General features: G+C 34.1%; 3 protein-coding genes across 5 annotated transcripts; 2 read left to right on the top strand and 1 right to left on the bottom strand.

Annotated features, from left to right (window-relative positions):
- The first annotated feature begins 363 nt into the window (after positions 1–363).
- Positions 364–8,651, top strand: LOC132548250 (uncharacterized). Its single transcript, XM_060212096.1, has 14 exons — positions 364–496; positions 1,076–1,272; positions 1,457–1,595; positions 1,861–2,024; positions 2,490–2,630; positions 2,887–3,024; positions 3,965–4,114; positions 4,685–4,837; positions 5,315–5,458; positions 5,763–5,939; positions 6,277–6,378; positions 7,062–7,139; positions 7,410–7,488; positions 7,736–8,651. Exons 1-14 carry the CDS (start codon positions 366–368, stop codon positions 8,307–8,309), a joined length of 2,367 nt encoding a protein of 788 aa, XP_060068079.1. The 5' UTR covers positions 364–365; the 3' UTR covers positions 8,310–8,651.
- An 883-nt stretch (positions 8,652–9,534) lies between these two features.
- LOC132548188 (deleted in malignant brain tumors 1 protein-like) lies at positions 9,535–28,645 on the bottom strand. The gene is made up of 16 exons (XM_060212009.1): positions 28,568–28,645; positions 24,880–25,021; positions 23,016–23,197; positions 22,198–22,345; positions 21,846–22,024; positions 21,243–21,390; positions 20,555–20,736; positions 18,833–18,971; positions 18,123–18,274; positions 17,059–17,202; positions 16,088–16,246; positions 13,907–14,086; positions 13,669–13,764; positions 13,251–13,325; positions 13,024–13,111; positions 9,535–12,837 (listed from the first exon to the last, which is right to left on the bottom strand). The coding sequence occupies exons 1-16, from the start codon at positions 28,626–28,628 to the stop codon at positions 12,246–12,248; spliced, it is 2,667 nt and encodes an 888-aa protein (XP_060067992.1). The 5' UTR covers positions 28,629–28,645; the 3' UTR covers positions 9,535–12,245.
- A 5,152-nt stretch (positions 28,646–33,797) lies between these two features.
- Positions 33,798–53,948, top strand: LOC132548222 (arylsulfatase B-like). 3 transcript variants are annotated; one of them, XM_060212053.1, is made up of 9 exons: positions 33,798–33,827; positions 35,166–35,288; positions 38,124–38,283; positions 39,254–39,366; positions 41,364–41,480; positions 44,039–44,161; positions 44,648–44,780; positions 46,275–46,428; positions 50,156–53,948. In XM_060212053.1, the coding sequence occupies exons 2-9, from the start codon at positions 35,175–35,177 to the stop codon at positions 50,880–50,882; spliced, it is 1,641 nt and encodes a 546-aa protein (XP_060068036.1). In that variant the 5' UTR covers positions 33,798–33,827; positions 35,166–35,174; the 3' UTR covers positions 50,883–53,948. The 3 variants fall into 3 exon arrangements, with proteins under 3 accessions (XP_060068036.1, XP_060068038.1, XP_060068037.1); XM_060212055.1 differs by lacking the exon at positions 39,254–39,366 and adding an exon at positions 39,093–39,205; XM_060212054.1 differs by lacking the exons at positions 33,798–33,827; positions 35,166–35,288 and adding an exon at positions 37,751–37,775.
- Positions 53,949–54,189: the final 241 nt, after the last annotated feature.

The raw sequence follows: 54,189 nt of genomic DNA, 5'->3' as shown, positions 1-54,189 counted from the left end.
GCATCTTGTTTTGTTGTCTTTGAAGAGTTACCATTATGTTGGCGTGAGAGTTAATGATATTGAACTCCGGCATACAAAGACATTTAATGTGTCAACTTAGTACATATCACTTATGCATTATATAGGTATACTGTCTTACCTCTCTATTGAATACTCTGCCTTGACAGTATTTTACTGAAATAATCATGAAACAAGTCTGTAACAGATGTATAGTCTTGTTGGGTCACATCAGTTAAATAAATTCATTAAAGGGCAGAAAAGCAAACTAGTAATTATCATAAATTTTATAAACTAATAGGCGATCTAAACAATCGACTTGGATATTTGCAGTGAAAAATTTTTTTACAGACGGAAATATTCGTCTCATGGATGGAATCAACGAATTCCAGGGGCGACTGGAGGTTTATGAGAATGATCGATGGGGTACTGTTTGTAATAACGGATGGCATGATCATCATGGAAACGTCATCGTCGTCTGTCGCCAGCTCGGTTTCTTGTAAGAGACATACGAATACATAGCATCTTTCAATACAAAATGATATTATTTGATAAAATAGAGCAATGTAATACAGTAAATTGCATGACGCATCGCTTTCGTCCTTCTGGGACTTTCAATTTCTAATGTATGATAACTTCAGAGAAACTCTAGTTCATGTGTATATTATAAAAAATAAGTTTCAATGACACTGTTTTAACTTGGGAAAATGTCACATAACTTATATACTTTGAATGCAATAACTTAATCTCTCTTAATGTTCTCAATATTTCTATGCAAATGACGCCAAAAAATCATGACTCATAATCAAGGCCTCTGTATCTTTACTGAAAACGACTTAGATTTATTCTACCACGTATGACAACGAAACGAAAACGAAAGCCTAACAGTATAGTCTAATCGTTTACCGACATAATAGCATCCAACTGATGTTAGGTCCTTTCCAATAATATCTTATTATGAAAATGAGGACATTCGGAAAGATAAGTGCTCTCGGCGTATTTTTTTTTTTTTTTTTTTTTGATTTTAAAATCGGTTCCATGTGATATTTTTTATGTGGAAGAATTTCCGTAATTACAGAGCTGGGAGTTATAGAAGCAGAAAAAGGGGCAGGAAGAAGACATTTTTGATAGACAATGTAATGTGTGACGGCAAAGAAAGCAGTATCAGTGCATGTCAATTCGACATACTCAAGAACAGTAATTGTGCCGGACGCATTGACTTTGAAGTGGAAATTATTTGTGAACGGCCCCCCTCTACAACTTTACCGAAACAAGGTTGGAGATAATTTCTTTACATTCCTCATAATATTTTTGGCGCCAAATTTCACGTCTATTTTTATGTACAATACCAAAGAATTTGAGGAATATATCATGTGAGTTTAGATTGTTTTATATGTATTAAAATATTCTAAAGGATGTAACATAACTCTCATTATTAGCTTTTTGATCTATAATTAAGGTGACCTTAGACTCAAGAATGGAAAAGATGCGTTCGAAGGAAGAGTTGAAATATACAGAGAAAACAGTTGGTTATCTATTTGTCAAAACAGTTGGGGAGAAGTGGAGTCAAGGGTTGCATGCAAGCAACTTGGGTTCAAGTAGGTTCATTTACTAGTTAATATAAGGCAATAATTTATGTAATATATTGAAGCCAAAGCATATTATGCTATCATTTAAAAATAATAATTAGACTTTTGCTATTAAGATTGTCAAATGACATCGAATAATTGATACAAAATGCAATGCATATATCTTCATAACTCTTCACCATTATCCCTGACTGGAATCAGTGTATCAGTAAACTTAGATAGTAAAAGAGACAATCCTTCATTGGATATATATATTGCTATTGCTATTTTTCAGTGGAGGAATAACCAAATTAAATGCCTATTTCGGTAAAGGTTATGCCGGTCCATGGAGAGTGGCGTTGTTATGTGACAGCTCCAAGGATAGATTGATCGACTGTGATGTACTGGCTACAGCGTGCACTCCGAGTAAAACAGCAGGTGTTGTTTGTGAAGCACCTGGTTAGTATGTATACATATGGTATTTCATCAACACTCCACAAGGAACGTTTGATTCATATATATTATAAATGAAAACAGAGAATTTGTTGTAAGGACTATTAAGTTATTTAATTGTTGCCATTGATGGCATTATTTGCCAATTGTATGGTTTCATTACTCTATTTCAGAATAACGATGTCAGAAATTTCAGTCTTGTTATGAAATGGTTTTTGATACATATCTTTGCTGATTCAAGTAATTTTTCAATAACATCTCATAACCTGTTATTTCATTTTACGCAATATTCAACTTGTGTGATATTTGTTATTTCATACAGTTATCAGATGACGTTTGGAAATCATATACTTATGTATTTATTTAAATATAAATCTGATAAACAAAACTTTCTAAATATATATATATATATCTGGATATATATAAACAATAACTACATAACCTTTACACATGTATTTTGTTTCTAATCAGTATCTTATGGATCATCATGTGAGCCTGCAAAACAGTGTAAAGGGAACTCTATATGCGTCACGTCAGAGGGGAAACAAACATGTCTTTGTTCTGACGAAACGACCATGTTCTGGGACAGTGTATCATCGACATGTAAAAACAGTTAGCCTTCTTTTTCTAACATTTATATCTTCTACTAATAAATGCTGCCAATGAAAGCAAATGCAGAACTTTCCCCCGTATATTATAATACTATGAAAGTGTAACATAATATACGTATATGTATCATATGTCTATTTGTGAAGCCAGTCCAATCGTTAAATATTTGTTTACCATATTAGGATTCCTTAATGTCTGATGATAACTCGGTGTTTTGATAACTACTTTTAAATGTTTACGGTGTTTTTGCCTGTTTCAGAGTCGAGGTACAATGCGTCTTGTAATCTTACTATACAAAACAACTGTGCAAACACACTCGTTTGTGATAACGATACAAGCTCTTGTCTATGTTCAAAAGACGTGTTCTGGGACGATAGACAAACAGAATGTAAACCTAGTAAGTAGCTTAATGAGGACAGTATATAGGTAATACTTCAAAGAGGACGAAATAGATGTATAAAACAGATTAGATTACCATTTATTTCTACTGCATCTTTGAAGCTGTGTGTCTTATGTTTTTTTTTAAGTTTGGCCGAGTGATGTAACATTGAAAAATTGCCTCCCATTGAAAACATTCTCTTCTACACAATAATTAAGCATGTCAATATCAAGCATTCAGATTAAAAACATGATTAGATGAGTCTACCACGTACTGTGTATGTATATGATTTTGTCAGTCTGTCCACCTGTCCGCAAGAACATCGGCACGTAGTAGTACAGGAAACATCAAGCAACATAGATGCTTTGAAAGATTGCGATCTCTAACATCATTAACAGCTAATAATATATACATGCGATACGTATACATACTTGACAATTGAGTACAAAGCGGTTTTAAATGCATGGAATCCTGAAACACCTGATTAATTGATGTGTTCTATTTTGCATAACCATAAGAGAGAGAGTGATTCAAATAAGAGGAAAGTATATAAGACTTTATATTGAAGAGGTTTCATAACTTGGGAGAAGACTAAGAAAATAGTGGGGTTTTTTTGTACTTTTGTAATTTTTACTACATTACTGTAATTGATATTCAAGGTGGAAACGATAACTTAAGATCTAAGAATTTCCTAGTATTACCATTCTTAACTTTGACTTAATCTCAGATTCACATAGATTTCAAAATTTAGGCCTTAGATTCACCAATGAATCAAAGAAGGACGGAACAGTTGCATAGTGCAAGTTAATTAGTCATTTGGTTACATTGCTTCTAATAGATGTGTTTGTATTCGCAATCTCAGATAAAAATTCATTTGAATCTTTATTTGAAATCAACGAAGGGGTTGCGCTTCTGAAAACTAGATACGACATTAATGAAGTAATACAACTCATTTCAGAATCTGATTACAACGAGACATGTTACGAGAACACTCATGAAAGCTGTAAAAGTAATCTTGTGTGTCGTCAACAGAACAATGGCACTGCGTGTCGTTGTTACGAAGAGGAAAACATGTATTGGGATCCATCAGCATCAGCATGTAAGACAAGTAAGTTAGATAAATATATATTCGATCTATATTTCTATTCAAAGTTAGAACAGATGCTGTCAAATAATTATATTAACTAAGAACAATATTTTAAATTGAAAGGTCTTGCATGAGCGGTACTCATCATTTTCTGCAGATATGTTTTCTGCAATACGTTTTCTATTGGTAATTGTTAGCCCTTATCAGCAGTAATCATTAAAACTCCTTAAAGCTGCGATCAATCAAAACTAAAATCGTGTTTAACCAGAACACTGGTGAATGACAATATTTTGTTATTTTTGCCCATATCTTTGATTTATATCTCATTAGCAACGATAAACTTTGTCTGAATTTCGATTGACCTATTGTGGTTTACATGTATCATGATACATCTTTATGCTTGAGACAGATAAAAAAACAAAACAAAAATCATGCACAAGGATATCTACTTATAGCTCTCTGAATTCGCAGAATTATTGTGTTATTCAATTTGTTGAATGATATTCTATATTAATGGTGTTTCCTTGTATTTTGTTAGATTTACCACCGTATTGCTTGTAAATTACTTCACTGACTATGTTCTCTTTGTAGAATCCCGTTACAACGATACTTGTTTTGATGACATACCAGAAGGTTGTAGAGGTAACCTTGTGTGTAGCCAACAGTACACTGGCAGAAGGATTTGTCAATGTAAGGATGAGAATAACACGTTTTTGGATTCCTCAACCTCTACCTGTCACACAAGTACGCACTGAAGTAGCCGTTCATTTTCATACTGCTCATATAACATATGTCTGCATGTAGATGAATGTGATGACAAAACTCGGAAGAAAAAATACACTTGTAAAGTATTCGATAATGTATACAGAAAGCAATTATGTTCATCCATATCTGATGTATGAAATTAAGATCGTTTCTTTTTACTCGATATTGTCATTATCCGTAACCAAGAAATTAGTGATAGATTACACATGTTTTGGTTAAAAGGAAAGCCAGAATTTGTCAGTTTATCGAAACATTCAATATCTCAATTAAAATGTAAAGAATGTTTTTAATACTCAGAAATGGAAAAAACAATGAAGGATTTCGGTTATATTATAGCAGATACAATTACGTTGACATATGTAGGTATGTAAAAACATTTGTCCATATAAGACGTGATTGCAGCATGATTTACTAGATAAATTACTTTAGCTTTTTATGTACTGTTTTTGTTTACAGAAAAATCATTCAATAGCGCTTGTGCTACTTCAAGTGAATGTCAAAGTAACCTTGTATGTCGGACAGAAGCTTACATAAACAGATGTCTTTGTGAAGAAAAAGGTTACACTGTATGGCATACTGATGACAAGCGTTGTTTTGCAGGTAATTCAATATATTTTTGGTAGTATTTTGTAACAATTTGTTGTTTGGATTTTCAATTGTATGTATATGTTCTAAACGATAACAGAATACTGCTATAACCTGTGTATGGGTATTTTATGATTTATCGTATATCTTGCTTACAAATCAGTTCTTTTCAATGGTAAAATGATTTCAGAGAAGATTAGTACATTATATCATATAGGTATTTATACTCCAACACAATTCCAGTGAATCATATTTACTTAAACTCGATATGACGAATTAAGTTGCTAATGACTTCGCTGTCTATGTCTTGATCGAACAGTGGAGCAGCTGTCCGCAGTGTACGTGGGGTTACAGTTGACGTACAATGATGCTAAAACATACTGCGTTGATGAAATGAAAGGAAGCTTAGCAACATGGAGCAATATTCAACTGCTGTTTGAAAATTGCACTGATAACGTAGCCGACATTTGGACACAGACATCAAACCATCAAAAACGTAAGCAATTGTTTCAAACTTCTATGAAAGTTTCTGCAGTATGTTAGGTGCTGCATTTACCACTGGTAGCCTTCATCAATGACCTAACATAAAATACAGTGAAATGTTTTATATTTTTATACGTATCAGTATTGGTGGATAGAGACAATGTATACCCATGGATTATTGCAATCATTAAACAACCTGCTCTTTATAGAAATGTATGAGATCTGGTATTTCAGTTTGGTTGATTCACACTTGGAACATTTGTTTCTATATTACAATGCTGGAGTGAGAGTAATACAATTCAGTTACCGAGTTCCTGTGATTAATGTATCATATTGTTTGTTCTTTACAGAAATGCAGAATAAATCTGATATTGTTTGCCAGTATGTCAGTTTTGGTGATTTATACAACATCAGCTGCAGTAATAAAAAACGTTTCCTTTGCATACACGAACGTAAGTTTACTATTAGATACAACTGCATATTTAATACCAGAACGAAATCTTGATAAATCACATAAAAAGCTTCTTATATGTGAAGGATGCCAATTCATATAATACAATCAGTAGAAGATTTAAGATTGACGTTTCAAAGACAACACTGTCATAAGACAAATGACTGGCGAAAGCATGTTAATACTGGCTGATGGAGTGTACGAGATGGTACTGATTCGGTTCGGCAGTACTATTATTCTATACATACAATAGGAAAATATTGTGACAAAATGGTTAGGAGATTATGTAAAGGACATACGAACGATGGTAACAAGGTCTTTTATTTAGCACTTGGTCATAAATAAGATTGAATCTTTTAAATGTTATATTAAAAGCGCTTCTATTCAATTGAAATTACCAGCTAAATGAAATGTTTCGATACTACTTACATGAGTAAAAAGTTAAATGAATTTCCACTTACTAATTTATACGTCAACCTTCGAAATTGAAATATTGATATCGTATATTCTTTTAGCTTGATTAGAAAATACTGGAATGGTAGTTCATCCATGGCAAAACAGGCATCGTGTTTAAGTATGATTTCTTTGTTTAGAACCTTCATTTTATGAATGATAAACTTTAAGAATTTCGGATTACACACTATATATCATGATATACATACAGTATTTTATATTTACACCCAGGTAACGACATTGATGGGACATCTTGTAAAAATTTCCTATTAGAAAAAACTTTTAAACAGGATACAGCATCCAATGCAGGTAAGCTTGTATCCAACGTAACTAATATCGTATTGCATAGGTTTAGAAATACCATGAACTTACATTTCTTTCTGTTAACACGTAGATTGTCTTTATTAAGGATAATAAAAAACAGTTGTTTCCTAATTAGAGCTGGAATACAGCTGTGATGTATATTGCCATTGTATTCGGTCTTTTTATCATTTTCTCCCTCAACTCTGTTCCACAGCTATTTATTATGTAGAAATATAAATATCTACTGTTTACATAAATGATTTTGTTTAATTTCAGCAATGATATGGACGATAGTCGCTATATTCACTCTTCTTCTCGCCATCGGCACTACATTATCTGCCATTGTACACAGAAGGTACTGTTTAGGTCAGATAAACGAACACTATTCGACAAGCTCTTTTGTAAATTAGTAAAATCAAAGTTAAATACATTGAGGAAACACAAATAAAGGATAATATGTGATAAACATAATACTCATCAATTAATAAAAATAAATGGTAAAACATAATTATTAAACATCAAGATATCCAAATAAGATAATAATGTTATAAACTGGCTTTCATATCTTTATCATTTATTAGGTTTGATCATTTTATTTGTAGAAAGCGGAAATGGAACGCAAATAACAACACAGCAAGTTCAGGATTGCATTCATTTCTCAATAATGCATACGATACGAATATTCCTCTCAACGAAAATCCTTACATAAACAGCTGTGCTGCGCTTGAACCAGACTATGCCATTATTACTACGGGTTATGACAAATCAGAACAGAATGAAACTAAGGCCAACAAAGGAAACCCATACATCCAGGTTAGGAATACTTCAACGGGTTACTTCGATATGAGTGGTAGGCTAGCAACACAGCCCGCCAAGGTTCAAACTGATGATAAAACATCCACATTAGCAAAGGAAAATGATCGTTTTATACCATGTTCCTCATCTCCGAGTAATACCGAATCGCGTAATGGTGGCTATACACTGTGTTCTCGTCCAGAAATACCACCCGGTATCTATAATACGTTTGCGGATATGAAAAAAGCAATGACTGATGAAGCAGCTGCTAGTCCCTACGATCATGTCGAGACCGACGGATACGGTCTTCTGAATTTGGGAACTGAAAATGAAACAGATTACGACATATCTGGTCATACAAATCCTGATCTTCCTCTTTAGATAAATGACATTGAAAAAGTGCTGAATCATATATTGTAATTTTACCCAGCAAATGTTGTGACCATACATCTTATTTGCTTTTCAAATAGTCACTTTTAATATGTTTTCAAGTTTTATAATGTTTTTGTTTTCTAGATAACCCGAATAAATGGAAGATTTTTCTTTAAACTGATTTGATTGATTTGAAATGTACAATGTATTCAGTCCACGAACTAAAACCTCGTCGATATGGGTTCATGAATATTTTTTTCAACTTCACGATTGATATGTTCATTGGAGCGAGATTCTAATAATTACGAAATAAATTCAACTAAAAGATAGGGAAGGATATATACATATACTTTATACCATTCAAAAAGTAACAAATCACTTACTATATACATGATTTTTATAAAGTAGTGGAAGCTAACAGAATTCAGGTTTAAAATATTGAGTTTAGTTGGTTAATGTATGACTTCTCTTCGATATTTGGCTGGCACAGACGAGGGTCGGAAGCAGGCAGGATACCGCCATTGGAATTCATAGCAATATAACTTAAAAACAGACATAGATAGGACAGTTTTAGAGTTCAAGTATGTTATGACGTCTTTATCACACTTCGCTTTTGGTACAAAAGAAGCCAATATATTTTGGAATGATACGTTTTCATTTACATTGTCTTCTGGCAGAATCAGAATCCATGGTCGTCCTACATATTGTTTAATAGCAAATAAATCCCATTATTTTTACGGGAACGAAACGGCTTCTTGTGAATTGGGTTTAGTACGTTTTACACTACTGTGTGTTAACTACAGTATATACATGTCAACCTGCAATATGATTAATTCAGTCATTTGATCATCATGGATCGAAATATATTTTCTCATATCTATAAGAAGCACTGCTTACGTAATGCAGTACATGTTGTGAGTATGTTTGGTGGGTTTTTTTTTTTTTTTTTTTTTTTGTCGTTAAAGAATCATAGGGCATAAGCACTTTAATGGTTCATCTAAAGTTCTACACTGAATAATTTTTTATTATCTTTCCTGTTTGATGATGTTTTAAATAACCTTCTAACTAATAACAACCTTGGCGTCATTGTATAAGGTAATGTCGATATAAACAATTAAGACAATTTAAAATTTTCATGCTTTCCTGATATCGGGAATAATAAACGAAAATGTGTTACTGTCGCAACAATGAGTAGAACTCCAATTCAACATTATATACAATACAATAACGTTCATTCAATTAATTTAATTCTTTATTGGCATGAAAACTGAAAACGACAACAAAAAATAATACCTTAGTAAAGGTTATTATTGTTATTACAAACCATTGCTCCGACACTGCAAGTATCGAAATCATATCTAATTAGCTGGTACATGATTGAAAAGGATGGCAAATGATGGTGTTGATAACACCCCGTAAAACGACAATTTTATCTTTTAAAGTCAATTGGATATCAATCAGAGCTAAATTTCAAAATTTGCGCTCCTTTTTAACAAATTTGGATCAATTTTAAAGTTTGAGCTGAAACCTTGAGACGTTGTGTTTAAGTATTTTGATAATAAACAGAGGGAACTTTTGTTAAAGTGTTTTGCGAATATGATGAACGGCGAAGAACGCAAAACTCATTTGTATTAAAGCATCGATTACAACTGAATTTGACATTTGCCCGCACGAGGTCATAAGGGGACATTTCCCAGTTAATTAGGCATGTGAAGAGTGTGATTTGCCTTAGGAAAACGTGTGTGAAAGTACTTTATGAAACGATGTAATTTGAAATGCTAATGGTAAAAAAACGTTATTAAAACACGTAATACACCGTTAACCGCAATTCATTATATGCGCATTTTTTATTTAATTTTATGTTTTTTAATTTATTTTGATTTTTAACCTCTTAATTGCACACTCAAAAAACAACTGAACCTCTAATCTATCCGCACAGGTAGTCTAAATGTACATGTATATTTAAACCTAAGCATCATATATACGCCTAATTGAGCGGCTCTCTCATTTTATGTGTCCGTTAATGTTCTAACCCAAATGTTTTTATATATGTGTTTAATGTTGACATGTTAAGAAACCAGTTCTTAGTTTACAACACCTCAAACTATTCTGAAAATATTAAAAAATCTTTAAACACATCTTTGGGAGGGTTTTTCACGTTTTTGTCTTGAAATGTTTTTTGTTCTCTTGTAAACCTTATACAAAAATATAATTTCAATTCATTAATGGAGCTACATTTTTTCTGCGTTGTCAAAATAAAAATAAAATACAAACATAGACAGCACATCAATACTGGTAAAATTACAGCTAAAATACATGATTGGTTAAGGTCAATCGCTAGCAATATGACAGAGGTGAAACATACAGCACTGAACACATAAAAATTGTGATTAGTGACTGAACTAATCACGGCAACATTATCATACGAAATCAGTACGATAGGACACGTAGTTGAATTGATAAAAACCGTGAAATTGTATTGTATATAACAAGAAAGTTCAAAAGCAAGAAATCTTCGAGAGATATCGATATTAAAATCTATATCATTATTATTGGTTCAAAGCAAGGTTAATCGATTATCTTTCCTCCTCTTTTTTAATGTAAAGATCAAAAACTTTTTGAGAACTACGCATATAAATTCATCAATCAAATAGGAATAGTAGGATTTTTTCGAAAGTTCTGTGTAGTACGTATTTATAGAGAGAGATTAGGGAGGTCGAGTGGAGTCGAATTTTCCTTTCATTATACAATACACCTCCAACATCAATACGTACTAAAACCTCTAAATTATTTTTTACAGATTATGGTTGAGAAAGAAGCAATTTTAAATAGCAAGCGTCTAATTAAAGATGGATAGTCGGCCTTATGGTATTTTTTCTGTGCATTTCAAAATTGAAAGCGCACAGTAAGGGACTAAGTGGAACTTTGTTACGAACTCTTGCCCAAACCCCTTTTATATGATAGAGAAAGTACATGTAATGCACATTTAATATTATAAGACATAGTAAACTGAAAAGACCTTAAAATAATCGAGTTGTCTCCCATAATTTAAAATTGATAAGTCTGTCAACATAAATTAATGATTGTATGTATGTAATGTAAGGTATGTATGTATGGTTATATCTGACCACCGTATTATCTTGGGAGAAGACTTAAATAGGCTTTGGCCTGCTGTCTAATCCTTTTGGTTGTTTGTATCAATAAAATATTCTGAAATGAAATCTCTTAGTAAGATCTTTCCTATACTTCTCCAGAAATAACGATAACAAGATTCCTTTTAAAGTATTTTCAACAGTCCTGCATGTGATAATCATATTTTTAAAATAAACATTGAAATCCTCAGAACTTAATTATATAGTATCAAAAGTGCCATAGAAACGTCCAGGGAGACCCCTAACAATGCATCAGCAATTTAACAAAAGCATACAATTAAAAGTGAAAGACGAAAAGTGTCATAATCTAGCCTTAATCTGATTCTGATCAAATGATATTTGTCAACGACTAGCACTATTATGATACATTTTTTGTAAAGAAATCGTTGGTAATCATCGCAGAACTGTCTACGAGAGCGTCGATGATTTGAATTTAAAGTTCAATTAATTAACATAAGAATTTGGGAGAACATTCTACGATTATATTATATCTGGATATATTAACAGTTATTGCATTTCTTCTTCAAATAGTATCATTTCAAACATTTGTTATTGCATTCATATATTCTCATGACAGGGCAGTATTTTATAAAGATTGTTATTTTTTCAGCTTTGTCAGCAAATCAGTTTTATAGAGATACTTCAATGTTAACAAACTGTTAATTTTGTCAGTAAATCAGTATCTATAAATGACATATATCATTCACTTTGTATTTTTTATGATTCATGTTACATGTCAGCTCATCTCGGATATACAGACATAGAAGAAAAAAATTGCAACTGAGTAAACCTATTATATACACTCCGGAAAAGTTGACTGCATGTATCCCGTTTCGTCGTCTTCAGTGAAATTCGACCTGTTACTTGATCTCGGCTGAAATTGGTCATATCCATCTTCTGCTACGTCATGAACATGGTCATAAGTATCAGAAGGTGGCAAGTCATCGAGTTGGTTTGCAAAAGTGTTGTATTCTTCCTCCGGTAGATTGTCTGTGCTTGATAAAGGGCGGTAATTAGTATTAGTTGATTTTGGACTATTGATAGAGTCACTCAGTGAATAGTCTTCTAAAACGTCTTTCGTGGAATTAGTATCATTTGTGTAGTTCTCATATTCTGGAGTAGCATCCGATAAAGCATACATCCGATCATTATCTCCAAATATTTCATATTGCTCTTCTGTCACAATATCTCCAGCGTTGTTATTTATATATATATTTGAATGTTTGGAATCCCGCACATGTATTTCTGCCTTTTCCAAGGCATTGGCATAGCTCTCTGAGTATTGAAGTTTTGTTTCTCCTTCCGTTTGCAATGAACCTACTATTGAGCTGTCTTGTAGCCCATACGCAGAGTTCAACACGCAATCTGCCTCTTTCTCACATTTTCTGAAATGAGATTTGAGTTCATTTATACACCACACGATGTGTATATACATTGTCATGTTTAAGCTTGGTAATGTCTCTTGTCAATAAAAAACACTGATATTTAAAAATTAAACAACAGGTTATAATTTGTATCAGAATTAAATGTTCATACTCGATACATTTTATGTATCACTTTAAATGATATACCTTCTTCGTCGACAGAGCAGTCCGATTCCAAGAATCACAAAGACAGATAGAATTATGCAAACAGCTATAATTCCACCTATTAGCCCTGCTGCAAAGTAAAATCGCAAACATTATTTATAAACTAATGGCAATGATATCCTGTTACCATATATCACGTATAGAATAAAATGTATCGCATTCTTAAGATGTTTCGTATAGTTATGTTGCAATAATCAATAACCGGTTACCAGAGATGGAGGTAGAAGATTTCGATTTGGTCACAGTTGGAAATCCAGCACAGGAAGAATCAGTCTGGTTGTTTTCTTGGGGAAAAAAAGAATCACTTTCATTGATCCGACTTACTTTATTGATCTATGTCGATGTATAATGATAACAAACATAACTTAACATTGATGCTTACTTGACATAAAAAAAGAGATGATTTCAACTAAATGAGACCTGACCCTATTTCAATCAGATCTCACTCTGTCTGCGCAGATATTATCTTAGATATATGTTCGAATTTTAATTACTGAAGATACAAAGATAAACGATTGGAACAACATGTAGGCGCGGATTGTTTTAGTTTTTATTTTTTTATTTTTATTATTTGTTTTTGTTTTCGCTACATTGTTTAACATTCATTTCATAGACAGTTACACATACTTTGCGATATGCAGACAAAAGCCCGTTCCTCTGTACAGCCTCCCGTTTTCAATTCACCGTTTTGGTTCATTTCAGCACAGCTGTCCGAGAGATTATCTGACCAGTAAAAATATCATTATTTTATTTATAAGATATTATCTAAATGAATTATGACCGCAGTCAATCACAGGTAGATCTAAAGAATATTGGACAATCATCGAACTTTAAGATTAATTATTAGTTCAATTTTATATCATACCTGCGCGAGAAAATGATATTTCAATAACCCAAATGTCGTCTGCAAAATCCAGGCAATTTTGTAATACATTTCTAAGATGTTCATCTGACGCCAGTTGTCCTTCATGGTGTTTTGTGCAATCGGATATTGCATCAGTGATATTCCTCTTGTCTGCAACGTAAATCCCTCGCAAACCAGTCTCTATTATCAACAAAGAGCAGCATTTGACCATACGTTTTCAATTATCTCTCGTTGGCATTTACAAGATATGAAATAAAGGTGGATAAGCATGAAATCGATAACAAATGAAGAAGTTTTCCTCTGTGGTGTATAACTTCCAATTTGTTGAATGTAACAATATTATCTCACGATAAACCTGTATTGTTTATATGTTGGAAAGCCATATTACACTCGAGTTTTTCAACAATTTGAAGTCAAAAGGTTCCGCTCTAGACATTATCATACCGATTGAACCCCTAGAGTATATCCACACAAACTCGAAGGCGTAAGGGTATCCATTAACTTGATTAACGACATCGACATAACAGTAACACAAATGATACCTGTCCACTTTAGATTATACATCCAAACCAAAGTTTATAAGCGGCTGTGTGATTTACTTACAACTGATTTCTGGCTCGTCATATTCAGAATTGTCAAACAAGCCGTAATGAGACGACAATGTATACACCAGACGAATTATTATTATCAAGACTTTTAAATCAATCTTGAAAATGAAGCCTCTTTCATCGTCTAGTCCATTTTGATTAATGAAATATTCACTCTATACTCTTCAACCGCATTTTAGAAACAAGTTTCATTGTTTTATGTTTATATTGTGTCGCCGATGACACAAAAGATGATTACACTGCGTAACTTTGAAAATTGACCAGCGTTGAAAATGAATCCCGGGTCCCTTTTCAACGTTACACCGGAATCTCTGGTCTCCTTCTCTTTGTCCACTACCAATTATTCCACGGATATTTTTTCTTTACCTCATCTTGTCGACTATGCGTAAGGTATTATTTGTTACATCTGCACATTCTCTTGCTGTCATAATCCAAAATCAATACAGCTCTGGTGTACATATAACTCAACTGTTCCCAAAGATTGTATTATTTGATAGTATCCAATAAAGAGCTTCAATAATGTCTTCTCAAATACAATGATGCATATCGCGAGGATAACCCTTAGATTTGATTTCCCCCCGATATTTGTGTGGGAACAAATATACATGTGTCATAATTACATACATAAGAAAACATTATTTGGATTTTTTTAAGATTTCCCCTTCAGTTGAAATTAGTTTAATTAAAGCATAGTTAACGATATTTGTGTGGGAACAAATATACATGTGTCATAATTACATACATAAGAAAACATTATTTGGAGAAAGATTTTTTTAAGATAAATATCGAGAAAACTGGAATACTTAGCCACTTCAGTTGAAATTAGTTTAATTAAAGCATAGTTAACGAAGTAATATATCTTTAATAGTTGGATCACACACCTGTTACGATAAAATGTTACATATGGCAAAGTTATCCAAATGGAATGATAATATTTAATTCACTTATTGTGGACGCGCAACCGGTGAGTAGAATATCGCTCAATACCAACGATCAATCTAATGAGTAGGAAATGTTGAAATGCTGCTAGTTTGTATTAGTGGTAGACAATTATACATGTAAAACTTATCTATGTATCAATCATCCATCGTTGAAATCACTTTTCATATTGCTGAACACATGCATTTATACTTACTTCCACGATGTTAATCATTTTCATCTGAACACATGCATTTATACGATGTTGTTTCGTTTACAGCAACACAGGATAGATCACTGACACATATATCTTTAATAGTTGGATCACACACCTCTGCATACCATATCTCTGTTGATAAAATGTTACATATGGCAAAGTTATCCAAATGGAATGATAATATTTAATTCACTTATTGTGGACGCGCAACCGGTGAGTAGAATATCGCTCAATACCAACGATCAATCTAATGAGTAGGAAATGTTGAAATGCTGCTAGTTTGTATTAGTGGTAGACAATTATACATGTAAAACTTATCTATGTATCAATCATCCATCGTTGACAGACAATAAAAAAAACACTTATAAGTAGCAAATATTGCCAAGGATGATTAGCAAGGTAAGGTTGTTCTATCGCCTAATAGTGAATATTACTTACTTCCACGGCACCCTCTTATAGAATTGTCCCAGACGTCATTTTCATCAGAACATATGCATTTGTACAGAAATGATGTGGGTGCGTTTACTCGTTCGCATGTCAGGTTGCTTGAGCATACGCTATCAACATTTGGATCACACACGTCATTGTACATTATCTCTATGAAATATACAACAATGATACTGGTAAATAGTCTAGTTACCAGGATATGGATAAGTTATTGAAAGTAGACAACTACAACCAAATAAAGATGAAGCTATCAAAACAAGTATTATGGACATCGGCAATCCAAGATATATCATTTAATCTAAATTATTACTTTTTGTCTGGAATCTATCCCTTTAATCATTTCCATCATAATGTTTGCTACGATTGTTAATCAAATTCGCAAACAACGTAGTTAATATAAAATGTATCTTTGTAATTATTATTCCTCGTAATTATATACATTCCTACTGTAAGTCAATACGAAAGTAATTCTTAATCTGCAAAAATCATATTGGTAATTTTCTCGTACATTGTTCGTAACTGAAAGAGGAAAAATAAAAATCCTAGCAATAGAACTTCAGATACATATCAAGATATATATATATATATATATATATATATAATCAGAAACACGATGTGAATTTAAGTGTAAAGCATGAGCGCTTTCATGTATTAATCTTCAGACGCTTGACATCATCTACTGTCAGGCTTACGAATTCTCATGTATTGAACCGGACACTGAGCTGTCGATATTTTCATTATATATATATATTAATATATATCAGAAAGTCGAAATGATTCCTCATTCCGATATGCTATAAAGACGTGTATATTGTGTAAAATAGCATTTGATAATCAATATATGATTTCTGTAGTTTAGGGAAAAAATAGGAATAGTGTTACAATGTTCAGGCAGGGAACAAGTCAAACCTCGTAATTTGAGACTCTTTGGCAGCTAAATTGTGATGTAAATAGGTACTTACTTTCTTCACATCTGTTCGTATTCACATCCCAAAAAGATTCACTATCACATATACATCTCCCAAACCCATTTACATCTTTGCACGTTAATGTTGTATTACAGGTGTCTTGTAAGTTGATATCACACATTCCGTTAAGAGTGGACACTGAAAGAGATAAGAAAATATCATTCGAGCTATATTTGAATGCCATATTTAGTACAAAAGTAGCCCAACACACCAGGAATTCATTGGACAATCCAAAATTCAAAATAAGAATCCAGACTAAACATTTAAGATCGAAGATTCAACATATGATATAACATGTATAAGTTACATAATGTTTATCAAACATAAAAAAACTTTAACAATAAAAACAGCAAACAAATAAAAACAAGTGAAACACCAACATGTCAACTGTATCTTAATTCAAACTCAAATTCGACAAAATATGGGATGCAAGGAGAATAAGGCCACCAGTTCCGGAAGCAAAAACACCGCCGCCATGTTACTCTTGGTCAATCCCAGTCAGTAATATCACGTTCCCAAACAAGACCAAGGTGATCAATACTTTCCATGAGGTAGCTTTAATGTCAACCCGTTATTTGCAAACCTTAAACACTCTTTCTGGGTAAAAAAGCATGAACGGTTTAAGATTGTCTGTTGCGCATCACTGCATGCTTAATCATTTTTATTGGGACCGTCACAGCGAACTTGGGACTATTTTCAGTTCTATCTGAAAAATGATTTTACAGACACTAAACAGCACCCCGCTATATGCGATAATTAAATATGTCTAATACATGCAGAGACTCTCAAACACTCACTAAACAAATGTGTAAAGGAGACTGGTGAGACTTTGTTAATCTGTTACCACCGTGCCACTCATTTAAACGCTTAGCATCTTCAGCGTTTTCGTTATTCGTTCATTTTTTTACTTCCTTGTTTTCCATTTTCATTGACTCTACTAACTGCAAGCACTTTAACACATAACTAATACCAAATAGCCAACATCTTTATTTGAAAATCATCAACAAGCAATAAGGAAGTCGAGCAAATTTGTATTATTTTGTTTCTAAGAAACTTACCTGGAATTTCACAGTTCACAAAGACCTTTTCATCAGACGAGCATTGGCCAGTGAAATAGGAACATTTAGCTAGGTACTCTTCTGAGCCATCACACTTAAAATCCCCTGCTAAGTAATATCCAACGAAATTTGCTTTGCCGCTACTTTTTCCCCTGTGTGAAAAATTACAGTGAGTCAATAACCACTGACGTGGAGAAAATCTCAGAGGTCAATCATATTAAATGATATTATTGAAAATGATGTCACGATGCTCTCTACATTCTTACCGATCATTATCGAAATCATTATAATGTTAACAGGTCATCAACTCAGAATACGTGTAAGGCATCGTTAGAGAAAAGGTTATCAGATCAAACCCAAGTTCACGTTTGATGCCAAGATACATTTTCTTTGCCAAGCCATGAAATGGATGCCACACGTGTCATTAAACACTATCCTATCATCACTTCATCTAGTGTTTGAATATCACAACTGACCATGACAACAATTTAACCTAACATGCTATGTGATATTAGCAATAGTGCTATGTATAGTGTACTGAAGTCATAGCTGCAAGCCAAAGTTTGATTGAAAAGTTAGAAAGAAATAATTATCAATCACATATATATCTTTTTGGCTATTTCTACATCTACAAGGAATTGATATTAAGTATCAGTTTGTTGATGCTGGCCATAATGCTAGTATTCATTTCATCATATACGAGTACATACACTGTTCCAAGTTGCCGGCACGTGACTTCCAAATTATCATTTGACCAATCATCAGCACAGACGGTTACCCAGTTTCCTTTGAAAAATACTTGTACTAGTCCATTAAAAGGATTAGTTCCCTCAGCCAGTTTAATGTCACCTGAAAAAAATTAACGGTAATTTGAATAAAGATATATAAATTTACACATACCAAACCATCTAGAAAATACCAACATAAACATAACCCAAACTCTAATTCAATAAAACTAGGGCAAAGTATGGAAAAATGCAAGATTTACACGGAGACTTCTGAAAAAGGTACAAGGAGTATAAGACCAGGATGTCCGGATGAGAAAGCTTCTTCATTGACAACACCCGTCATGTAAATTTTGGTCAATCAAAGTAAGTAATGCATTTTCCTAAAAAGAGAACAAAGTATACAACAATGGAACCAAAAGGCCAACCTTTTCTCTTAATCCTGAACACTCTCAAATACGTTTTTGTATGCTATGTAATAAGAAGCATCACAGTTTCACATCCTTTACCTCATTCGTTTGCCAGAGAGACATTCTATCCTTTTTGATTTTCTTCTTGTTTTCCTTTTTGCATTTTCACACCTTTGGAAATTAGTGTATTTTAAGAGTTCCAGAAAAAAACAGTTACAACATACTAATAATTACTCAAATCATAAATAAACGTGATCGTTACTTGTATATTGCGTAATTAGTAATGTATACAAAACTGGGTATATATTTACCAATGGGCATGTACGCTAGCCCCTATAGAGGCTCTATAATCTACCTAAAAATATACTAATACGATACGAATAATATACGCTATATAGTTATAAGATACCACAACATGGCAGGTTAGTGATATCCACACAATGTACGCACGATGCCTGCAACATGATCAGATGATATCCAAACTTTGATGATTACTGTTCCTACTCTTGTGTAGCCCGGCAATGAATGCTGTTATTGACTAAATGTTAGTTCATATGTTCAAGGCATTCAGACCATAACACTAGTGGAAGCATTTGGTTTTCTAGTCGATTATTATTTTTCGTAATAACGTCAAATGCCGAATAAAATATGTAAAAGAGTACAATCGTACACAACCAGAATACCAATGCATGATCATTGTCAGTGAGCACATACCGGGAAGTAACAACCCATCAACATCAGATTGCAACCATGTCTGCAATTATCAGCTTTTCTTAACCACAGAGCATATGAAATCACATACCGTCTAAAACGTTTAATGACTGTCCTTCGGCTCTCGTCTAATGCATCAAAAGTGTTGTTTTAAGTTGTTTCACGTCATATATTCATCAGTATATAATAACTGCACACGTTCCTATGTGAAAATACCCGGGTGCCAGGTGATCAAAGATAATAATGTGCCTTGTTACGTTTAAGGTAACTACTGCTAGATATCCAATACAAAATATGCCTGAGCAAAGAGCAACTTAGCGAATGATGTGCTGTTTTCTGGCGGCGTGGCCTTTTTTATATTATGTATTATTTCATATCAATATATAGTCAAAAAGGTCAACATATATTTTCAATCTTTTGATAGAAAAAAACTTTTAAATCCCATTCTTATATAACAATGCACAATATCAGTATTATTATTATTACATTCTTAACGGCACGTCTACACATTAAAGGTCATTAGGGCCGTCAAACAATGCACAAATGACATACAAACGTTACAGTAAAGATAGATTTTACACTGTACCTTTGTTTGGAATGCATTGAAGAAATACATCGTTGTTTGCAGCATGTGAACACTTTGTACTTCCCCAGCCTTTGAAATTGCAATCAAACAAATTAACTTCATCGCCATTGCACTCAATGTCGTCCATCCAGAACGGTCCTTTGCCTTGCTCTGTGGTAGTGACTAATCTGAATGAACCTGCCCTACAATATGATTATACAGGTCTGTGCAAGAATGTAACCATGTCATTTGAGAGTTTAATACCACATTTCATCTATATAAGTCTCAATTTTCAGTAGATCATTTATTTAATGAGACATAAACTGTAAAACAAATCACATTTCTATTTCGAAACATTTTCTTCAGGTTGGTAATTTTAATCAAATAAAGTTGTTTTAACTTTCTTGCAGCCGAATCTACTTAAGTGCATTGTTACCATCTTGTGGACTTTTATTATGTAATTCTTTTTCCACTTCGTCACATTATTTTTGACCTTAGTGTACTTAGCATTATAGTACAGTCGAAAACATTACTCAATTCCTTACCATCTCGTACATTCTACGTCAGTGCTAATAAGCTTCGCACAAGTCGTTTGTTTGACGAAGATGACAGTGTAGCCATCGAATCGTCACAATTAAATCATCTTATGGTTACTATTCATAACGGTTACAAAAATAAATATAATCATTATGTAGGAAATCAAACTTACGTGTAACCGAGTTGTCTACATGCTACATGGGCATTTAATACGAATTTGTCCCATTGATCAATACAGACAGAACCCCATTGACCGGCATGATAAACCTCTAGCCGGCCTTCATACTCGTCAACACCGCCTACCAGCCGAGTAAGGTTACCTATTGGCGAAGAAAAAGGAAAGTAAGTGCGGTCAAACATAATATACCTTTAGAGTTCGTCAATAGTTACCAAGTCAATTAAGAACTTTCGTGTCTGCTAATACTTATCGACTTTTTCGAAGATGTCAGGGTAATACTGACAAGTAAGCCTTTTTAACTACAGCTCAAAGTCGATAAAATCCAGGGCGAAATAAAGAACTGATTAGAAAGAAAATAACTAATCGAGTTAGTTAGTCGAAGGACGAAACAGATATCTTAATTCATTATTGGACTATACGCTTTTTAATTTTCGATCCAAATTTGTTTTGAAAAGTGTTGATCACGTGTCTGTCTGTAAAATGTTTTACTACGGTCTGGAACTTTTGTGTAAATATTGTTTAAATTCAATGCGACTCTTTCGAGTCCCATTTCAAAAGTTTACATATGTATTATATATATATATCACAAAAGCTTACCCTTATGTTCGTCGCATTTTAAATAAATATCTTCTTCGTGGAAACAGTTCTCATCACCCCATCCATTAAAGGGACATTCCTGAATACGAGTTTCGTTACCAAGACATTCAACATTGTCCATCCAAGTCTTAATACTGCTAGCAAGTTCGTTGGAGTAAACCTTCCGATGGGTACCGCTCCTGTTATAGTAAACATCAAAGAAAATGAGAGGATTTGTATGCATATACCAGTTGTACTTGAAAATGATATTGCAAATAGGTGGATAAAACGATTTTATTATTTCACTGTAATACGACTGACTTTCTTTTAAAAGTAGGATGCATTTAGAATTATGAATTATCTTATTACTTACTTATACCCTAGCTGGCGACATGCTACCTGAGCATTCTGAGGATGATCACTCCACTTGTCGTCACATACTGTTCCCCATTTCTCGTCGTGATATATTTCCAGTCTGCCCTCACTCTGAATACGTCCACCCTGTAACCTTAAAACACCATCTGCAACACCACCAACCCTTTGTGAACATTGATTTCGCTGTGCACAGTCTTTCTCTAAGACAGCAAAACATAGGTCAACATTCATTGTGAAAACAAATTACAGTTACTCATTGAATAGATAAAAAAACATTATTAGGAATGAGATCTACAGTACGTTATGTCCAAACAATGTCTCGAATTGAGAACCAGATGAATGGCAACAAAACGCATTAGTGAGTATAACAAACACCGTAATGATAATGAATTTTATTCTATCTTTTAACGATAGAATTGTGGAACGTGGAATTGTTCAATATAAAAAAGAGTGATTTTTCAGTAGTAAAAAGAACACATTTTTATTGTAAAAGTGGGCAACCAAAAAGCCTGAGACAAAATTACAAAAGAAAATTCATATATGTAATAAGCAGGACATATAGCAGCATTTTCAGTAATAAAACACACCCGTGTTACTGTGCATGAAATAATTAGTCGCACCCGTAAAATATGTTTATTACCGAAGACAATGTTGCATATCTTTATTACCGGAACAATACTGTGAAAAGCATGTTTTATACGTTTCCCTAACTTTCTCTCGAAATCACTGGATTTACATAATATACATGGTTCTTAAGAGATGATATCTAACATACATCATAAATATGTAGGCGTTTAGATGTATGATATACTGTACCTATAGGTGGTTCGCATGTCAGGTATATATAGTCCCGATGCGAGTGTTTGCATTCCCCAGATGTGTCATTTGTAGAGACACAATTGTCAAGAAGAGTTTCGCTCCCCAGGCATTCTACTCGCTTGAACCAAAATGTGCCGTCACCATGTTCTGACTGCTCGGTATCTCTGTGATACCCGCCTCTAAAATAATGCATATTTATTAACATTAAACAATTTTGACGGTATAGATATACCAATATCTGCTCCTTTCTGACTTGCTTTTGCTTTCATAAAAGGCTGTATTGAACTTATCACAACATGTACAAAGACGTCGTAAAGACCTTCAGTTTCATTTTTAATACATCGATGATAAGAAGTTCATTGACAATTTCTATCTGATCAAGGACGCAACAGATAACTGCAACAACCGCCTACCTTGATGTTGCTTAGAACGCAACCAAAAGGGACAGTCTTCCACCAAGCTCTACGATACGCGAGAGGATTTAAATTTACTCCTGATATATTAAAGAGGATTTAAATTTACCACTGATATATTAAAGAGGATTTAAATTTACCACTGATATATTAAAGAGGATTTAAATTTACCACTGATATATTAAAGAGGATTTAAATTTACTCCTGATATATTAAAGAGGATTTAAATTTACCACCGATATATTAAAGAGGATTTAAATTTACCACCGATATATTAAAGAGGATTTAAATTTACCACTGATATATTAAAGAGGATTTAAATTTACTCCTGATATATTAAAGAGGATTTAAATTTACCACCGATATATTAAAGAGGATTTAAATTTACCACTGATATATTAAAGAGGATTTAAATTTACTCCTGATATATTAAAGAGGATTTAAATTTACTCCTGATATATTAAAGAGGATTTAAATTTACCACTGATATATTAAAGAGGATTTAAATTTACTCCTGATATATTAAAGAGGATTTAAATTTACCACCGATATATTAAAGAGGATTTAAATTTACCACTGATATATTAAAGAGGATTTAAATTTACTCCTGATATATTAAAGAGGATTTAAATTTACTCCTGATATATTAAAGAGGATTTAAATTTACTCCTGATATATTAAAGAGGATTTAAATTTACCACTGATACATTAAAGAGGATTTAAATTTACCACTGATATATTAAATAGTAACGACCATGCTTCCATAACTGGTGTTATTTGCATATCACCTTCATTCTACATACAACTTTGTTTTTTTCTTTATTCCATTTACGACTTCAATGAAAAATATTGACAGCTAACAGATCAAATCAAACACACGATATTAAGAAGTGAAGATTTGTGAGTTACCCTGGTTGTCGTCATGACCTCTAGAGAATTTTTTTATTTCCTTGTGCGACACAGCATGTATCATTTATCGTTACATTGCAGTATATGTGGTGGTTTTGATGTTAACTTCCTTGGATTTGAGAACGCGATATTTTTTCACGCGTTGTGACGAACTCTTACAATGCGCGCGTCGTCGATGAACCAGAAATGTTTTTTTATTCCGGCACACCTGTTCTTGTTTTGTTTTAAAAGATAGAAAAATAGATAAAAGATAAGTATTCATTCAATTAACGCTCTGCCCTTTGTTTAATTGGTGCTAGGGTTTGAATTTTTTTAAATTGTGATTATTTCGACATAGTTTCCTTGTTACTTATCATAAGATAAACCTGAATACCTAATTGACGTGGGCGATGTATGGTTAATAGGAATGACTAAAACTATTACAAGCACTTTTTTCGTGTCATGTGGGTATCTATAAGTAATACATAAGGACCGCCTTTTTGAACAAACAACCTTAGTAGTGTATAACTCTGCTTCTGTTTCAGTCACTGTGTTCTTACTTTAATCCCAGCTGCTTGCAGGCGACCCTGGAATTGTCTGTTGACCAGTAGTCATTACAAATCGATTCCCATTCCCCATTGTAATATATTTCAAGTCTCCCTTCATACTGATCATCTCCTCCAATAAGACGTAAGGTTCCTTCTGAAATATACATATATATTTCTATATTTACTGGACACGGAGAATTCAAATATATATATATATATATATGTATATATATGTATGCATGTATGTATTTATACACACTTTAGACATGCATAGAATATATTTTGTAAATAGTAGATCACTTCGCTTCAAAAATATTACGTTTTGTCAATGAGGCTTAGTGTCAGACTTCAGATTAAACATATATATTTGTTATATTTCAATCCTTGCTAAATTTACCCGCAATGAAACTGTTTAATGTTATCGGTCTCACTTTCAGGGACATTCCCTTCAAAATGATGACTTTACATTTAAACTTGCATGTAAATCTGTCGCAATAATCATGTAAAGACAAACTAGAAAACCATATCTTCAAAATTATAACGCATGTGAGCGAGTTTTTACACAATGGTTTACTTATGAGAATACTGAATGACTGATCTGATAAGGCTGTCCCTTAGAATAAATACAATGCTGTAGTCTTCAGTGACCACATGTTCAATAATAGATATCAGTCTTCAATGTTAACAAGGTCCAAGTATCAGTGATTAATACTCGTGTCCTATGATCACACTATCCTATTATCGGTGATAAAAACCCGTGTCCAATGATCACACGGTCCTATTATCGGTGATAAATACTCGTCTCCCATGATCGCACGGTCCTATTATCGGTGATAAAAACCCGTATCCAATGATCACACGGTCCTATTATCGGTGATAAATACTCGTGTCCCATGATCACACGTTCCTATCATCGGTAGTGAATACTCGTATCCAATGATCACTGTCCTATTATCGGTGATAAAAACCCGTGTCCAATGATCACACGGTCCTATTTTCGGTGATAAATACTCGTCTCCCATGATCGCACGGTCCTATTATCAGTGATAAATACTCGTCTCCCATGATCACACGGTCCTATCATCGGTGATAAATACTCGTGTTCCATGATCGCACTGTTTTATTATCGGTGATAAAAACTCATCTCCTATGATCACATGGTCCTATCATCGGTAGTGAATACTCGTATCCAATGATCACACTGTCCTATAATCGGTGATAAATACTCGTGTTCCATGAGCACACTGTTTTATTATCGGTGATAAAAACTCATCTCCTATGATCACATGGTCCTATCATCGGTAGTGAATACTCGTATCCAATGATCACTGTCCTATAATCGGTGATAAATACTTAAATACTCGTGTCCCATGATCACACTGTCCTATCATCGGTAGTGAATACTCGTATCCAATGATCACACTGTCCTATAATCGGTGATAAATACTCGTGTCCCATGATCACACTGTCCTATTGTCGGTGATAAATACTCGTGTCCCATGATCACACGTTCCTATCATCGGTAGTGTATACTCGTATCCAATGATCAAACTGTCCTATAATCGGTGATAAATACTCGTGTCCCATGATCACACTGTCCTATTATCGGAGATAAAAACTCGTGTCCCATGATCACACTGTCCTATTATCGGTGATAAAAACTCGTGTCCCATGATCACACTGTCCTATTATCGGTGATAAAAACTCGTGTCCCATGATCACACTGTCCTATTATCAGTAGTAAAAAATCGTGTCCTATGATCACACGATTCTATTATGGGTATGAAACAGCCAGAAATTTGGAACCCGAACGAAACATTCCCTTGTTATTCACACGGAGACAGTAACAAAGGAAGGTATGACTACTCTGGGATGTTTTTAGAGTATCATCACACTGAAATGGTATCATAGGACCCATGGCACGTCACCCGGTTACGTGATATACTGAATTTACTGATCAGTCATTATCACTCTTGACAAACGGAATTTGAAGTCAAGAACAGAAAGTTATTTTGCCTTTAGGTTGTCCCCGTCAAACTAGAGAACCGATAAACGTTCATGCTTTTCATATTGCTTAGACAACTTTCAACCATTCTCATTAGTATTGTAGTTTCGTTGTCCCAAATGTTGCTTCCACTCTGAGATACAAACGATTACCCAACACTTAGGTCTTGTAGATAATGTTATTTCAGCTTGCATTAAGTATACACTTCATTAGGTCCATATGAAAGCCCACATCAAGCCTAAAAGTTCCAAATCGTTTACACAAAACATACTGATTACCCTATTGGTTATATATTTTTCCACGTTTTAAGACATATTTTCTCCACTGAAACTAACTCTAGATACCTCTCTCTACTAGGAAGAGTTTCTTTAACGGGTATAGGGAGTATTTCTTATAGTGTATTAAATTGTACTCAAAAGCTACAAGTAATGGGTCAAAATGTTATGTTGTGCGTATAAAATAATAAATTGTGCGTACAACATATTATGATGTACGTGCAAGATAAGTTTTATGTACAAGATATTTATATACGTACAAAAACATAAGTTGTACGTACAATATAAGTTGTACGTACAATATAGTATTAAGATTGGACGTAAAAGATATGAAGTTATACATAGAAGATGTTTTAGTTGTAAGTCCAAGACAGTAAGCTTAACATACACGATAATCAGTGGTAAGTACAGGAAATTAAGCTGTACATACACGATAATCAGTTGTAAGTACATACACGATAATCAGTTGTAAGTACAAGACAGTAAGCTGTACATACACGATAATCAGTTGTAAGTACAAGAAATTAAGCTGTACATACACGATAATCAGTTGTAAGTACAAGAAAGTAAGCTGTACATACACGATAATCAGTTGTAAGTACAAGAAAGTAAGCTATACATACACGATAATCAGTTGTAAGTACAAGAAAGTAAGCTGTACATACACGATAATCAGTTGTAAGTACAAGAAAGTAAGCTGTACATACACGATAATCAGTTGTAAGTACAAGAAAGTAAGCTGTACATACACGATAATCAGTTGTAAGTACAAGAAAGTAAGCTTAACATACACGATAATCAGTTGTAAGTACAAGAAATTAAGCTGTACATACACGATAATCAGTTGTAAGTACAAAAAAACTTGTACACTGTACATGCAAAAATATTTAGTGTAGCCTGTACGAGATGATACACTACACATAAAATATATGAAGTAATAAGAACAATGTGGTATGTTTTAAAATGGATTGTGCTTAATACAATTGTATATACTAACCTAAGACATTACATACACGGTACACTAAACCGAATATATAACGATGTTTGGTACAGAGGTGGGAGGCTTAAGCAATATACTTCTATCCACAGAAAACTACGCAAGCCCCCCAACCCCAATTCTCCCATCCGCATCTGCTACATACCCCATCCACCATCACCACCAACCCAAACCCCAACAACCCCCAGTTTGCTACCAGAACATTGGTGTTACCTGCCACTGTGGCAAAACTATCCAAGCCCCCATCAGAACATTGTCACATGTCATTGTGGCTTTACACGGGTAAACTGAACATATGTTTACAAAGAAAGCTATGGATAATAAGAATCCGGAAAAGCTTCAGTTCATACCTGTTGATATATTGTATTATTGTAGGTTAACTAAAGATCTAACAAACTGGAAGTTGAATAAATAAAACCTTACCAATATATGTAGTCTGCATGCTCGTAAGAAGAACAATAACGCACAGTGTTCGGTCTGCCATGATTGTGGTCTATCAAGGACGTATTCGTGTTATATAGGTTACAGGACTTGTTTACAATAAAATGGGTGCATCAACTTACGTACATATATGTACATACATCCGTGCTCATTGGAGCACGTCGAATTTTGTACAAGTAGCACTTGGTGAGCAACACGAGGACGTGGATCACATTTCAAACTGTGTAATTATGTCGCGTGATTTCACTTACCACATGAATGACTCTATACATTTGTACATGTATCTTGTGGGAGATGATAAAAACGTGTAAGTGTAAAATGAACCGACCATCCATTAAATACAAAATGAAAGACGATTCTCCGTCTCAGTTTAATCTATGGATTCATTACACAGCTGTCTGCCCTCAGTAACTATCTTCAGTAAAACACTATCCACGAAATTCGGCAATTAAGATCGCGGCTTAATGAGATTCCTCCTTATTCGATATTTACTAATTTACTGGTATAAAATTTTGTTCCTCAGTCCAAATTGTTGTTACTTTTCTTTTTTTTACGCTCAGTATTCTCGTTATGTTATCCTTGGAGTTGATTTTACAGTCAGATTGATATAGACATGAAAATAGTCACGCTTAACAATATTTATTGCGTATAAGGATATGAGGTGTACTACAAACATGTAGTAATAATGCATCAGCTGTTCACATGTATTTCTCCTTTGAGCGCCGCTACTGTGAATAAAGACCCAGCCTTGTCACTAGTCTGCCCTTTGTCGTGACGGTATGTCTATTTATGAACTGGTTTTAAAGTGCCTGTGTTACTTTTCGTAAAAACAAGGACATTTTAAAATGTTAGATCCACTAATGTGGCATTAACCTACATAAAAGACGGTAAAATGACAGAAACGGGAAAAGTTTCGGATAGTCTTTTAGGTCCGTCAAGATTGGCAGGCCAGGAATCAGCTTTATTTGCTTCCAGTCAGTGAAAAATCTCATGATTTGCAAAGCGAAATCGAAAGGAAATTTCGCAAACATCTTAAGTGCAGCACTCAACCACCGACCAGGACGGATGGAGAGATGGACCGGAATATGTACATGTAGATATCCATGTTTGGTGCAACTATACGTCCAGAAGAGCGGAAAAATCCTCCTGTGGAGACCACGTAAATCAATATTTTACCAACACCCCCAAATATTTTCAGATCATAAATAAAGAATTCCCGCAAGGAAAGACTGAAACCGGAAAAACCATACCTAAGACAGCCCGAATCTGTATAGTTTGTGTGTTGTATAAAAGGTATCTTACACATGTCAATTCGTGCACGGAAATTTTTACGTATCAAATAAACATTATAATAAGGAATATGTATACTGTTCATAATGATGACGTATTAAATGGAAAGCGCTTACAAGTGTTCGTATCAGAAAAGGAAGTACGACACAGATGACTTAATTGCGCAACATTATTGACGATCAATTGACAACACTTTCTTAATCATATGCACGTGCTTCCGGAAACACCACGTGTATACAATAAGTACACAATTTTACTTTAAGACACAAATGTGTCGTGATAAAAAATACCATCCCTAAAAATCGATAATCATAAATCAACTGTAAGAATTAAACGTGACACGACAATGTAATGTTTAAGTAACAAGTATGACTGTACAGCACTTGTACAGATACACGTACAGTGTACGAAAGATATAAACTTCTCACTGTGGTAAAGTAGAGTTGTGTACTTAGTTCTTGAAGGCAGATCCGAACCGAGGATGTTTTCTATTATTATTATTCTAAGAGGGTTCCGGTGGCTGTTGAGGGGGTCTGGTTTCGATTTCACATGAAAGTGTTAGCACACTAATGGTGGTCTCGACCTCCAGTCTGCAACGTCATAACCTAAAAATAAATTCATAACAAAATATTAATAATGATAAGAAGACCGAAATTGAATTGCAAGTGCAACTACTGGAGGAACAAGATCTGAAGCACATACCAACCTACATTACATAGACAACAGCAAACTGAACATCATGAGTCTGAAGCAGAGGACTAAACTGCTGAATCACAAACAAACTTTACTTGGTTGACGATACTATGGGAATCACTACGGTGGCAGACCTTTCGGGCCTAGTCTGTAGGAATCTAAATTAAATCGGCCTCACTGAAAAAAATGACCTAACTGAAATAGTTAGAATATTGAAAACATGTTATTTCTTCATTTTGGTCGCTTGTTTAACAATTTAAAAGTAATCAATTAATATTTTTTAAAATATTCTTTTATTGAGTGTGTCTGCCAACAATGTAACCGTTATGGTATGATGGTTTCACTGCTGCCCAGCTCTTGCCACGTGGAGGCCACCTCTGTAAAAGCACGCGAATTTATAATTATAAAAACAGAAATATGGTTTAAATATAAATAAATCTAAAAAATAAGTTTTTTTTTTCAAAATCCTGTTTTTGAAAGTGCACCGTTTTGAAGCTGGTCTATATACAACTGGATATGATAGCAGTTTGCATATACCTCAATCTCCGTCCGAGATCAATGAGCATTGAAATGGCCGACACTCGGCAGGAATGTTGACGTCGAGACGGTACCGTTGTCCCACTGGCCCCACCGAAATCCTCCCCTGGACTCGTCGGTGGGTCGTCCTTCACGGACGAAAAGTATTGGAGTGATAAATAAAAGTCTGTATTTAAATCAGATTGTCCTCTGCTGGCGCTGAAGGGCGTTCTCTAACACCAGCAGCCTCTGGATGGTCATCAGGGCGCCTTCCTGCAGGAGGAACGGAATCAATATGTTGAATGGCAGGTTGGCATGTCCATCCTGTAAAACGAGGTTGTTTGAGTATTATAAACATAATTAATAATTGTATATAAGAAATAATTATATCAGTAACCAATTAATTCACAGAAAAAAAGTGTAAGAAAAACAATTGAATAATACGGTAGGTAATATATACACACTGATAATTATTTACATTAATTAATTACTGTAATTTCCCCGTCGTTGTTCGTCTACATAGACTGACCGGTAAACACACCAGTTCGTCGGGGTCCACACCATGCTCTGAATCCAATGGGTGTAGAAGTAGCCAATGAGATCACTGAGCTCCGCTGGGAAAGCTGGCTGGATCAGCGTTGATGATAGGAAAGGCAGAGCCTGGAGCTGTGGACGCCTACAAATAAAGATAAAATGTTTCACACAATATACAAAGTATACTATTCATATTTAACTTATCACAATTTCAACGTTTGCTAGTTTCATAATACATTCTACAATCATTTTATAATTACCTTACCGTCGTCGTAAGTCGCGATCGATCTCAACGTTAACCCCAGGTTTCCGATCGCGAGCTTACAAACAACTGTCGCTTTTGTACAACTTACAGACCTTCCTAAAGTCAAATATACTATTTAAAGGAATGATAGTATAATATAGCTACATGTATATATTGTAACATATATCCTTAATGCGTGCCTTGTGATATTTCCAGACCTCTGTTTGATACAAGTAGCCTGGGCTATAAATCAGCTCTTTTGACACTTGATAGGTAAGTAATAGCGAGGTGCGCCTGCTATCTAAATTGTTTCTTTTGCAGTGTTCCACAGTATGCTTTTCACTTCATGTTGCCTCATATATTTACAAATGTAAATTTACTTATGATATAATCTCGTTAAAAAAATCAGCGCTTGAAACATATTATATACACTTCAATTCTTAACAATAAGACGACTCGTGTGATAATTCAAGGATGTATATGTCCCTGGATACCAAATATTACAAAAGAAAATAAAGATGGACTGTGTAGATATAGTTTGCCAATACATGTATGTACATTAGGAATACGCAGGATTCATAATCAAAATATAGTGAACCCCATAAAAACACAAGAACGTTTTCACGTGAAGAATTTTAGTTTTGACATTTTGTAAACTACTGTTAATAACAATAATATACGGCTGTTTTTGTTCACTCCAGACACTATTCACACAGACACAAGTACAATGCGTAAATCGTGAATTGCACAATGGGGTCCGTCTCAAAAAAAAAATGAATCAGTGACGGTAGCGCGAAAAATGCTCATGAAACACGATGACAAGATGAATATAATTGCAAAGAGGGATGGCTCTTGGAAGATTGTAGCCGGGCGCTAGGGATGTCATGTTAGCACCATCACCAGACTTGCTGGACGCTTCCAACATACGGGTTCTGTTTCTGATCGTCCCCGGACGGAGAGACCAAGGATGGCAACTCGGGATCAAGATCAACCAAAAAGGCAGCTGCTATTGGATTTAGAAGACGCCAAGTTTCCGCCGAGACTGCCAGCTTCGCCTACGTGAACATGACATTAGCTGCCGACGTCCTTACGAAGGGCTTATTGCCATCGACAGCAACGTCTTCAATGGGCAAGGCATCATCAACGATGGCGTCTCGTTACAAGTTCTCTTCACAGACAAGTCTTGATACCATCTTTCCCATGGCACACGTTACGCCGATTGTTGTGTCCTGCAGGCTAACAGATAGGATGGTGTGCAGCGTGATGGTTTGGGGAGCCTTCAGTTACTATCATCAGACACCTCTTCACGTTTTCCGTCAACGTGTAAAAGGAGTGGTGAAGAGGGGTGACGGTCTCAGGCCTTACGTCGTTGTTTTGTTTGCTACACAGCCGCAACTACAATTTTGCCAGCGGGACAATGCCTGCCCTACACTACTCGAGTACATATGGGTTTCCTTGCGCAGAAGAATATCCTTCCTATGGCCGTCTCTTTCACCGGATATGGCACGGATAGAACATGTGTGTGATGAAATTGGGAAAAGAATCGCTGCTGGCGGAGCTCCGTTCATATTGACACAGCTGGAACAGAGAGAATGAAACAATTTGCCCTAAGGATTCTTCCAGACTCTAAGCTATTCCATGAGACGACATTGCATAGCATATATCAGTGCCTAAGGCGGATACACGCATTATATCCTCATTTGTGATTTTTCTTTCAATTTACAATTTCTATATGAAATGAAATCTAGCCATATACATAATAGAAATTTTAACAAACTGTTGAAGAAATAAGTAAAAATTCAGTTCCTTTTTTGATTTCTTACAAAACGTATGTTAAGTCGAACATGCGTGCTTTTGGGGCTCAGTATCATTTAAAATCCGGATGGTGCCATTGCCGTCATTCGTTTCAACATTTACTAACAGCGCTAACCACAGTGGCCGTCACATGATCGCAGGTAGCTGTCGGTAAATATCGCAGTAACACGGCTCATTACGACAAATTATCTGTGTACACTCACACTTCCACGCAGATATTATCTTTGTTTATTTGTTGCGAAGTATAGAGTACTGTTTCGATACACATTTGTAGTGGATAGTGGCAAAGATAATCCTGCGATAGGCAAACGTCGGAAAACCGTCATTAAAATTAGAATTGTACAACGGTTAACGGAAATCCGGAATATTTTGATGGGCCTAGAAAGATCATTATTATGTACATAATATAAAAAAGTAAGATGATTTACACATATTATAGCAATTATTGAAGTAGAATATTCAGTAACATGGCTGATTTCATTTCCACATGAGCTGAAGACTGTGTTTATGTGGTTTGTTACTTGACGTGACATTTCACAATAACAGAGACGTGTTGCAAATGACTTTATAGTAAACCTTAATTAATCCTATAAAATTAATAAACCTATTCCTATTACTTAAAATTCTTATTGAAGTAGTTGTGTTAACATAGTAACCGCGGAAATAATTCTCCTATTGATACAATGTAATTATTGCATACCCAAGATTATTACTGGAGAAGTAACAATTGTATCAAACTATCATAGATTGCAATAGTAATATATACTTTGGATTTGATTAATCAATGGCATTTTCATGAATTCAATCACTATCTCTGATAGTATGTTAGGCTATTGATAGATTCAGGTGATAAAACAATATGCTAATCTTATGTTGATATGAAAGCACCTACCCCATTCCAACATTTATCTGTACCATGTCACAGGTGTATTTTACTGCCAGCTGGTGATAGCTGACAACATGGCAGTTTATGAGTTAGTTAAACGTATGGAAGGAAAAACTAAATTTCTATGATGATAGTATGTTTTATTTGTTTAAATTTACTAATATACACAATACTTTTTTATATGTTTTGTTCTCTGGCAGAGCAGAGCCATATAAAAGGATTAGAAATACGAGAAATGGACTGTATTCAATGTCTGCATGTACAACATATACAGTACAATATGTATTGGTAACGCAACAAAAAACAAAACTACAGTACTATGTAATTAATTGTGTTCACTTTAACAATAAGCTGCCAAGAGTTATAGGATTATGTTATATTGTGTTGTGTTGGGGCAGAGGAATCTGGATAGTAATGTTACTATCTTGATAGGTGATTAAGAATGAGTTGACATTTCCAACAGCCGACTTTTCAAAGATAAGAGTGATTTGTCTAGTCAAAACACAATGATAAGTAATACTTTTATAATAGTACCCAGGTATGTATATAAAATGTTTCAGATAAATGTTGACTGTTTTTTTTTTTAATGTTTTGTTGATCAGAAATCAGCCATGACGTCAATACTATGGAACAGAGAATGCTTAGTGACATTTTTGGTGATCTTAACATTTGTGAAAGCCAAATCATCAAGACCACACATCATTGTTATTGTTGCAGATGATCTGGTAAGTATGCCATTAGTGTCAGCATATTTTACACAGATAATTTCTTAGCTGATCATTTTTTAGCTCACTTGGCCGAAGGAGGACCAGGTGAGCTTATGCCATGGTGCATCGTTTGTTGTCTCTACATGTCCAACATCAACTTTTCACCTCAAATAACTTCTTCTCAATAACAGAAAGGTCCAGGGTACTGATATTGGAACTGTAAGATTCTTGGATGGTGGAAGGGGGGCTACCAATCTTGACCCATTTATAAGCTCACAGGAGTCAAATATATGAAATTCTTACACAATTTCCTCTCAGTAATGGAAAGGCAGAGGGTATTGATATTAGGCCTGCAGCATGTTGGTATGAAGGGCTACCAAGAATGTTCAAATAAATGACCTTGACCAGCTTTCAAAATCACAGAGGTCAAATGTGTTAAAAGATAAAAAAAATCTTTAAACAACTTCTTCTCGGTAAGGGCAAAGGCCAATGATAATGATATTGAGCCTTTAGCATACTGCAAAAAAAGACTACCAAGTCTGTTCAAATGATTGACCTTGACCTACTTTCAAGGTCACATGGGTCAAATGTATGAAAATCTTGTAACAACTTCTTCCCGTTAACTTTAAGGCCAATAGTATTGATATTAGGCTTGCAACAAGCTTTGATAAAGGGCCATCAAAATTGTTCAGATGAATTACCTTGACCCGCTTTTAAGGTCACAGGGGCAAAATATATTAAAATCATGAAAGAACTTTTTCTCGATAATCAAAAGGTCCAGGGTATTGATATTTGGCCTGTTACTTGCTGGGATGAGGGGCTACAAAATTTGTTCATATGAAAGACCTTGAATCTTTTTCAAGATTACGGGTCAAAGGTGTGAAAAAATCTTCAAACAGCTGCATACTGGGAAAAAGTAGTACCATGAATGTTCCATTGAATGGCCTTTGTCCACTTTCAAGGTCACAGGGGCCAAATGTGTTAAAATCATAAAAGAAGTTCTTCTCAGTATCCTAAAGGCCCAGGGTCATGGTACTGGCCCGAAGCATGCTGGTATGAAGGTTACAAAGTTTGTTCAAATTAATGGACTTGACCTATTTTCAAAGTCACAGGGGTTAAATGTGTTAAAATCTTTAAACGACTTCTCAATAACAGAATGACCAAGAGTCATGATATTGGTCCAGTACCATGCTGGGATGAAGGATTACCAAGTCCGTTCAAATGAATGACCTTGTCCTTCATTCAAGGTCACAGAGGTCAAATATGTTATAATACAACAATAGATAGTGCTATCAGTTCCGTTTAATTGAAAATTAAGCCTTCAAACTTATAAACTGTAAAAACTTTGTAAGTATGCATATATCAGTTCTGTTCTGTCTGCCTCAATGCTTTGACTGACAGACAGGTTCTTAAACTGTTCAAAGACCTTAAGACCTCGGATGACTCTTCAGACCCTTGGGCTTCTTTTTTCTGCGTGTTTTAATGTACATTAATATGTATTTAGGTTTTCACATAATTGTGACACCAGAAAGATGGCAATGCCACTTATATAAACTCACCAGAAAGGTGGCAGTGCTACCATATAAATTCACCTGAAAGATGTTTGATTTCAGATCCAGTGTAGAAACAGTGATGGTTTACAGTCAAAATTACTTCAACTATTTTTAACTATTCAATGATTTATTGTAGTTTAAATCAGGTTATACATAATTGGTATCAGAAAGCAACATGGCTCAATGAATATTATTTATGTATAAAAACGAACATAATTGTAGTTTTGTTTGTCTCTGAAACACTTCTCATGTATCACAGCTATGAAAGTTCACTGAAGTCCTTCACTGAAGTAGATATACTTAAATGTCTTCCTTTTAGGATATCAAAGGGTGGAACATCCTGTTCATAAGTTTTGTTTTATGTCATAATAAATCTACATCACAAGCTCTACTATACGCACATGTAAATAATATAAAACGACCTCCATGTATTAGATTATTACAGTGAACTTGATAATTTGTACTATGACTGTACATTGTATATGTACAAAATTTAATTTACAGTAATCTATAGTGTATAACTAAATATATAGCAGTTTTAAGTTTTCCTGGTTGAAGGAAAATCATTTGTGTAGAAACAATGGATTCTGGTCCCATAGGATGGGATGGGTGGGGCATACTTGGGGAAAGTGGGGCCCACTTGGGGAAATATAGAAAATTCTTTAAAATCCTACTTCTCTGTTAGGAATGATTGGATTTTGTCCAAGCTTGGTCAGAAACACCTTTAGGTGGAGGGGAACCAATTTGTGTAAGCACTGGTTCTGAGCCTATCAGGGCCTGAGGAATGGGACCCAAAAAGTAAAATTCAAAATTCCTATAAATATATTTACATATGTATGTACTTCTCCTGTACGAGTAAGTCAGTTTTGCCCAAATTTGGCTTGGAGTATCCTTAGTTGAAAAGAAGTCTGACGTTTTGTAGACAGGAGGAGTGGGACCCAATCGGTGAAATGTAAGTTCTTAGAAATCCTTCTTCCATCTAAGTTTGGTCTGAAGCAATTTTCATGAAAAATGAATCTGAATTCTATTCGACAACAAGGCTGGGCCCAAAAAAGGAATTACCTTAGAAATTATTGACATTTTTGAAATTCTTATTTATTAAATCGCTTAATAACTAAATAAGCCATGTGAGAGAGCAGGTCCCATGGACATCTTGTTAGTATGTGTAGTAACTGTATGTACTGAAGACAACATATGATAAGTTGTAGTATGACTTATGTGTAACAAAAGACAACATGGATTAGTAATGACAAAACTTGCAGAAATTTCCAAATTCATTCTTATAAATGTTCTTTTTCAGGGATGGAATGACATAAGCTTTCATGGTTCCAACCAGATCCCCACCCCAAACATAGACAGCTTGGCACACAGTGGAATCATTCTCAATAATTATTACGTCTCACCAATTTGTACCCCAACACGAGGGGCCCTGATGTCTGGGCGCCACCCAATTCATACCGGTACATTTCTTACCTTTTCTTACACCGTCAAAATTTCACACATATATTTATGTAATAATGTCTTCAGTAATAGCAAATAGTACAACAAATATTAGACATACAAGTAATATATATTTGTTACTGAAGACCCTATTAAATATTCTGTTTACTTCATTTTCTCAGGCAAAATAGCCAAATTACTAGCGACAGAAAATTACGGACAAAGTTAACTATGGTTTTTGCAAACACTGCTCACTCATAATAATTTTGGTTTTTCTCTGATATTTTTACTGGCAAAAATGTAATAAATGAGAGGTTTTTTTTGACTGATGGTTAGATCACAAATTCAAATGTTATCCTTTTCTTAAAATATATTGATTACTCTTCCTGATTTTACTACCAATTATTTAATTTAAAAATGTTTTTAAGGATCCAATGTTTGAAAAAAAAATGTTGCTGTAGAATAATTTATATCCAAACTATTTGAATATAAAATGTGAATTGGAAATACTTGTAACATTTGTTCATTTTTTTCCTGGCTTGAGAGAATGTTAAAGGTTTATATTGATTTTATAGTTCATAGATACATATAAATGCACTAACTTATAAAATAACAAATAGAAATAAGAAAACTTCGTAAAATGTTTTTCAGAGATATTATGTATTTAGGAAAATATACAGAGACACTGATAACTGTTTTTCTCTAACCCTTGTTAATTGAGAATTAGGCAATGCTGATTATAAACCAGTAGCTAGGCTATCAAACACATGGTAGGAAAAGTGAGTTACAAATTACATACTTAGATCACCTTATCCCCTTCTTTTGACAGGACTACAAGAGGGTGTAATCATGGGGGCCCAGCCCTACGGTCTTCCTCTAAATTTTACCATCATGCCTCAGTGGTTACAGAAATTAGGCTATCGCACACACATGGTAGGAAAGGTGAGTTATGAGTTAGGTCCCCTTATTCTCATCTCCTTCTTTTGACAGGACTACAAGAGAGTGTTATTGTGGGGGCCCAGCCCTACGGTCTTCCTCTAAATTTTACCATCATGCCTCAGTGGTTACAGAAATTAGGCTATCGCACACACATGGTAGGAAAGGTGAGTACAATATCGACTTGAGCTATATTTTGCTAATGATACTCCCTTCATAGGAATTTAATGAACATCAGTACATGCTGATAAAGTACAGTCAAACCATGTTATATCAAACTTATATAACTTGAAGATCCTGTTTTAATTCAACGAATGTTGTCCTGGCCATTTCCTACTAAACTTTCCAACTCACTGAAATTTAATACTCGGGCAACTTGGGAGTTTTCCCATGGTCCAGTCAACGATGAGATAATGAAGTTCAACTGTAAGTCATATTAAATTCCCTCACAATTCTTGTGAAAACTCAATTAAAACAACTTGTTTAGGAAAAGCAGTTTATAGAGCCTTGTGCCACCTCAAGAATTTCAATGGTTAAGAATTTGTTTCTATCCATTGTATGTTAAGGACTTATTTAATGTCAGATGATAAATGGGACTTATTTAATGTCAGGTGATAAATTGGACTTATTTAATGTCAGATGATAAGTGGGACTTATTAAATGTCAGGTGATAAATGGGACTTATTTAATGTCAGATGATAAATGGGACTTATTTAATGTCAGATGATAAATTGGACTTATTTAATGTCAGATGATAAATGGGACTTATTAAATGTCAGATGATAAATTGGACTTATTTAATGTCAGATGATAAATGGGACTTATTAAATGTCAGATGATAAATGGGACTTATTTAATGTCAGGTGATAAATGGGACTTATTTAATGTCAGGTGATAAATGGGACTTATTTAATGTCAGATGATAAATGGGACTTATTTAATGTCAGATGATAAATTGGACTTATTTAATGTCAGATGATAAATGGGACTTATTAAATGTCAGATGATAAATGGGACTTATTTAATGTCAGATGATAAATGGGACTTATTTAATGTCAGATGATAAATGGGACTTATTAAATGTCAGGTGATAAATTGGACTTATTTAATGTCAGATGATAAATTGGACTTATTTAATGTCAGATGATAAATGGGACTTATTTAATGTCAGGTGATAAATTGGACTTATTTAATGTCAGATGATAAGTGGGACTTATTAAATGTCAGGTGATAAATGGGACTTATTTAATGTCAGATGATAAATGGGACTTATTTAATGTCAGATGATAAATTGGACTTATTTAATGTCAGATGATAAATGGGACTTATTTCAAGTCTGATCATATGAATCCTTTATTTATTACAAAGTGTTTAGATACTGTCAATATGTAGAGGTTCTGATGACATTGCGTACAGAAAAGATTCAACCAAATTGTTTGGTAAATTATGGTAAAAGTGTGAAAGGAGCCAGTGAATATCAGTAAAAGTCGTTAATATCAGTCAAACTTGTAAATTTCAGTCAAACTGGTAAATATCAGTCACTCTCGTAAATATCAGTCAAACTCGTAAATATCAGTCACTCTCGTAAATGTCAGTGTAAATATCAGTCACTCTCGTAAATGTCAGTCAGACTCGTAAATATCAGTGTAAATATCAGTCAAGTTCGTAAATATCAGTCACTCTCGTAAATATCAGTCAAACTTGTAAATATCAGTCAAACTCGTAAATATCGGTCACTCTCGTAAATATCAGTCAGATTCGTCAGTCAGACTTGTAAATATCAGTCAAACTCGTAAATATCAGTGTAAATATCAGTCAAACTCGTAAATATCAGTGTAAATATCAGTCACTCTCGTAAATGTCAGTCAGACTCGTAAATGTCTCTCAGACTCGTAAATATCAGTCAAACTCGTAAATATCAGTCAGACTCGTAAATATTAGTCAGACTCGTAAATGTCAGACTCGTAAATGTCAGTCAAACTCGTAAATATCAGACAAATTTTCATACAGCAAGAGCAACTTAAGCTATGAAATCTGGAATTTATTTTACATAAGATAAATTTTATTATTTAGTCAGAAAATTACCTCAATATGTTGGTGATACAGTTTATATATGATTTAGTAAAATAAACATTATAACATTGATAGTTTCAATCAATTTTAGTGGCATCTCGGATTTTTTAAAAGTGAATACACACCGACACGCCGTGGATTTGAGTCTTACACAGGATATTACCAAGGATGTGGAGACTATTATGATCACACTTATGAGGCTGATGAGGTAAGACTTGTCCCACCTGAGCTAAAATATCACACTGTAGATCAGCTGTTATAATGACACTTATGAGACTGATGAGGTAAGACTTGTCCCACCTGAGCTAAAATATCACAGTGTAGATCAGCTGTTATAATGACACTTATGAGACTGATGAGGTAAGACTTGTCTCACCTGAGCTAAAATATCACAGTGTAGATCAGCTGTTATAATGACACTTATGAGACTGATGAGGTAAGACTTGTCCCACCTGAGCTAAAATATCACAATGTAGGTCAGCTGTTATAATGACACTTATGAGGCTGATGAGGTAAGACTTGTCCCACCTGAGCTAAAATATCACAATGTAGATCAGCTGTTATAATGACACTTATGAGACTGATGAGGTAAGACTTGTCCCACCTGAGCTAAAATATCACAATGTAGATCAGCTGTTATAATGACACTTATGAGACTGATGAGGTAAGACTTGTCCCACCTGAGCTAAAATATCACAATGTAGATCAGCTGTTATAATGACACTTATGAGACTGATGAGGTAAGACTTGTCCCACTTGAGCTAAAATATCACAGTGTAGATCAGCTGTTATAATGACACTTATGAGGCTGATGAGGTAAGACTTGTCCCACCTGAGCTAAAATATCACAGTGTAGATCAGCTGTTATAATGACACTTATGAGACTGATGAGGTAAGACTTGTCCCACTTGAGCTAAAATATCACAGTGTAGATCAGCTGTTATAATACACTTATGAGACTAATGAGGTAAGACTTGTCCCACCTGAGCTAAAATATCACAGTGTAGATCAGCTGTTGTAATACACTTATGAGACTGATGAGGTAAGACTTGTCCCACCTGAGCTAAAATATCACAGTGTAGATCAGCTGTTTTAATACACTTATGAGACTGATGAGGTAAGACTTGTCCCACCTGAGCTAAAATATCACAGTGTAGATCAGCTGTTATAATACACTTATGAGACTGATGAGGTAAGACTTGTCCCACTTGAGCTAAAATATCACAGTGTAGATCAGCTGTTATAATGACACTTATGAGACTGATGAGGTAAGACTTGTCCCACTTGAGCTAAAATATCACAGTGTAGATCAGCTGTTATAATGACACTTATGAGACTGATGAGGTAAGACTTGTCCCACCTGAGCTAAAATATCACAGTGTAGATCAGCTGTTATAATGACACTTATGAGACTGATGAGGTAAGACTTGTCCCACCTGAGCTAAAATATCACAATGTAGATCAGCTGTTATAATGACACTTATGAGACTGATGAGGTAAGACTTGTCCCACTTGAGCTAAAATATCACAATTTAGATCAGCTGTTATAATACACTTATGAGACTGATGAGGTAAGACTTGTCCCACCTGAGCTAAAATATCACAGTGTAGATCAGCTGTTATAATGACACTTATGAGACTGATGAGGTAAGACTTGTCCCACCTGAGCTAAAATATCACAATGTAGATCAGCTGTTATAATGACACTTATGAGACTGATGAGGTAAGACTTGTCCCACTTGAGCTAAAATATCACAATTTAGATCAGCTGTTATAATACACTTATGAGACTGATGAGGTAAGACTTGTCCCACCTGAGCTAAAATATCACAGTGTAGATCAGCTGTTATAATGACACTTATGAGACTGATGAAGTAAGACTTGTCCCACCTAAGCTAAAATATCACAGTGTAGATCAGCTGTTATAATGACGCTTATGAGACTGATGAAGTAAGACTTGTCCCACCTAAGCTAAAATATCACAATGTAGATCAGCTGTTATAATGACACTTATGAGACTGATGAAGTAAGACTTGTCCCACCTAAGCTAAAATATCACAGTGTAGATCAGCTGTTATAATACACTTATGAGACTGATGAAGTAAGACTTGTCCCACCTAAGCTAAAATATCACAATGTAGATCAGCTGTTATAATGACACTTATGAGACTGATGAGGTAAGACTTGTCCCACTTGAGCTAAAATATCACAATTTAGATCAGCTGTTATAATACACTTATGAGACTGATGAGGTAAGACTTGTCCCACCTGAGCTAAAATATCACAGTGTAGATCAGCTGTTATAATGACACTTATGAGACTGATGAAGTAAGACTTGTCCCACCTAAGCTAAAATATCACAGTGTAGATCAGCTGTTATAATGACGCTTATGAGACTGATGAAGTAAGACTTGTCCCACCTAAGCTAAAATATCACAATGTAGATCAGCTGTTATAATGACACTTATGAGACTGATGAAGTAAGACTTGTCCCACCTAAGCTAAAATATCACAGTGTAGATCAGCTGTTATAATACACTTATGAGACTGATGAAGTAAGACTTGTCCCACCTAAGCTAAAATATCACAATTTAGATCAGCTGTTATGATACAGTAATGAGACGGATGAGGTAAGACTTGTCCCACCTGAGCTAAAATATCACAATGTAGATCAGCTGTTATAATGACACTTATGAGACGGATGAAGTAAGACTTGTCCGACCATATCTAATAGATTGCTTTTAATATTTTTTTTGTTTGTTCCAGGCTTTCTTTGGATATGATTTTAGACGTAATGAAAGTCTTGACTACTCAGCAATCGGCCAGTATTCCACTACTGTGTTTACGAATCGTGCTGTAGACATCATTAATCAGCATAATTCAGAGGAGGTATGGTACACTTAGCAGTGGCCTTGAACACTCCATGTTTGTGTCTTATGGTTTAGTAATGTATTAAATCTGCTAATCCGCCCAAGCCTGGCGACAACTACACTCATTTATAATCATGTCACTATATCTATCCTTTTGACATTGAAATCAATCACAAAATCATGAATCCTTTGTTTAATGTTGGAAGCGGCATATGTTTGATGTAGTGTCTTCATGTTACTTTGTATATAATGAAGCCATACACCATTGTTATCAAGGCATTACTTTGAACACATTTAGCATGTTGCTCTATCTAACAATGATTTGATCAGTATTATTTTGAATATACTGATTTGGTTATGTACACATGTGGCACATGCGTTAGCTACCAATGGAGACCTCATTTGCTGATCTGGATGCTTTTAACAAACAAAAAAAATGATTTGGTGACAGCACTTATGTACTGCCCTCAGTTTTTCATTAAGTTATGCTCATTGTATTCCGCAGCCATTGTTCCTGTACTTGCCGTACCAGGCTGTCCACAGTGGTAATCTGCCCAGTGGCAATAATCTTCAAGCTCCATCTTCCTACATAAATAGACACCCCCATATACAGAACAAAGAACGTAAAAACTTTGCTGGTAAGCTTTTTATGTCTCAAGTGACTTATTGTAATCGCTTTTTCATTGGTGTCGTCTGTCAAGTGTTGTCTGTTGTGCGTCATCCGTCATTTTAGAATTCTTTTATATAACCGAAAGGCCCAGTGCTGATATTTGACCTGTAACATGCTAGTATGAAAGGCTACCAAGTTTGTTGATATGAATGACCTTCACCCACTTTTAAGGTTTCTGGTGTCACATTTATTTAAATGTTTGTATGACTACTTCTCAATAAACAAAGGCCGAAGATGCTGATATTGAGGCGGTAGCATTCTCGGAGGAATAGCTACCTCAATGCTGAATATCTCAGGTGACCCTTAATTAAGGACTTCTATTTACATATAATTGAGTTAGATTTAGTTCATTACAATGGTTATCTTTTCTTACAATTAGCCCAATTTTTAGATATTTCAATTAGGTCACCAAAGTCTCATTGTGACCGATTGTGATAACCACCAGCACTGTGAGTCCGTAAACAATTTAACATTTTCAACTCCTCTAGAACCCCTGAACCTAATTGTGCTCATTCAGTTTTGGGTCTGATGAGAAAAACAAAATGGCCAAAAGGCGGCCATCTTGCAAGTTTGTTATCACTTTTTCTTGAGAAGTACTCTATATATCTTTCTCAAATTTCATGTATAGGCTCCTTTAAGTCAATAGTTTTGCTTGTGTGAGTTAGGTACTGGTCAGAAAAACAAAACGGCTGACAGGCTGCCATTTTCGATTTTGCCTAGTAAAGATTGTTATGCTATTTCTTAGGAAGTACGGAATGGATGTCTCTCAAATTCCATGTATAGGTTCCCTTTGGTCTCTCCTTGTGCTTGTTTTATTTTTTGTGACTGATCAGATGAAACGGAATGGCTTCCTTCCAGGTAGTCATCTTGAATTTCGCCTAGTTAAGATTGGTATCGCTAATTCTTAAGAAGTACTGAATGGATGATTCTCAAATTTCATACATTTGTTCCCATTGGTCTCTCTTTGTGCTTGTTTGATTTTGTGACTGATCAGAAGAAACAAAATGGTTTCCAGGAGGCCATTTTGGATTTGGCAGGTAAAGATTATCATTGCTATTTTTGCAAAGGAATGTTCAAATCTTTCTATGATCTCTTGTTTGCCTTGCAGAAGTTTGTTTTTAGCACTACAGTATAAAAGCATAATAAACGTGAAATGATTGCGACAGAGGTATGCAGTGTTTCAGAACTAGAAATGTTATTTTGAAGTTTGAAAGGAATTACCAATAATTTGCTTTCAAAGCAGTATTACTTATTAAGTAGGGAAAAAATCATCACCATAGAATCAGCTAATAGCAAGGTAGCACTATATACTAAACGTATATCAAAAGTAAAAGTATTTAACTCACACAAGTGAATAAAACTAGAGTTATGTCCCCTATATTATGTTTTTTGATGATGGCATAACTTGGAAAACAACTTGGCTTAATAAAAATAATTTTTTTCTACTTTTCTTCTTTTTTAGGGATGGTAGCAGCACTAGATGATGGTGTAGATTCTGTTGTGCAAGCATTAAAAAAGAATGGTCTGTATGAAAACTCCATCTTGATGTTCACAACAGATAATGGTGGACCTGCAAATGGCTTTGATGGCAATGCAGCTAGTAACTTCCCTCTAAGGTACACATAACTTGTTCATCCTCTGTGCATGTAGTACAAATTGTACTTGATATGCATGTTGGTTCATTTGTTTTTACTTTTCCAGAAGACATATCAAAATCCATCATCATTTTTCCCTCAAACAGCTTCAGGTTTTTATTAGTAGATAGCTTAATGGATAGGCTGGATTTAAACAGTTAACTTGAACCACATTTATGACTGAAAAAGCTAGATACAAATGATTTAAACAATATTAAAATTAATTAAATATTGTTTAAATCATTTGTATCTAGCTTTTTCAAATGATTTAAACAATATTTAATTAATTTTAATATTGTTTAAATCATTTGTATCTAGCTTTTTCAGTCATAAATGTGGTTCAAGTTAACTGTTTAAACAATATTAAAATTAATAATTCTTATTCAGTTATTAATCAGGGTGGTAATTTGTCGTCTTCTATTAATATTAAACGAGGCTGTAGGCAAGGGGACCCGATCGCCCCATATTTATTTATACTTTGTGTAGAAATCTTGGCCCTGAGATTGCGGAATAATGTTAATATAAAAGGTATGGATATTGATAATTGTCCAATTTTAGTTTCCCAGTATGCAGATGATACCTCCCTCATTTTAGATGGTTCAGAACAATCTTTGACAGAAGCAATTAAGGAACTTGATGAGTATGCAAAAATTTCAGGGTTGAAAATTAATGTAGAGAAAACACAGGTAGTGTGGATAGGTAATAAAAAATATAGTGAAGATTCGTTTTTACCAGATTTCAATTTACAGTGGGGAACGAATAAATTTACACTTTTGGGAATTATTTTTAGTGTTAATCTTCACGAAATTCCAAAGCTGAATTTTGACAAAAAACTCATCAGGTTAAAATCATTGATTAAACAATGGAGCAGAAGGTCTTTAACTCCAATTGGTAGAATTCATGTCATCAAATCCTTGCTTATATCACAGTTTAATCACCTTTTTATTTCACTTCCAAATCCAAATGAAAACTTTATTAAAAAATTAAATTCCATTTTATTTCAATATTTATGGAATGGGGGGTCTGATAAAATTAAGCGAGATGTTGTTGTTCAACACCATGTCAATGGAGGTCTTAAGATGGTTAATATAGATGCCTTCATGAGCTCTTTAAAATTAAGTTGGATAAGGAGGTTATTTCAAACCACTGAAAAATGGCAGGCTATTTTAAAAACCTATATTGATATTGATTTGCTGGCAAATTGCGGTAGTGAATATATACAGTTATGTATAAGTAAATGTAAAAATCAGTTCTGGAAAGATATTTTTAAATCATGGTATAAATTCATTGTGCAAAGAGATAATTTGGAAAATAATGAGTTAATCTCCAAAATACCACTCTGGTATAACAAAAAAATATGTATTGGGGGGGGAAACCTATTTTTTACAAGGATTGGTACAAGAAGGGTGTGATCAATATATGTGATATTTTAAAAGAAGTTGCTCCAGTGTCTTTTTATACCTTAAATGAGTTTACACGTAAATATCACATTGCTACAAATTTTCTTCAGTACCACAGCTTCATATCTTCAATAAAAGATTTTATCTCTTCATATGATTTAACTTTATCGAACATAGCTTACCCATTCATTCCTGTAAACATACAACCCTTTTTTAACCTAGATAGAGGTACAAAACTGTTTTATGATATCTTGATTAAGAATGATGTGGCACCATCTTGTAAATTGAAATGGAATCAAGAATTTGACGATATTAATGATGAAGAATGGGCCAAAATTTTCAAGATCCCCTTCCATACTACAAAAAATTCAAAACTTCAATGGTTCCAGTTCAGAGTAGTTCATCATATTCTGACAACAAATTCTTTTCTCTGTAGAATTGGTCTGGTTAGCTCACCTCTCTGTATTTTATGTAACTCTGAAAGAGAAACTATTACTCATATTTTATGGGAATGTAATGAAGTACAGAATTTACTACAAAGTTTTGAAATACTATTACAGGCATTACTTATTCCTTTTTCAATTAATAAAAAATCTTTCTTCTTTGGAATTTTTTCAAGTTCCCATATCAGTAGGGTAGATAATGAAATTATAATTATCATGAAGCAGTACATATATAGAATGAGGTGTCTGCATAATTCTTTGCATATAAACTCATTGGTAAACTCCATTAAAGACAATTACAAAGTCCAAAAATATATTGCTGTTAGTAAGGGCGATACTGTTAAGGAGAAGTTTGATGTAGAATGGAGTAAATGGAAAAGGTTAATTGACATGTAGTCGGATTCTGATAAATTCTACCTCAAATATATAATATATATTTATACGAAAGTAGGATGTTTCCAAACCCTTGACAAGGCCATTCTTATCCTCTCGGTCTTCCATCCATTTCTTTCATCTTTTTTCTTAAATGCTTTTCCTATTTCTCACTGTTTTTTTCTGTCCAGTAAATTATGTGCAATACATATCTGAAAAATTTGTTTGCATCTGTGTCTTTTTTTTTTTTTTTTAGTCAGCATTTCTGATATTAAATACACCATCTCTTGAAATCTTTGGTTACTGCTCCCTGGAGTTGATGTATGATGTTAAGATTACTGAATTTTGTGAGGTGTGAAATGGTGTGGTAGTGATGTAGTGAATGAGAATTATGATTGTGATGATGATGAGGGTATAATGGTGGTGGTGGTGATAAGGATCATGATAATAATGAAATGGTGATGATGATCTTGATTTGTAATGATGATGATGATGATCAGGGTGTGATGATGATTATGATGATGATGGTGATGATGGTTGTGGTGATGATGACAATGATCTTGATTTGAGATGATGAAGTTGGCGGTGGTAGTGGAGGTGATGTGATGATAATGATGATTGATACATAATGATGGTGTGATGAGGATGATTATAGTTATGATAAGTGTGATGATGATGAGGATGATATTGAATTGTTATGATGATAATGATGATGATGATGGATGATGATGATGATAAGGATGGTGATTGTGTGATGATGATGATAATGATGATATGTATTGTACATTAAAATGGAAATAAAAAGATAATTACAAAAAAAAAAAAAATATTAAAATTAATTTTGATATTTAACATTATTTAGAAACAAATGCTACATGCACCATAGGTATCTTGTTTAATACATCACTTATTGTTTTACTGAATTTTTTTCCAATGGAAGTAATCAAATTTTAATGACGATTTGCTAGCCTTCATCGCAAAATCAAATACATCTATTAAAATTCACCAAAGAATCTAAAGGACATTGACAAAAGCAACAATATAATACTGATGTGCAAACAAAATTTCAATTCAAATGCATTTACTGTTAAAAAGTTGGACAAAATATAAAGCAATGAAAGAGTTACATGGAAATTTAAACATAAAAATTCAAAGAGAAGAACAACAAATTTGCTGGTCTTCTCTGCTTCATCGAAGCAACCTGCTATGTTAATCTATGTCAATTTGTGTATCAGTTGCATTTTTCGAAGTGATAATAGTGTTTATGATGAAACACCATGTATATTGATAAACATAAAACACACTCAGCTTCGTGTTACTGACTTAAATGAAATGTCTCTCATCAGTGAAATTATGACAACTTTCATTCTATTCACTAATTTCAAGTTATGGTTGTCAACTTCCAATAATGGGAACACTCCCTAGAACATGGGGTCAATTTTGCAACATGTAAACATCATTGAATTTTGAAACATTTTTGTGTTTTTGTTGTAGAGGATTAAAGGCCACTCTGTGGGAAGGAGGAGTTAGAGGTGTAGGATTTCTCCATAGTCCCTTACTCAAAAAGTCTGGCTATGTTTCTGAACAGCTGTTGCATGTATGTGATTGGCTGCCAACATTCTATTCAGCTGCTGGAGGTAACCCAGGTGATCTTGGTGAAACTGATGGCTATGATATGTGGACAATGCTTTCCTCAAACAGTAAACCTGTGAGAAAAGAGCTATTGCATAATATATCTCCATCTAAGCGGAGTGGGGCTATTCGTGTGGGCGAGTACAAGTTGTTGGTGGGAGGTGTAAATATGAAATGGGATGGCTGGTACCCACCTTACCAGGTCACAGAGGACAGTTCAAGGCTTTACTATGACAACCCTGCTGCAAAAAATTCATTATTCAAGGAGTTGACAGGAACATCAGACAACAGAATTACAGCTGTTATGAAAAATATCACTTTAGTCTCTGCTGTCAAGGTTAACTGTGGTCCTAAGCCAGCAAATGCAAGCACCAACTGTGACCCTCGACAGAATGCCTGTCTTTACCACATTCCTTCTGATCCTTGTGAATACAACAACATTGCTGCTTCAAACCCTAGCATTGTCAGTGCACTAACTGATAGGCTAGATTATTATTTATCTACAATGGTCCCTCCAGCAAATAAACCTGTGGATCCGAAAGGAAACCCAATATTGAATAACGGTGCTTGGATCTCATGGCAGGACTAAAGCTATGGAATTTTTAGGTTATCTCACTCGACCCGAATAATTGTGCCCATGTGATTTTGGGACTGATCAGAAAATAAAAATGGCCGAAAGATGTCCATCTTAGATTTTTACTTTAAAAGTTTGTTATCGCTATTTCTTGAGAAGTACTGGATGGATCTTTCATAAATGTCCTATGTAGGTTCGCCTTGGTCCTTAGGTGTCCCAGTCAGATTTTGGGTGTAATCAGAAAAACAAAGTGACTGACAGATGGCCAACTTGGATTTTATCGCTATTTCTTGAGGACTACTGTATTGAGTTTTCTCAAATTTCATGTATAGGTATCTTTTGGTCCCTAGTTGTGCTCATCTAATTGTGGGACTGATCAGAAATACAAAATGGCCTTCAGGTGGACATCTTAGATTTTGACTTTTAAAAGTTTGCTATTGCTATTTCTTGAGAACTGCTCTATAAATCTTTAGATTCCTAATTGTGCTTGTTTGAGTTTGGGACTTGAGAAAAACAAAATGGCCGACAGGCAGCTATCTAGGATTTTGCCGAGTAAAGATTGTTATTGCTATTTCATAAGAAGTCCTATATGAATATCTCTCAAATTTCATACGTATGTCCCCGTTGGTTTCTGCATGTGCTCATTTGATTTTGGGACTGATCAGATGAAACGAAATGGCTTCCTTCCAGGTGGTCATTTTGGATTTGGCAGGTAAGGATTATATCAATATTTATGCAAAGGAATTTTCAAATGTCTTATCGTTAAGAGCAGAAACAGACAAGAGAAAAGATTCGAAAAGGTCTGCTTTTCAAAGAGTATAGAAAGATTAAACAATGGTGGGCGCCAAGATCCCTTTGGGATCTCTTTGTTTTTTAGATAATTTTAAAATAATTTAATAGTTATAATGCTTTTTATGAGGTGAAAAGTTTGACACAATAGTGCCAATTTTTAAAATGCTCAAATGAATCTCAGCATAGACAGAAATAAATGCACTAGAGAGTGCGTAGATGTTCCCTTCAGTCTACTCCATTCTCAGAAGCTTTTATTAAATGTATATGAAGTAACATTATATGATTGACAATGTTGACAAGTGCTGCAAACAAGTTGTTGAAGGACAATTACACAGTAAAGATAGTGCGCTAATATAACAGATAATTATAACAACTTGTATGTATTAACATATCAAGAGGTACAATGAGAGTGAACTGTACTTATAAGGTATTTTGTGATTTTTCTGAGAAACATATTGTCCTCTGTATATTTAGATTTGGGGCTTTTGTCTTCTAAGGAAGTAAGCATAAGATGATTTACTCATATTTTGCATATTAATACCTTTATCAATGATAACATTCCGTAAATATTAATGAAAGTGATGAGATTTTATACGTATGTACATATATATATGTGTGTGTGTGTATGTTTAAGATATGACAGTAACACCCTTAACACAACATATTAATACAAAATCAAGAGATAATTCATCTGTGCTTTTGTTTACTGAATTGTAGAATTAATAAAAATAAAGCATTTTTCAATATTTTAATTTGAGCAAGTACTATAAAGTCATAGAATTGGCAGGGGATTTATTTTTCATTTAGCATGATTTTATAGTAACAGCTGATCATATTATTACACAGAACGGTGGGTGGTGTATTTCAACTAGAATGAGGTTTATTTTTTGTGGGATTAACAGCATATCCAAAGGTGTTGGTCTGATGTGTAGTTATATTACAGTGTTGTAGTATATATATATATATATATATATAAAGTTATCTCAATGAATGGATTTAGATATAGTTATTATGCATAAGATTTATAAATACAATGTATATGTTTGCAAGTCTTATATTTTTGTCATACATCTTCAATCCGAATTGCTGATATTGTTTAATACAGTTACTGTATGTGCCATTATACCTAAGTATATAATCTCAATTTGACAAATTGAAAATTTGATAATGACGACAAAACTGTTGGACTAATATTGTATCTCATACGCTCATCTTTTACATAAAAGACATATTGTTGAATCAATGCATTATATGTAAACTTTGGGTTTCAACTTGAAACTAAACAGGGAAATAAAGATCTGTTAATTTTGATATACTCTTCTTATTTGATGTATATGTTTACTGGTGAGTGCAATAAGCAATTAATCTGTATGTTATCTGTTACAGATCCTTCTATTAATGTTTTACATCTTTTTACAAAGTGTTTGTTTTCTTTATTTTGTCTCATGAATGGCTTGTAATGTGTTGTTTTCATATTTGTTTTACCTGTCCAAAGTGCAATAAGCTCTTACCCACGTGTATCACATCTGTTTAACTTCTACTGAACACCTGAGTTGTCCAAACACCAGTCTGAGATACATTTATAACCAGTGGATAGTGAAATTTCCAAACATGAACTACACAGTAATATCAGAACATTATTTATCATTTTCCACTCTAGATTTGTTGTAACAAGTCATATTGATATATTTTGAGCATTAATTTTGCCTTTAAAGCTCTTGTACTTTCTTTGGCAACGGTGATTTTTTGTGATAAACTACTAGTTAACTGTAACTAAAATGAGAACAAATGAGACAAAGGTGTTTAAATGATAAACTGACAGCTAAGGTTAGAACTTAAGATTGCTGCGGAAAAGGTTAATGTTTCTTAATAACCATGATAACCATGATCATGACATTTTGTCAGTAACATGATTGGGTAAGAGCTATCAAGTTACTTATATATGCTACCACAATCAACTTAAATTCTTAAAGTAAAGAAACGATTTCTGGTTAATTGAGATTGTCTATTTCATGATACTGTACATACTGTATTAAATGGGCACTAAGGCTTGGATCCACATAAAATATCCAGGTTGTCTGTGTCTTCACAAGATGCAAAATTTTAAACTTTTCTGAAAAAAGATATTTTTATACGGAATTTGCTATGGTCAATTGAATGTCACAAAAGTGAGTGTTATACATTTAGTAGATAATAATAAATATTGGATAGGAAAGTCTATTTTTGACATTCAACAACGGTTTAATGAACTATGATTTACAACCAGTTATATATTTTTGTCAGTCTGTTAGTCTCTTGAAATAAAAATGTTTCTTCATTTAACATTTGATTTTCTTATTTCAAAGAACTCTTAACTTTAAAATCATGTATTTCGTTACTAAAGAACCTGCTTTACATACTTTCTTTACCTCCCTTTCACCTCCACTCGAGCCTCTACCCCTCTGTTGTGGTAGATCTCATTATGTGTTGTATCTCCGTCACCAAAGGATGCTAGAAATGTTTAGCTAACAATTCCTTACACCTTTGGTTA

This window comes from Ylistrum balloti, unplaced genomic scaffold, assembly GCF_031769215.1.
Source record: "Ylistrum balloti isolate Yb309-2 unplaced genomic scaffold, AGI_CSIRO_Ybal_v1 Utg370006, whole genome shotgun sequence".
Classification (NCBI taxonomy): domain Eukaryota; kingdom Metazoa; phylum Mollusca; class Bivalvia; order Pectinida; family Pectinidae; genus Ylistrum; species Ylistrum balloti.
The sequence above is the reverse complement of the archived record's forward strand: the minus strand, read 5'-3'. Positions and strand labels throughout refer to the sequence as shown.

What these genes read in the sequence shown, in the direction of transcription:
- LOC132548250 (XM_060212096.1), top strand. Translation starts at nt 366, where the DNA reads ATGGATGGAATCAACGAATTCCAGGGGCGACTGGAGGTTTATGAGAAT. An exon ending in TACAACTTTACCGAAACAAG is followed by an intron (nt 1,273 to 1,456) that starts GTTGGAGATAAT and finishes TCTATAATTAAG; the next exon opens with GTGACCTTAGACTCAAGAAT. An exon ending in AACCTCTACCTGTCACACAA is followed by an intron (nt 4,838 to 5,314) that starts GTACGCACTGAA and finishes TTTTGTTTACAG; the next exon opens with AAAAATCATTCAATAGCGCT.
- LOC132548188 (XM_060212009.1), bottom strand. Translation starts at nt 28,628, where the DNA reads ATGGCAGACCGAACACTGTGCGTTATTGTTCTTCTTACGAGCATGCAG. An exon ending in GACATGCGAACCACCTATAG is followed by an intron (nt 22,346 to 23,015) that starts GTACAGTATATC and finishes GTGGTGTTGCAG; the next exon opens with ATGGTGTTTTAAGGTTACAG. An exon ending in TACGAACAGATGTGAAGAAA is followed by an intron (nt 16,247 to 17,058) that starts GTAAGTACCTAT and finishes TATATTTCATAG; the next exon opens with AGATAATGTACAATGACGTG.
- LOC132548222 (XM_060212053.1), top strand. Translation starts at nt 35,175, where the DNA reads ATGACGTCAATACTATGGAACAGAGAATGCTTAGTGACATTTTTGGTG. An exon ending in GCACACACATGGTAGGAAAG is followed by an intron (nt 39,367 to 41,363) that starts GTGAGTACAATA and finishes AATCAATTTTAG; the next exon opens with TGGCATCTCGGATTTTTTAA. An exon ending in GCTAGTAACTTCCCTCTAAG is followed by an intron (nt 46,429 to 50,155) that starts GTACACATAACT and finishes TTTTTGTTGTAG; the next exon opens with AGGATTAAAGGCCACTCTGT.